This window comes from Elaeis guineensis, chromosome 12, assembly GCF_000442705.2.
Source record: "Elaeis guineensis isolate ETL-2024a chromosome 12, EG11, whole genome shotgun sequence".
NCBI classification, from domain to species: Eukaryota; Viridiplantae; Streptophyta; class Magnoliopsida; order Arecales; family Arecaceae; genus Elaeis; species Elaeis guineensis.
The window spans coordinates 846419-901748 of record NC_026004.2 but is presented as its reverse complement, the minus strand read 5'-3'; the positions used below and the strand labels follow the sequence as shown (position 1 = coordinate 901748).

The following is a 55330-nucleotide window of genomic DNA, read 5'->3' as shown; positions in this document are numbered from 1 at the left end:
TTGGTAAGGAAGAGATGGATGGAGCCACCATGGAAGGAAAGGGTGAGGTCATGGAGAGGTCGGCATGGAGGAAGAAGATGGCGTCAAGGCCTCATGGGTGGAATTAGAGGAGGAGAAGGAGAAGTGGATGAGAAAGAAAGGGAGGAGGGGGAAGAGATCATCGACATTGAATGGATGGAGATGGAGAGAACATTATCAAGAGAGAAGGCTTATAGGCAGCTTTGGATGAAGTGGATGATAACAAAGAGAAGAGGATCGGGAAGGATGGGTTGTCGATGAAAAGAGAAGAAGGTGGAGAGGGTTGTCGTAGAGAGATAGGGCTCATAGGCAGAATTGGAAGAGAAAGAGGATAAGAAGAAAATGAATGAGGAAGAGGAGGAGACACTACAACAAAACAGGTTATAGCGACGAAAAATTTCCGTCGCTAATAAACGATTTTCATCGCTAATATATATTAGCGATGAAATTTTCATCGCTAATATTTCATCATCAAAAATCGCATCGTTGATAATATTTTATGATGAAAAAATTTCATCACTAATAAAAGATATTTGAGATGAATATTTTTTACTGTTAAAAATAAAAGATGAAAAAATTTAATTATAAAAAAATATTTACGATGAATTATACTGTCGCTAATAAATAAAAAATTAATAGCGATAAAAATATTTTCATCACTATTAATTTCAAAATTTTAGCAACTAAAAATTTACATCGTAAAAAATATTTTTTACAATGAAAAAATTTTATCGCTATTAATTTAATAAAAAAAAATTTAAAAAATAAAATTGAATAATATTAGCAATAAAAAATTACATCATAAATAATTTAATTTGCGATGAACATTTGCGTCGCTAATAATTATTTATGATGAATAATTTTTTATTACTGTAAATTATATATTTATTAAAAAAATTAAATTATGTTAGTAAAATATTTTTGGTGATAAATCTTTCATCGTGAATAATTCTATCGCTAATAATTTAGTCATATTTTTTAAAAAAAATTTATGAATATATATTTTTAATTTATATGTACAACATTTTTTATAAATTAAAAAAATAAAAATAAAAAATTTACATAATAAATTGATAAATAAATTTTATTATTTTATTATATTAAATTAAAATTATAAAAAGTTTGAAATAAAAAAAATACATCAATAAATCATCAAATATCGACATCTGGAGAACGAGCTGAGGACGGAAAGCGCTCAACGGAGCTTGGACCGGTCTGCTACTGCCTCATTAGCTGTATCGTCTACTCCATCTGCGCCATCCGCTCTATTATCTGGATCTGGAGTTGCTGATATTCGTCGATGCGTGCAGCCAACTCCTGAGCTCGGTGCTCAGCTTGCTGTCGATCTATGACAGCCTGCTATCGATCCTCAACAGTCTATCTCTGCACCTCCATCAGCCGAGCCTCGCACGTAGAATGGATGTCAGCCTTAGATGAACATGAGGATGACGGAGCAGTGATCCCATACCCTAGACCCCTAACATAACAGGATCTCGTATCGAATACCTGATCACAGATCTCATCATCTGTGGGTGCGATCGAGCCCTCAAAGGTAAGCTGGGATCTCATGTCTGTCATACGATCCTAAAAATTAAAATTAAAGTTATTTTAATTTTTTAATAAAAATCAGACTGTGAATGAAAAAAAAAATTAAAAAAACTTACAAAGAGCTCCTGGCTCCCCGTTGTCCACTCCCCCGATCGTCACTGATGGACCGCTGGTAGATATTGATCCTACCAAAAAGTTCGTCACTCTCAGCATCTCTCTGCAATTTGAAAATTAATTCAAAAAATTTTAAATAACTAGAGAATTATATGCTAATTAAAAATTAAAAATTACCTACCATGTATATATACACACACACATACAATCTTGAACCCCCACAATGCGGTACGGTCTGTCTCGTCTGATTCACCGCATTCTGGGCACATCGTCTCTATAAAATTATCAATCAAATTAGTAGATAATAAATTTAATTTAAGAATAAATGATTCAATCATTAAACTCTAAAAAAAAAGTTTAAATGTATAACCTGAAACGTCGGATCCTCGTACTACCGGTATATGGCAATCCAATCGTCCATGATGATGCTGTTATAGAGCTGCTACTGTGCTGCCTCCTCCTCATGATCCTGCACCACTCGGTACCAATGTTGATGCATGTGATGGCGATAATTCTTGAAATGCAAGGATAGATGAGTGTCGACGGCTTGCCTCACACGATCCTCCTCAAAATCAACGATGTCGAATACACCCTGTCAATAACAAATATTAAAAGAATACTATACAAATTAATTATTCATAATATAATTTATTTTATCTATAAGTAGGTGTAGAAAATCTCTCTTTGAGCCGGTAGAACGTGACACCAATCGAAGAGCATTATTGGGACATAACTGCGGCATATGATGCCCAGCTCAGTCTGTCATAGCTCGCACCATCTCCTAACGGGTCTGGTGTAGCCAGCTGGTATCTCGATTCGGAGATACTGTCCCGAGTGCTCACATCTCCAATGCTCTAAAGTAAGATTCTTCGATGGACCTCGCCCTCGCCTCACTATCGATGAAGACTGACCTAAAATAATAATAAATAAATCATTAGTATGATCCAAATAAAAGAATTAAATTTTATTATATAAAAAGTATAATATTACCACTGAGACCCACCTCACTGGGACCCTCTGACAGTGGAGTCGGTGCGGCAATGGAGATCGGTGAAGGTGCCTCAACCTCCGGGGTAGACTGTGAACGCGAACGTCGTCGTCTGTCTCCTGGTTGCATATCTGCAATAATTGAGATATAAATAAATATAATATTGAATAATAATAATAAAAATTAAATAACATTCTAATGAATATAATTATATCGCATACCATTATTGCGAGACAAGATTGAACGAAGAATATAGATCTACTCATCAATATTCATATCTTCCTCGATGTGTAGATCCTCCTCCGAATCACAGTAATCGATATATGTGTCGTCTTCTATCTCATCGTCATTTATGAACTAATCATCGCCCTTCGACTCATTAAGATTAAATACAAAATCAGCTTCAACTTCGTTGGACTGCAGATCAGCCCTATTCAAAGGTGCCGTTACAAGTTCTTCATCAACCAAAAGCTCGGCTAATATTGGTTCTTCTTGCTGAAAAGCTTTCTTTTCACATAAATTTGAATTTTCATCCATCTCTAATCGGATTGGTATGTCATATACGCTTCTAAATATTATTTTTTGTACAACATACCAATTACCTCAATACTTTAGATCCTTCAAATATATTACTTATTTCACATGAGTTGCTAATATATACGACTCATTTTGATACCATGTTCGTACAAAATTTATACTAATAAATTATGAATCGATATGAATATCGATCTTTTTATTACTAATATCCTATCATTCACACTGAAATAAAAATATAGAATTACTGGATCCATACTTCAGTTTTATGATATTTACCAATACACCATAATAATCAATCTTTTCTTCTCCTTCATATCCTATAGTAGCAATCCCACTATTCTGGGTCCGTCGTTGCATCTCAAGCTTCCTTGTGTGAAATCTCATTCCTCTAATGATACAGAATGCATAGTGATTAATCCTTCGATCGAAACCATCTGCTAAATTATGTAACTCATCGATCGCACCCACTTGTTTATTGAAATACTTATGTTTCATCTACATCATAAGATAAAAAATTATGTTGGTTTAAATAATATTATTTATAAGTAAATAAATAACATATCACTAATATAACTTACAAAATCACCAAATCATTTTATAAATTTTCTTCTATGAAGATCATCGGCATCCGTATTATTCTCTCTACATAGTATACTCTTGTGCTTACTGCAAGAAGTTACGATTTTTAATTTTACATCGACATAAAAAAAAAAATTTAAACATTAAACAGTATGGTAACATGGTACTTATTTAATAAAATTTTTAATTTTTTTATAATTATTTAAAACGTAAAAGTGTATCTTGGATAGCTCGTTCACATCCATAAATTCATATCTCCTTGCACCAATAGGTCAAACCGTTTGTTTAAATATAGACAACATCAGTTCATTGTCACCCCATTCACAATTTGCATTATGATCTGTACGATTGAATCTTGTTTCGATATCATCAAGATACGTCGAGCAGAATGTGACACACTCAGTAGCTACATATGCTTCCACTATAGACCCTCAGGTCTTACTTTATTGCGCACATACTTTTTTAAGATACTCAAGAATGTGTAAATAAAAATAAATTTAAATTTTAGAAATATATTTACATCTTATAATTGAAATGATAAAGTACGTATAATTTTTTTACTTTTCAATAGAATACATCCATCGATAATGTACCAGTCTGACCAAAAGAGCTTTCTTTGGAAGATGAACAGTCCGATGCACCATAACATCAAAAAATGATGATGAAAATATTTTTTTCTAACTTATAAAAAATAAGTACGATATCCTTCTCTGATCTCTCAAGTAAGTTAATCTTCAATTTTTGGCAACACAGTTCTCGGAAGAATACTCCCAGCTCAATCAATGCAGTTCAAACATCACCACCCAAATAGCCATGCATGACCACAGGAAGTAAACGTTGTATCATCATATGGGAGTCATGACTTTTCATGCCAGAGATATTACTGTCATTGTTCCCAACACACCGCGATACGTTTGAAGCATATGCATCAGAAAACTTTACGATTTTGAACCATCCATAAAAATTTATTTTTTTCTCGCGAAACAGTGGATAACATGCAGGTGGCATAAAAAATCTCTCACCTCGATGAACTAAATGCAACTCCGATCGGATTCTCATTTTCTGTAAATCAAGACGAGCTTTTGTACCATCTTTTATTTTTTCTGAGATGTTCAATACAGTATCAATGATATTATCATAAATATTATTTTCAATGTACATTACATCCAGATTATAACGAAGTAATAGCTGCTTCCAATACGGTAGTTCCAAAAAGATGCTTTGCTTCGTCCAATTTTACTCAGCTTCAGTACCCATCCACTTGCGAGTACCTAATATTTTTTCAAATTGGACATTTTCAATGACTTCAAGTTGTTCTAAAATTTCTGCTCTACTTAACTCCTCAAGTGGCGGATGTCGGTCGGACTTACCATCAAAATATTGGTTATAATGGGTCCTCCAAGAATGATTAGCAGGAAGAAACTACCGATGATCCATTAAACATATTTTTTGTTCGTACTTTAAATGTAAGGAAGATACATCCCTATTGCATATTGGACATGCAAGATATCCTTTGGTGCTCCATCCAGATAAGTTTTCATATGAAAAAAAATTATTTATGGTCCATAGAATTGAAACATGCAACTTAAAATTACTTTGACTCATAGAATCATATGTCTGTACCCTATTTTCTCATAGCTCCTTCAGATCATCGATTAAATATCGTAGGTATACATCAATTTCATTACCTGGTGCTTTCAAACCTGAAATCAACAATGACATAAAAATAAATGGTTCTTTCATGCACTTCCAAGGTGGCACATTATATACAACTAGCATCACAGGCCACATACTATAAGAGGTACTCAGATTGCTAAAGGCATTAAATCTATCTATCGCTAGACCAAGCCTGATATTGCATGGGACACTCGCAAAGTGTGGATGCTTTACATCGAAGTCTTTCCACACTAAAGAGTCGGTTAGGTGGCTAAGTATGTTCTCCTCCGAAATCCGCTGCTCATAATGCCATCTCATTTCTTCAACTATCTTTGTGGACATATATAACCTTTGAGGTCTTGAAATCAATGAAAAATATCTCAAAATCTTTTGAGGTATCTTCTTTACTTTCCTATTATCGATTTTGTATCTAGGCTCACCGTAGTTTGGATATTCAGTTGGTTGTTCGTTATCCTTATAAAATAATTTACAGTCATTTTTGCAGGCATGTATAGAAATATAGCCAAGTCTCATTTTTCGCATGTATATTTTTGTTTCAGAATATAATTTCGAAAGTCTCCTTCTATCGAGAAGAGCTGCTTTAATCAATGTTAAAATTTGATTAAATAACTTCTGACTCCATCGGTTCACGATTTTAATATGAAGCAATTTTATCAAAAATTCTAACTTAGAAAATTTTGTATAATTTGGATAGAGTGGCTCTCGTGCATCCCTTACAAGCTTTGCAAACTGTTTAGAAGTTCCTTCTACCTCAAGCTGGATATTATGTTTATAATCAGAATTGCTTTCAGATGCAGTAGTACTCATGCGTACATTTGAACAAGCACCCTGATGTAAATCATCTAACAATTCTTCTATACCACTATATTCGATAGGTACACCAGCATCACTATCATCTTCAGTATCGTCATCGTCACACACCACTTCATTTGGATCATCCTTCCCATACCATATCCAACAAGTATACTTCTTATCCATATCATATTGTAGCAGATGCTTTTCAACAAATGTTATATGATGATATACCAAATTGACACATCTTTTATATAGACACTTTATCCGACTAGCACTGTCAGCCTTATGCCGCGCAAACTCAATAAAATTTCGAACTCTTTTTCGATATTCAGGCAAAAAAATACCTCAAATATTCATCCAATTTTTGTTGATATCCATCTAACAACAAACACAAAATCATTAACAACCAAAAAAAAGTTCAACAATATTCTGGATCCCGATCCGAATTTCGGACTAAATCGCATTTCGAATTTCAACCAAAATTTCGATTCGAATCCAGATCCGGATCATTTTATACAAAACAATACATATTAAAAAATATAGACTGAATAGCAACACAGAAAATATGTTACATCAATTTAATGAAGTAAAAATGCATGATCCTATCCATTTCAAATCATTACTGACAGGTGTGGCCCTATCCTTTTCAGAAAAGTAATAATCTTATTATTATTATTAATAGATATTTTATCTCATTTTTATAAAAATTTTGACAGCATCTCCCCATGGTTCTCCAAGTATACGATGTGGATATGGTGCCTACGCATCCTATCCACCATATACTCGGAGAACAATGAACAGATAACTACTGAATACCACATAATGAAATAAAATATCAACTATTAACAATAATAATATTATTATTTTTTCAAAAAATCTGAATACGGGATATCCAAGATTCGATCTCGATGAAGATCGACTCTTGAACCGGAATCTACGGCTCAATGTAATTTAACTACCATCTTTGAACATGCATTCGAAGATGGATTTCTAATTTATCAAAAAAGAATAACTTCGTATTAAAATTTTTTCATCAAAAATTTTAATAGAATTTTTTCTAAAATAAAAATATTTTTTATATTTATAATTTTAGCAGCATACAAAACAGTACATAAAATAATTAAATTGTAATAAGTAACAGCAATGTGCATTGTGTTAGTGAAAAAAGTAATTAATCAAATAATTAAATAATTTCAACAGTAATACTAAAAAATAATATATAATAAATATAATTAATCAAATGATTAATCAGATAATATGCGTCCCCCTCCATGCCAGCCCAATCCGACCCAGCCCGCCCCATCCCCGTCCCCGTCCCTGACAACTCCGGCCCCATCCACGTCGGCCCGGCCCCATCCCTCCCAGCCTCGGCCCAACCCAGACCTATCCCCACAGGCCTCGGCTCGACCCGAAACCAACCCGACCCACCCCTGCCCTGCTCGACTCACCCCGTCGGATCGGCCTGGCCCCATCCCCGGAGGCCCCAGCCCGACTCGAAATCGAGCCGACCAAGATCCGACCTGATTCGGCCCGACCTGCCCAAGCCAGGCCAGACCCGACCCGGCCCGATGCACCAGACCGGTCCGACCCCATCCCTGCCGGCCTGCCCTAGCCTTGTATCTGTCGGCCCAACCCCATCTGCGCCGCCCCAACCTGGCCCGACTCGGCCCACCCATCCACCTCGGCCCGAGTCAGCCCACTCGTCCCCATCCCCATGCCTGCCGGCTCCGTCCACACTGGCCCGACCAGGCTCGACCCAACCCACCTGTCCACGCCGGCCCGATCGGGCCCCAACACCGTCCATGTTGGCCCGGTGGCCCAACAAAAGAACAAAAAAAAATAAAGATGGATTACCGACGGCGGACGCAGGTGCCATCGGCCCGGCCCCATCCCCGCTGGCGTCTCCCCCATCCTCGACGGCCCACCGGTGGCTTGAGAGCCCCCCCCCAAAAAAAAAAACAAAGAACGCTTAACTTATCAGCGAACACAACTGCGACAGTGACGGTCGGGAGAGGGGGCAAAGCAGAGAGGGGGACGCAGGGGGGAGTGCGCGAAAGCACAGTGGGGGGCATCGGGGAAGAAAATGGGTTTCAGATGGGACTTGACGGGATGCGATGTATTAGCGACGAAAAGTTTCACCGCTAATAAAAATTTTCATCATTTATAATTTAAATAAAAAAATAATTTATGATGAAAAAAATTTTCGTCTCTAATAATGTTATGGATGACGTAATTATTTTTCGTCGCTAATAGTTTCCATCAAAAAAAAATTCCGTTGAAAAAATTATTTTTCCCCCAAAATATTATTTGCGACGAAATCATGGGTATCGTCGCTAATAAATTTTTAACGATGAAAATTTTTCGTCGCTAATAATTTTCACCAAAATATTTTTGGATAAAAATATTTTTTTAATAAAAAAATTATTTATGACGATAAATTTTCGTCGTTAATTACATTATGAGCAATGGAAAGTCTTTTTCGTCGCTAATAATTACTAAAAAAAGAAATTCTTATTTTTTAAAAAAATTTAAATTAATTTTTTTAAATATTGTGGTAATTTCAAAAGATTCTAATGGTCGATAGATACGAGGATATTTAAAAGTTTTGAGGAATAATATTAAAGCATTCAATTTGAGATCCCCAATTTTTACATTATATATAAGTTGGAGATGGATAGAATAAAGAAATTATAAATGTAAAACTCTTTTTCCAGCATCTAGCCTTGCTGTTCAAGAATATCGGCAGCAAAAAATATTTTTTAAACATTGTTGTCCTTCTGGGATAATGATGATGCCGTCTTCCATAACATAGCTCCACTTTAATCGGCCACGCCTACTATTAACTAAAACTTTATCAGGGATAGTGTTGTTTAGTTTGACTGCTTATTCTATTATTTATGCTTAATGTAGGCATTTTTCTAGGCTTCGAAACCACGAATTAGATAAGGAACCAAATCATCAATTTGGGATTTTTCAGGTTAAAGTTTTGATTAGATCCCTAGTATTTTAAATTATGTATAATCGGACACATGTGGGTTGGATGATCCCATCTAGACCTTGAAGTGACCAGCATGTGCTTATGGCTTACAACTTTGAATCCAATTAAGTATTTGTTTAGATAGTTGGGCCTAAAATTTTATGAGATGCATGAGTCAACCACCAAATATACTGAATTATAAGCTGAGCTTGACCTATTTTACCATTGTCTAGGATTGATTTTTGAGTTCCATAATATTTTGAATCTAACTATTCAAATAGATCCTAAATTAAAATCAATTAAGTCTTTGTTAAAAAAATAAAAAATAATAATTTTTTTTAAATTTTATTTTTTTCTTATATTACTACATATTCATCTTAATATTCTACATATTTTTCTTATACACATATTATTTTTTAAAAACTATCTAATATATATTTTTATAAATATAGAAAAATTTACTATAATATACCTAAACATCCTTCAATAGAAAAGTTTTTTAAAATTTTTAAAATTTTTAAAATTTTTAAAATTTTTAAAATTTTTAAAATATTAGTGATAAAATTTTTTATCGTTAAAAAAGCCATTAGCGATGAAAATCTTTTATTCCATCGCTAATAGTCTAGTTTTTAAAATTTTAAATTTTTTTTATTTTTTAAATATTAGCGACGAAAGGTATACGTTGTAAATAAGCAACGATTTTATGACGGTTATTCGATTTAACATCATAAATAGTAGATTATTTATGATGAAAAATTTTTATCATAAATTATTTTTTATTTTTAAATTTTTAAAATAAATTTATTAGCGACAGAAAAATCTTCTTCCGTCGTAAATGCGCTTAATGATTTACAACAAAAATTTTTTACATCCCTAATACTGTTATTTTTGAAAATTAAATTTTTTTTATTTTTCATAAATTAATGATGAAAAATATTCATCATAAATAAATAGTAATTTTTTGATAAAAAATAAAATTTTTATCGTAAATAATTGATTATTTATGACGTAAAATTTTTATCATAAATATTCTATAATTTTTAAATTTTTAATTTTTTTTAATTATTTGTGATGAAGGTAGTTTGTTGTAAATAATTAATTATTGGTAACGTAATATTTTTATTAGTCGCAAATAGCTTACTTTTTAAATATTTAAATATTTTTATTTTTCATATATTAGCGATGAAAATTTTTATCGTAAATGATCAATGTTTGGCGACGAAAAATTATTTTCTGTCATGATTATTTATATTATCTACGACGTATTTCGTTTCATTGTAAATAATCTTTAATTTTTAAATTTTTAAATTCTTTAATTTTTTTTAAAAATTAATGACGAAAAATTTCATCGTTAATAAGGCTTATTTGCGACAAAAATAGTATTTTCATCGTAAATAATTAAATTATTTATGATTAATTATTTACGATAAAAAATAACATCATAAATAATTTATAATATTCGATATTTTAAATTTTTTATTTCTCTTCAAATATTAGTGACGAAAACTTTTAGTCGTAAATAAAGGTTATTTGCGATAAAAAAATATTTTTCATCTTAAAAATTTAAATTATTTACGATGAAATTATTTTCATCACTAATATTTGGATATTTAGAATTTAAATGATATTTTATTATTTATGAAAAAAAATCATCAAAAATAAACGTTTGTTTATGATGAAACTCTATTTTTCGTCGCTAATATTTTTTATTGGTGATGAAATAATGAAATCATTGTAAATATTTTTTTATCAATGAAAATTATATTACGTCGCAAATAGTTTTATTTGCGACGAAAAAATTTTCGTCATAAAAAATATCATCGTAAAAAAGTTATTTTCTTTTAGAGAAGGGGTGGCTCGTAGGCGACTTGGAGGATGAGGATGCGAAAAAAAAATGGGTGAGAAAGAAAAAAAAGAGAATGGATGGGTCATCAATGAAGACTGATTGGAGGTGAAGGCAGCCATCGATCGTGGGGGAACAGGCTCATGAACAAGCTTGAAGGAGGGAGGAGGAGGATGAGAAAGAGAAGAAGTAGATGAGAGAAAAGGAGAGAGAGAGAGAAAAGAGATCGTTAATGAGGAATGGATGGAGATGAATGAAGCCATCGTGGTGAAAAAATGGATGAGAAGAAAGAGAGAGAGAGAAAAAGGGACACCGATAATGGAAGAAGAGATTTGTCAGAGAGAAGGCCAGAGTGAAGATTAAAAAGGAGATGAAAATAAAAATATTTTTATTATTTTATAAAATAATGATATAATGTGATCGATAGTTATATGATATTATTTTGTTAATAGAGATTGATGACTAGACTATATTGAAATATATCGATAATTATAATGATTAGTTTGATATTTTTTAAAATATAAAAAATATAAATAAAATTAAATTATAATTAAAAAATATTTTTATAATATTTTTATGATGAAGAATGCAAAGCCATGCGTATCATTAACTAGTCATGCATACAGCAGCGCTCATAAGATGAGGACGAGAACTCAACCATCCCCTAAAAGTGAAAAAGAAAATAAACTAACTAAGAGTTTATCAGTGCGTTAATCTTGCTGCCCCGAGGCCGAGCACGGTTCTTGTTGGTGGCCGTGGATCCTAGATTAGTCGGCACGTCAATTTGGATGCCCGTGACTCGGTTTTGTCGTGGTTCACGATTTATAAAAAGGCTAGGGGTCAAAAATAAGTGAAAACCTTTCGAAGCAGATTCTTCATCACCATCGCTCTGACGTCAGTTCTTCAGTAGTTTTCTGCATGTCTCAAACCGTAGTTAAAATTGAACCGAAATGCCAAACACATTTTGCCGTATGCTGGCATTAAGTGCTTTGTCTACACGTTAAAGTGTGCTTGCGTCGGAATTAATGGATAACCAGGCATGTGATGTGAGTTAGGCATTGACGGCATTACCTTTAGAACCTGTCTACGGAGGATAAAAAATTTATATAAAAATTCATATTTTTAAAAAATATTTTTTAAAAAAATATTTATATAAAAAATAATATATTTATATTTTAATATATTGAAAAATACGTCTAGAATCTATTATTTTTTTATTATTTTTTTTGAATTAGTTATTAAGATCTATTTATATTTTCAATACCGCTCTTTATTATATAATCAGTATTATACACAATAATGTCACATAATATAATATAATTAAAATATAGTATAGTATATTATATAATATATTATATTATAATATTATATAATAATATTATTATTATATTATATTATAATAATAATAATAATATGATATACTATTGTTGCATATAAGGATTCGACCCGTCACGTGAGGTATTGTCCGCTTTGATCTATGGGTTTCACGATTTTATCCTTTAAAAAGTACCTCACGTAGAAAAATTTTTTTTTCTTATAAACACGAGTCTCCTTTGACTCACAATCGATGTGGAACTATTGATATCCTCCACATTATTAGAACCATAAAACTCCCCATTCAAGGCAGACTCCGATGTGTACAGACTCCTTGATGTGAAACTATTGATATCCTCCATATTATTAGAGCCATAAAACTCTCCAGTCAAGGCGGACTCCGATATGTATGGTCCAAGGAGTCCCATAGTCAGTCGAGACGGACCTCAGCATCAGAGAATCCAGTAGACCTCGACCCCTACCTGGTACGTTATTATTGCGAACAAGAGCTCGATCCGTCACGTCAGGTATTGTCCGCTTTGGCCCATGGACTTCACGATTTTACTCTTTAAAAGCCACCTCATATGGGAAGGATTTTTTCTTCCTTATGAGCGTGAATCCCCCTTGACTCACAATCGATGTAGAATTATTGGTACCCTCCACATTATTAGAACCATAACAACTATATTATAATATAATAATATATTATTATATGATAATTATATCATATTATATTATAATAATATAATTATTATATTATTATTATTATAAGATTAGAGATATTTTAGGAGTAAAATAAAAAACTTATTTTTTCAACTAATGAAAAAATTACTTACCTTTTAGGTGAGTGAGATTTCTTCCTCAGTTCTTGGATAAGTGTTACCAATAAAAAAATTACTTATTTATCTATAAAAATATAAGAATATGAAAAAATCGATTAATAGAGAAGTTGATCAATTTTTTTATAATATTTATTTTTTAAAAAATAAATTTTTAAAATTTAATTTTCAATAAATTATTTTATAAATTTTTTAAATATAAAAGTGAATCCCCATCTCATATTAGTCCTATATTCTCTCTCTCTTACGAGTAAAGATGCAATTTATGATCCAGTCGGCTAACTCTACCGGCATCTTCTTCAAGTTAAGCATGTTCAGACCGGTTATACTCAGGTCTAGATCATAAATAAACTAACTTGAGTCAATTCATTTATTATATAGATTAAGTTCAAGTTTGGAATCTTAGCCCGTTTAATCCATTGCGATCCATATAATAGTTGGATGGGGTCATTACAATTACAACTTGACCCATTTAAAATTTGTTTAACCAATTTAAGAACTATTTAACTTATTTAAAATATGTTTAATCTAATCTAACATGTTTGTTTGATGAAGTTCTGTTGCGGCCAATCACCTCATCGTCCGATCGTCGGAGGACGTGCACCTGCAAAAACGAGAAGTCCACACTGATCGGAGGCGGCTCCGGCGGGGACCCTCCGACGGTCAAATCAGAGAGGTGACTGGGCAACAGTGAAATGTAGACGGAGGGCTCGATCGAGAGAGGGAGAGAGAGAGAGAGGGAGCGAGCCTGCGTTTTCGGGAGAGACGGAGCGGATCGATTGCACTGCTGCCTTCCCCTGTTTATATAGTGGAGCACGATATGGCGCCGTCATTAATGGCGCGGACAAGTGAGGAACTGTCAACTCACTGTGGACTGTCAGAGTCGCCGTGCGGCTGTCAAATCATCAGGGTTGACAATGCCCTCGGCGGGACAATGCCCCCAGATGGCCGTGCCGCATGTTCCTGTCAGAACTGACAAGGTCTGGCGGCTGTACGGCGATCAGAGGAGTCGATCGACCCTAGGTCGGTGGCCAGCTGAGTGGCGTCGGGCTCCTCCGTTGGTCGGCGAGTTTTATGTGAGTCGGCCATCAGACTTCCTGGTCGGTCGGTCGGTCGGTCGGTCGGTCAGTCGGAGTCGTCCGTCGGAGTCGGTCGGTCGGCCAGTCGGTCGGTCGGTCGGCCAGTCGGAGTCGGCCAGTCGGAGTCGGCCGTCGGAGTCGTCCGTCGGAGTCGGTCGGTCGGCCAGTCGGTCGGTCGGTCGGCCAGTCGGAGTCGGCCAGTAGGTCGGTCGGCCGTCGGTCGATCGGCCGGTCGGAGTCGGCCAGTCGGTCGATCGACCGTCGCAGTCGTCCGTCGGAGTCGTCGGTCGGTCGGCCGGTCAGTCGGAGTCGTCCGTCGGAGTCGGTCAGTAGGTCGGTCGGCCGTCGGGGTCGTCCGTCGGAGTCGTCGGTCGGGGTCGTCGGTCGGTATATCCCAACAGTTGCCCCCCCCACTCCTGAGCCCGATGTCGTGTTGGCTCGTGTGAACACGTGGGCGACGGCTTCGGACGAAAGGAGTGGTTTTTCGTCTTTTCTTGTCCTGACTCTGGCGATCACATCAACGAACGATCCAATATCGGTCGTCCCGACTGTAGGTCGAGCATGCACGTCGGGTCGGAGGTCGGTCAACCTCCGAACGTTGCTCGTCGACACGATCATTCCGCAGAATCTGATAGTCGAGTAGCATCCGACGTATTTGGATAGGATAACGATGGCAAGTCGAATATCCATCGTCCGGCCCTTGGTCGGACGTATGCGTCGGGATGTATGATAAACGGTGGCAAGAATATCCTTCGATCGGTCGTGACCAGATCGGTATGTCGCGAATACGACTGCGGTCGTCTTGGCGTTTTGCCTTTCTTAGTCGAAGCTAAGTCGGCAAGTTAGCCAGCCGCATTAGTCGAAGCCCTTTGCCTTCAGAGGTGGGGGCCGTCGATTTCGGCGATCGGTGATCGAGCTGTTGATTCGACGATCGACGATCGGCCGTGTTGGTCGGGGCCTTTTGCCTTCAGAGGCCGAGGCCGTCGGTTCGGCGATCGGTGATCGAGCCGTTGATTCGGCGATCGACGATCGACCGTGTTGGTCGGGGCCTTTTGCCTTCAGAGGCCGAGGCCATCGGTTCGGCGATCGGTGATCGAGCCGTTGATTCGGCGATCGACGATCGACCGCGTTGGTCGGGGCCTTTTGCCTTCAGAGGTCGAGGCCGTCGGTTCGGTGATCGGTGATCGAGCCGTTGATTCGGCGATCGACGATCGGCCGTGTTGGTCGGGGCCTTTTGCCTTCAAAGGCCGAGGCCGTCGGTTCGGCGATCGGTGATCGAGCCGTTGATTCGGCGATCGACGATCGGCTGTGTTGGTCGGGGCCTTTTGCCTTCAGAGGTCGAGGCCGTCGGTTCGGCGATCGGTGATCGAGCCGTTGATTCGGCGATCGACGATCGATCGTGTTGGTCAGGGCCTTTTGCCTTCAGAGGCCGAGGCCATCGGTTCGGCGATCGATGATCGAGCCGTTGATTCGGCGATCGACGATCGATCGCGTTGGTCGGGGCCTTTTGCCTTCAGAGGCCGAGGCCGTCGGTTTGGCGATCGGTGATCGAGCCGTTGATTCGGCGATCGACGATCGACCGTGTTGGTCGGGGCCTTTTGCCTTCAGAGGCCGAGGCCATCGGTTCGGCGATCGGTGATCGACCCGTTGATTCGGCGATCGACGATCGGCCGCGTTGGTCGGGGCCTTTTGTCTTCAGAGGCCGAGGTCGTCGGTTCGACGATCGGTGATCGAGCCGTTGATTCGACGATCGACGATCGACCGTGTTGGTCAGGGCCTTTTGCCTTCAGAGGCCGAGGCCGTCGGTTCGGCGATCGATGATCGAGCCGTTGATTCGGTGATCGACGATCGGCCGTGTTGGTCGGGGCCTTTTGCCTTTAGAGGCCGAGGCCGTTGGTTCGGCGATCGGTGATCGAGCCGTTAATTCAGCGATCGACGATCGACCGTGTTGGTCGGGGCCTTTTGCCTTCAGAGGTCGAGGCCATCGGTTCGGCGATCGGTGATCGAGCCGTTGATTCGGCGATCGACGATCGGCCGCATTGGTCGGGGACTTTTGCCTTCAGAGGCCGAGGTCGTCGGTTCGGCGATCGATGATCGAGCCGTTGATTCGACGATCGACGATCGGCCGTGTTGGTCGGGGCCTTTTGCCTTCAGAGGCCGAGGCCGTCGGTTCGGCGATCGATGATCGAGCCGTTGATTCGACGATCGACGATCGGCCGTGTTGGTCGGGGCCTTTTGCCTTCAGAGGCCGAGGCCGTCGGTTCGGCGATCGGTGATCGAGCCGTTGATTCGGCGATCGACGATCGATCGTGTTGGTCGGGGCCTTTTGCCTTCAGAGACCGAGGCCGTCGGTTCGGCGATCGGTGATCGAGCCGTTGATTCGAAGATCGACGATCGATCGTGTTGGTCGGGGCCTTTTGCCTTCAGAGGCCGAGGCCGTCGGTTCGGCGATCGGTGATCGAGCCGTTGATTCGGCGATCGACGATCGACCGTGTTGGTCGGGGCCTTTTGCCTTCAGAGGCCGAGGCCGTCGTAGATTCTCCGCTCCTTCGATCTCTATCAGGATCTGCGCACGAGGAGCGGGGAGAGGGGTGTAGGAGTCATACCTGCGATGCTTCGGTCTCGAACTCCATTGTCGGGGCAAGACCCATCTATCGGTGGAGGGCCTGCTGGGTTCAGCATGGGCCCGACCTTTCTTCCATTTTTCTTTTCGGCCCGTGCCCTAAGTCAGGCGCCGGTCGGAAGCTCCTTCGTCCGCGCGCATGTACTTGTACGCGCGCTCCAGCAGTTCGGCGTATGTTCAGGGGAGGGTCTTGTCCAGAGAGTAGGTGAATCGGGACGCCCTCAGGCCCCGTTTCATGGCTGAGACAGCCATGCTTTGTTGAGGTCCCGGACCTCAAGCGTGGCCGTGTTGAATCGCGCCACGAAGTGCCGGAGCGTCTCATTTTCCCCCTGTTTGAGGGAGAAAAAGCTGTCCGACGTTCGCGGTGGCTTCCAACTGGTGTTGAAATGGACCACGAAGGAATGCTCGAGCTGCCCGAAAGAGTGGATACTTTCCGATCGAAGATCGGAGTACCAGGCCCTGGCAGCTTTGCGGAGCGTGGCGGGGAAGCTGATGCAAAGGAGAGCGTCGGTTGCCCCTTGAATCGTCATGAGAGCTTTGTAGCTCTCGAGGTGGTCGACTGGGTCGGTGGAGCCATCGTATGGCTCCACGTGCGGCATTTTGAACGGACTGGGAATCGGCTCATCGAGGACCAGTCGGGAGAGAGGTTGGGCGGTCTGGAAGTTGACGTCGTTCGAAGACTTCTGGCCGTCCATCTGCAACTGGGTGAGTCGGCGGTCGATTTCCTCGAACCGTCGCTCGTAGTCGTCCGCTCGTCGATGCTGGGAGACCCCAGGAGTGGAGTCTCCGGAAGATTTTGAGAGGGAGGCCGACGGTGTGCACGGCCGCTTCTCTTTCTTTGCCCGTTCCAGCAGGGAAGGAGAGGGCCGCTGGGACCGTCAGTCATCGCGCCATGGTCGTCCCTCCTCTTCTCCGTGGGAGCGCTGTTGGGGGAGCTCACCTGGAGGCGACAGGGATCGGCGCGATCGTCGGCGGCTGCTCCTGGAAGGCATAGGTCGGGCCGCCGGCTGCTGCTGGAGGCTCTTGACTGCGTCGGTTAGTACGGTCATCTGCCGTACGATGGCCGCAATCTGCGCCTCCGTGGTCACTGCGGGGCGCGGAGAACTGGGCTCCGCCGCCGGTGGTGGCGGGGAGGCCTCTTCCCGGCGGGAAGAGCGCCTTGCCGACCCAGTGATTCTCGATCGTTGAGCTCTAGTCTTTGTCATACTGTCCCCTACCTGGCGCGCCAATCTGTTGCGGCCAATCGCCTCGTCGTCCGATCGCCGGGGGACGTGCACCTGCAAAAACGAGAAGTCCACACTGACCGGAGGCGGCTCCGGCGGGGACCCTCCGACGGTCAAGTCAGAGAGGTGACTGGGCAACAGTGAAATGTAGACGGAGGGCTCGATCGAGAGAGGGAGAGAGAGAGAGGGAGCGAGCCTGCGTATGTGGGAGAGACGGGCGGATCGATTGCACTGCTGCCTTCCCCTGTTTATATAGTGGAGCACGATATGGCGCCGTCATTAATGGCGCGAACAAGTGAGGAACTGTCAACTCACTGTGGACTGTCAGAGTCGCCGTGCGGCTGTCAAATCACCAGGGTTGACAATGCCCTCGGCGGGACAATGCCCCCAGATGGCCGTGCCACATGTTGCTGTCAGAACTGACAAGGTCTGGCGGCTGTACGGCGATCAGAGGAGTCGATCGACCCTAGGTCGGTGGCCAGCTGAGTGGCGTCGGGCTCCTCCGTTGGTCGGCGAGTTTTATGTGAGTCGGCCATCAGACTTCCTGGTCGGTCGGTCGGTCGGTCGGTCAGTCGGAGTCGTCCGTCGGAGTCGGTCGGTCGGCCAGTCGGTCGGTCGGTCGGCCAGTCGGAGTCGGCCAGTCGGAGTCGGCCGTCGGAGTCGTCCGTCGGAGTCGGTCGGTCGGCCAGTCGGTCGGTCGGTCGGCCAGTCGGAGTCGGCCAGTAGGTCGGCCGGTCGGAGTCGGCCAGTCGGTCGGTCGGCCGTCGCAGTCGTCCGTCAGAGTCATCGGTCGGTCGATCGGTCGGCCGATCAGTCGGAGTCGTCCGTCGGAGTCGGTCAGTAGGTCGGTCGGCCGTCGGGGTCGTCCGTCGGAGTCGTCGGTCGGGGTCGTCCGTCGGTATATCCCAACAAGTTCTATAAATTTGATTGGATTACTTGTTTAATAAGGAAATCAGGTTCATTTTTTCAGGCAATTAGTAAATCAAGCTCGGTTTTAATCTTTTAATCTGGGGCATATGGAAAGGAAAAGCATCTTTCTTTTCTTTTTCTTTTTTTCTTTTTTTTTTTTGATACAACAAAAATGCATCTTTCTTTACCCCGTGCCTCTTCAGGCTTTTCTTGGCTTGCAGCGTAGGTTACTCGGCACGAAGCTCCTACAATGTGCACCGGAGACAATCTAATGGTCCTATGGCTCATTTTTTTCAGTTGGCTTTCGAACATGGGCATCCTGGTCATGGAAAAAAAAGCAAGAACATGTAAAGGCCACAAGAGCAGCATTAGCACCCATTGTCATATGATGTCAGCCTGACCTGGAAGTCCGATTGTGGACCATCATCTCGGACATTGAGTTACTTCTACGGACGGATGGCTGTCGGAGTCAAACAAGTTTTGTAAAGGGAATCTCTTTTTTAAATGAAACAGCCATCTTTTGACTGGCTCCCATTTTCTAAGTTTCACCTGCAGTCGTTTCAACATTTTTTTCTCATGTTGGGCGTTGAAAGACCCAAAGTTGAGTGCTTTTTAGTCTATAAAACAATTCCCAACGTTTTCTAAAGTGAAGCTCTATTTGATGTTTAACTAATTTTTGACTGTTCTACCGCACAAAAAAAAGGAAAAAAAGAAAATTTTTGACTGGCCCACTTTTCGTTAAGCTTGAACTTTGTTGTCTTAGGCGTTAATTAATTAAGGACTTGAATCAAAAGACCATTCCCAATGCCATGTGCTCCATGATCTTCACCGACTTCAACTTCTTTGGTCATACCTCAATGATTTTCTCACCTTCGCATATCTCCATGATTTATGTAGAATTTTTTCGGTGCTTGCTTAGTTGCTCATGCCAATATCTATAGCATCAGAGAAAGAGAACTAACAATTAAAATTAAAAAAATAGAAATAAAAATTGATAGTTACTCTAGTTGTCATTAAAAAGTTAAATAAAGAAGCATTTAATGAAACGGTGGTATAATCTTCAATAGTTAATTTTTGATCAAAAGAGTTAATTAATGAAATGGTTAATGAAATAGTTAATTAATGGCCAATGCATAATTAATGGTATGTTTTATGCAAGATCAAATCAAATTGCCATAGAGGAGCACCCGATACATGATGCCTAAATCTAGTCTGTCCGATCTCAAATCCAAACTCATAGCTCGCTCTCTCTTTCTTCTTCGAATATATGGGTGCGGACCTCATGTGGCTGAGGGATCCGATGGGTTTTCTTGACCATGTGATATTTATTCGACATCTTCATGCAGGACATTATATTTGCAGGTAGAGCTGAGTAAATAATCGAAATCCGAAGAAATCAATCCAATCCGACCCAATAAACATCGATTTTGATCGGTTGAAAAATATAAATCGGATGAAATCGATTGAAGTTTGTAAAAAATCAGTTATTTACTGTCGAATTCGGTTCTTACACTTTTAATCCGTATGAAACCGAATCCAACCGATGTACTATTTCATAAACTCACTTTCATTTTGGAATGATATTATTTAGACTTCAATACTTCATTTTAAAAAACACTGCATCATCATTTGAATTCATGAAAATATTAATACTGAATTGTTGATGAAAGCATATCACTTTGAGACAATTCTAAAATAAAAACTTTCAAATGTAGTTGCTTTCAGATAAATAAATCTTCTTTGTTTCTATTTTATTTTGTGTAGATTAAAAAATAAGTCTAATATTTATAACTTATAAGAATTAGATTTTTTTTATATTAAATTGACTTAAAAAAAAAAAAGTTTAAGCAGATCAACATTAGATTTAAAATTAATATTGAAGCTTAAACTAACACAATCTATCTTAATTCATTATAAATCATTCATTTCGGTTTCAAACGGTTTATATATGATAAACGGTCGATAGCGGATTAAATTTTCTTCAATCCGATTGGATTCTTTCAGATAAAAATTTTTTCTCAATCTAATCAAATCCGATTTGCACTCAGCCCTACTTGTAGGGGAGGCGAACCATTTTTCTGTTGTCTTGGAATTTGCTTTGATGCTGGATTCTGGAAGGATTAAATTAAGGGGAAAACATAGCAACAGAACCACATTTTTTATTATTAAAAAAAAAAAAAAATTTCTTGTACTCTGAATGGGACTGTAAACTAACTAGATGCATTTCTTAAGCTATCATCGTGTGTCTGGCCAGGCCATATAATTTATTTGTAACGGCTGATAAAATAATCAACCAGCTACATGTTAAAAGTTTCCTTTTTTTGTATTCGAGAAAATTTAATCAGTCCTCCACTTTTTTGATTGCAGCAAAACATAATTCACCCTACAGCATATATCTCTGCTATGCACCATACTATGCAATACACAACACGCTCCATCCATCGTACGATGAATGGCTATACATAATTACGCACCATGCAATGCACAACACGCTCCATCCATCATACGATGGATGGCTATACATAATTATGTATAACAAACGTACATTCATACACGGCTGTCCATCACGTGATGGATAATGCACTGTACATTCATACACGACTGTCCATCACGTGATGGACAATGCGCTGTACACAGCAGAGAACCCAAGCTCGTTCACCTTAAAAGCATGGGATATGTGAACTTTAACTATATCAGAATTAGTCTTCATTCCTTCCCTTTTAAACAGGCACGAGGCCAAGGTATAATTCCACGATGATGGGATATGATGTACCGATAGCATAGATTGCAACCAGACCGATTCTCTGGGATGAAAGCTGCTCAATGGAGCAAGTGCGATGGCCAACGTGTTCTAGAATGCGCTGCAATATCTTCGTAGATGATCAACAATACGGTTAAACATCCACGAGATCAACTTTCGTGTTGGGATGCGCAACTAGAATCCTAACCGTCCAGGGTGGAAAATAAAGAAGCTAGAAAGCAAACGTCACAGCAACAACACCGACCCTAAAATGAATGTTGTACGAGATTACTTCATATGATAATCTTCTAAACCATAATGAGCATCTACAGTCATTTAACATAAAGCAAAGACGCCTCTAACTGAAAGCATCTTCCAAATTGAGGGGCGCACACGTTTCAGACAAAATATTAACCATCTACCCAAAATAAACGAGCTCTTCCATTAGCCCTCTCAGGTGCAGACAGTATTTATTCAAATAAGCGATTCCGCATTGAACTCGACGATGCACCTGATCAAATACACCTAAGGGAGCGAGGCCCATATCAAGCTGTTTGTCATGACAAAAGTTTGTGCGTGCGACCAAATCACGAGAAAATATTCATTTGCATCGGTGATACCATGTCACCATTGTAACAAATCAATAAAAAAATTAAAAATAAATAAAATATATAAAATAATATGAGATAGTATCTATAAAAATCAATGTAAAATATAATAATAATTAATAAAATATAAAAATATTTATTAATTTATTATAAATTTAATATGGCATCACCGTTGCAACAAATATTTCGTCCGTCCGGCTTTGCAGACTTTAGTTTGCCCGGTCTCTGAGCACATCCATATCCATCTCTGTGGGGTCGGTGGCCTGAATCTCGTAATGGATGCCGTCAAGCTCCTGTCGAAATCTATCCTTCGATGTGGCGTACAGCATCTTAGCACGGATGCGGGAGATGGCAGGAGACCTATATATTCAATGGTCAAAAAACATTAGTTTTGATGCATCGATAAAGCAATAGATATACATACATATGACAGCTTGACTCTAGAAATTTTTTTTGTACATCCATGAAGCGCTGTAGCTGTACAGGATGGAGTACAGCCTCCAATTTAATTGTAAGAAAAAAAATTTGCGCGGATGCTGCATATATTCAACAGGTCTTAGTCTTAGTCTTACCCACCCATTTATGCTGTATCTGGAATCTGGATGCTGGTTAGAGGATGGACAACACGAGGTTACCCAGCTAACCAGCCAAACAACCCTCAAAAGCGATTGATAACCTTGTTCTGTCAAAAGGCCAAAAACGTAGATAATCATCTTAACGTTATGTTAGGTGGCGGCTGAACCACCCATCTAGCCCCCTAGACCCTATCTTCTTCACCGGTTTTACCCTTAGGTGGCTATTTTTCCACCGTTTCTTTGTTACTGTCTCTCCTCCATGTCGTACAAGCTGCTTTTGCCCGCGGCCGGAGACAATTGTGGCCAAGCGGTTTTTCACCGTTTCTTTATTACAATCTCTCACTTTTTACTGCAGCATTTTTCTCTTCTCTATGCTGCACCAACTACTCTTTACCAACAGCCACCTTGTTCCCAGGCCTTGTTGTTGGCCAAACAGCCCCCTGGTTCCCGGGACTGCTTCTTCGTTCTTACTTCGATCGAGCCCGATTTCAATTACATAATACGTAATTATATACTTTTTCGATGGACCAACTTTTTGCTAACTAACAGACCAGATAGCGCAGGAGCGGAGAGGAACATCCGTGCACCACATTACGATGGCGCCTTTTAAAAAAATGAAAAAATAGCAGAAGAGCAGCTCATGAAATGGCACTCAAGCATTTCAACCCCTGGCAGAAAACAACAAAAAAGAGCAACTCCACCTGAGCATAAATCAATGGGACGCTATACAATGTTCTATTAAGCATATTACATACTACGTAAATGACGTAGAAAACAATGGTCAACCATCTCTCTATGTTTTGAAAGGAGCGAGAGTGATGTTTTCTTCAAGATTATCATGAGGTAGAGACAATAAGGAAAAATCAAAGTACTGGAACTAGATGCACAAAGAGTGATCTTCCGGTACTTCTGAAGATAATGAAATTGAAACTTGGGAAGCCAGAAGATAGAAAGAAGAAAGTAGAGATGATAGGGGTGAGAAAATTGGGTAGGCTCTACCCAATAAGTTGGTGATAGTACTGGGTTAAAATCAGAACTACAGTATGAGGAGCTAAGACATGCTAGACAAACCAAAGATGACAAAAAATATGAGTCGCCATAAAATGAACATTATGGGCATTTCATAGCTATCAAAAATGGAACACAAAAATAATTTTCCTCTTTGCAAGTGACACCATAAAAAATGATTGTCGCTTAAGCAATTAAGAGCAATAGTACAGAGAATGAAACTAGCATATTGATTTATGTCAAGGAGAAACCAGCACTGAGCATTCTGTTCCATGGATCATTTTCATAATAGTTATGCCGAATGATGATGTTACCATACAAAAGATGAAATTAATACATCATCACATACATGAATCAATATCAGCAATGGACTGACTAATTCCATTGCGCTATATTGTTTTTCACATAACGATGATGAATGGACATTTTTAGAACATTTCACAACATATTCCTTTCATCCGTGCTTTTACATACATGAGGGTGCTTTTACCCTCACACAGTTAAAAATGAATCAAGACTACAAAGCACATTAAATTGTTTACAAGCCCAGATAATAAATACAAATTCTAGCAACTCTGATACTTGAACTAAAGGAAATAAACAAACAAGGGAATCAAAATTTCAACATCTAAAAAATAAATATGACAACAAAATAAACATCATTCATATATCTGTAATAATTTTTCTGGTTAACTAAACCCTGCACTCCACATACAAATCATCAGATGATGGTGGCTCGAGATGTCTCCCTTGACAACAATACTGCCAGAAAACCTATAATCATGCAAGCCTATTAAGTTATATGATGGTCTGCTGGCCCTAGGGTGTCCAGTAATTGTTGCAACAGTCTCATCATGGTCTTGTTCACCATTAGAAAGGTTGATTATGTGATGGGACACAAAGTAATTCACAAGAATCACATAGCTTTCTAAAACCAATTAGTAAAGTTAATTGCTTTCTAAAACAGTGTTAATCACCTAATTCTTAAATCACTTTTCTATAATTAGCATCCACAAAAACAATGGTATGTCTCATTCAGAATCTCAATTGATGTTGACAAAATGGCATAATTGTGTAGATAAAAAACCAAACTTCCAAGCCATAATTATTTAGGAGCTAGAAAGAAACTAACCATGCAATAAAAAATATCTTGCTCTTCTGGCAGTTCTCATCAGTCACAAAATCAAAGTCGTAGACAGCATATCGACAATCATTCTCAGGCAATGCAGCAGCAAAATCATCATAGCTCTCCCCTGGAGCTCCTGTCTTCTCAACAACAACCTCCTTTTTCTTTTCATCAATCTTGAATATCACATAACGATGCACTTTCTTCCTTTTCAGTTCAAGAAATGTATTCTTGCTGTGTTCAGCTACTCCCATCCCAGAGGATGCACTTGACTGCAGATCAATGCCAAACGGTTAATCCTCATAACAAACTTTATCGTAATTAAGGCATCCCATTAATATCTACCACGTTAGCAATGGGATGCAAAAGTAAAAGCCGGACGGTTAAAACTGGTATATTACTCGCGTAAAAGGCCGAACTCAAAGAACTAACCTTTGATTATCAGCCTTTTTTAACAAGTTCATTGACAGGATGCAAAGTAAATGCAGAAACAGAAACTAATACATTATTCACACAAAAGCCTCAACTGAAAAGGACCAGGTTTCAATTATTTAATGTCAAAGCATTTTACCAAATTATGATGATCCAACTTAACCTACCATCACCACATAAAAATGAAAAAGTAATTAAAATAGGGATTTTTTGTTTTTTTTTTTTTTTTAAAAAAAAAGAGATACCGCAGTGAAACAAAATCAACATAAGACAGGCAATATTGTAATCAAAATCAGCCGAAATTAAATGATTTCCATTCCATTCCGATCAATGAAAATACTCTAGAAAAGGAATCTTCATATGAAGAAACAATGAGGCGTCAAGAATTAATATATCCAACAGAAGGCCATCCGCACTTAAAGAAAAGAAAAGCCTAATAACTCAACCTACAATTGTAAACTGTCAACTGTCAATCGTGAAGGGAAGGTTACAAGAGGTAATGCAGAGAAAATTTGGCATCTACGATACGGTCTGACATATAGAAATGGAGAAAAAAGGATCAAATTGTAAAGGATAAACTATTTATTTACTGTACTAACACACAGAAAGATGATGATGATCTTTGTGAAGATGTTGGAGGGGCATGTTAACTTATGGCAAAGTTTAAAATCATTGGTTCATCCAACAGTGCAACTATGAGTCCCCTTGTTGGTTTTCTCTGCTACAGAAATCTGTGTCAGCTCTTATTACTAATGCTTCACATCTGCAGTCTGTAAAGAAGATGGGTGCTGCTTTCTATGCGTAGGGATGATATCCTTGTTCTGTTTTGGTTCTTAAAGAGTATTTTTTCAGCGGTCTGTAATCTACAACACAGTCATGTCTATTGTAAATATCTTTCTTTTCTTAATAAAGATGGGTGGCTGATCTATTCCAGCCTCCCCTACTCCTCAAAAAAGATGATCTTTGTGCTAGACGAAGGATCTTTTATCCTACGATGAAGAGGACATCAAGAAATCCATCAAGATTTGCCCAATTCCCAAATGAAAACAGAAGGAGAGAGCGGTCCGATCGTCCCCCAGACATTCACCATAAGACGCTACTGTTTTCACATGAACCAGCCTCAATTTCATAAAAAATTTCAAGAAATCTTGAAGCAAACCAATCAAAACTAGTATCCACCAAAAAAAATCAAAGAGAAACAGCAGCAACAAGCAAAGATCCGACTCTTACCATTCGGAACGACATGGCTCCTCCTCGATCTGGGAGGCAGAGAGAGAGAGAGAGAGCGATTAAGGAATGAAGGGAGGAATGGGGACGCAGGGAGACTAGAAGGCAGAGGCTCCGTGATTTGGTCGGAAAGGTGACAAGGATTATTTTTATATATATAGAAAAAGGCCAACAGAACGAAAGAATATTTCCTTTTCTCCGATTATTTTTTTTAAATGAAATGAATCTTAAAAAAAAAAAGAAGAAGAAAAGAAAAGAACACAGAGATGTCAGGAAGAGCGCGGACGAGAAAATGGTATTGGAAGGAGAGACCAAACAGGGTAATAAAGGCGGGCGCCGCGTCGCATCGCGTTTCTGGCAGGCACAGTGGAGCGAACGCGAGACCTCTAAAGCAGCGAATAGTCCGAAAGATCACGGTCGTCTAAGATGCACGATTATTGGGATTGCGTCCTGAGTCGTCAACTTCAGGTCGCCGACTTCCTTCTCTTGTCTGCCACGTGTCTTTCTTTTGAAAAAAAAAAAAAAGGAAAAGAGAAACACCGCGTTGAATCCACGCGATGGTAGGCCTAAGCATGGACCGGAATCAAAACGGTCATGATGTGCGTGGGGACAGACCCACATGGAGCATCCGGTTTACGTCGAACCCGTTCGGTTTGATTTGAGTTGCAAATGACTTTTAGACACGGTCCGACTCGTATCCTAAGCAGCGTTCCTTCCTTGCTGACTCAGCAGACTTGCGTGAGGGAGAATCTCATTTGGCAGACGGGCGGGTGGTTCATGAGATCCCGTCCATTTAGACGTCCTTCCGAGTTCCGACCCTCCGAGTAAAGCATATTTTGAAAACGTGCCTTTCCAAACGGGCCGTTTTCTAGGCGCACAAGCATTGATCCCAAGCGGATTGTATTTATCAATTGCTTTGACACACGCTCTCCCTGCCATATCCAGTGATGGCATGCGGATCTGATGATTTGAGCACAGTTTCAGCTCAAAAGGCAGTACCCTTTGCCAGAGCCACCATCCCACGAGCAACAGTTATTTCTATTACACCCGATACATGGGGAAAAGAAATCTAACACCAATGAACTTGCGATATTTCTATTTCGCTTACAAAAGAGAGAATTATTGACATCAAGCATGTAACATCGCATCGATTCCGTTTTCCTTTCTCCTGCTCTTCCCCTCCCTATAACTCAGCCTCTTGGCTAATACATGGAAATCGTTCTCTAACAACTTCGGTTTTATATTCAGTCCATTCGATTGGGAAGAGAGCTTATAACACAAAACACAAAAATATGATTAATATTGTCTCAGGCAAATCTGAAACGATAAATGAATACAAGAACAATGGTACCATGGCCATGAAAGGTTAAATAGTACAATTTCGTATTTCATCGGACATATAAATTGTACAGACCCCTACAACAAGAAAAATTATACCCAGTGATGGTATAAAATATTCTAATTTACACCGGTACTTTCTATCTCAAGCCGACCATCATGCTCCTACTTAGATACCTACTATGTGGGATGCAAGGAGCGGGACTGCCATCCCGTAATCTTTCTTCACAGAGGGTACAGTACTTTCCTGCTCCAATGCTTGTTGGAATTAAACTTGATTTTTCTAAAAAGCTCTACAAATATGAAAGAAAGATTGCTCTAGAAGGTCCTAGAAAGATTGCTCTAGAAGATCCTACAAATATAGAAGAAAGATTTCTCTATAAGACCCTATGAAAATAGTAGGAGAAATTCTCTAGAAGGTCCTGCAAATATAGAAGAAAGATTTCTCTAGAAGGCCTTACGAATATAGTAGGAGGAATTCTCTAGAAGGCTCTACAAAAGTCAAAAATTTCTTGTCATAAAATTCTAAAAATAGTTAGTATGTAGAAGGTTCCATAAAGTCCTATAAATATGTCTTGTAATCCTTTTCTTGTAATTAAATAAAATTTTTAGAATTCAAATCTTTCTATCCTCTATTCTTACTCTTTCTCTACAATAGAATTTCTCCCTACTCCCTCCTAAGTCCATCAAATTTAGTATCAGAGCCACAAAAGATCCATGGCCTCCATGAACTTTGTTCAATCCCAAATACCCAAACTCACCAAAGACAACTATGATAATTGGTGTATCCAAATGAAGGCTTTGCTCAGATCTCTTGACGTTTGGGATCTTGTAGAAGATGGCTACATGAAACCGATAGAAGATGAAGTAATGCTCACACAAGAGCAAAAGAAACAAAATAAGGAGTTGAAAAAGAAAAATAAGAAGGTCCTCTACACACTCTACCAAAGTGTAGATGAAGATACATTCGAGATCATCACCGGAGCCACAACATCAAAAGAGGCATGGGACTTACTACAAATGGCACATAAAGGAGCAAAAAAGGCGAAGAAGATTCAACTACAATCTTTGAGGTCTGAATTTGAATCTTTAAAAATGATAATTGGAGAATCAATTTCTGATTACTTTTCAAGAATGATATCTATAGTCAATCAATTGAAAAGAAATGGTGAAAAAATTATTGATGTTCGAGTCGTGGAAAAAATTTTACGCTCTTTAGATGCAAAATTTGACTTCATTGTTGTAACCATTGAAGAATCAAAGGAACTGAAAGAGATGACTATAGAGCAACTCATGGGCTCTTTACAAGCACATGAATAAAAGCTTTCTAAGAGGATGGAAGAAAAGCCCATTGAGCAAGTACTTCAAACAAATCTTACACTACAAGAAAAAAGTGATCCAAAAGATAAAACAAGTTTTCGTGGTCGAGACCGTGGAAGAAGAGGAAGAGGTAGAAGATTCCATCAAGATCAACCACAAAGAAGTCAAGGAGACACAAGAGACTTCCATGCCCGAGGTCATGGTAGAGGAAGATTTTTTAATCCTAGAGGAAGAGAAAGGCATGCATAACAAGCACCACATTGTTTTGTTTGTAAAAAATATGGGCACTATGCTAAAGATTGTTGGTACAAAGATGATGCTAATTATGTGGATGAGAAAATTTATTTTACAAAAGAACAAGAAGAAGAAGTAACCCTACTCTTGGCCTACAACAGTACTACTGGTGTTGCCAAAAGAAGTACTTCGTATCTTGATACAGGTGCTAGCAATCATATGTGTGGCATGAAAGAGATGTTTTTTGAGATGGATGAAAGCTTCAAAGGCTCAGTGACTTTTGGTGACTTCTCTACAAGGTCAGTTCAAGGGAAAGGTAAAACTCTCATCAAGCTCAAATATGGTACACAAAATTTTATTTCGGATGTCTATTATATTTCTGATATGAAAAGCAACATTTTTAGTTTGGGTCAATTGCTTGAAAAGGGCTATGACATTCATATGAAAGAATTGGGCCTTTCTATTAGAGACAACAATAACACTCTTATTGCATATATTTCTATGTCAAAAAATAGAATATTTGAGTTGAGTTTGCATGTTGATGATTCTTCCTATATGATGGCATAAATTTTTTATGATTCTACTCTATGGCATCTTAGATATGGATATTTAAACTTTGATGGACTAAAACTTTTGTCTAGCAAAAATATGGTGACAAAGATGCCTTGGTTGAAAATGCCCAAGAAAAAATGTGAAACTTATATAGTTGGAAAGCAACAAAAGAGAAGTTTCATTTCAAGAAGGTCAAGAAAAGCAACAAAACCATTGGAGCTGATATATTCAGATGTTTGTGGGCCGATCAAACCAATGTCTATGGGAGGTAACAAATATTATCTCTCCTTTACTGATGATTATTCTGGAAAGATATGGATTTATCTGCTGAAAGAAAAGAGTGAAGAATTTCAAAAATTTAAAGAATTCAAATCTCTTGTTGAGAAACAAAATGGTTTTCAAATTAAAACTTTGAGATCGGATCGCGGCGGCGAGTATTTATTTAATGAGCTTTCAAATTTTTTTAAAGAATATGGAATTACTCATCAAGTTACTATGCCTTATTCACCTCAACAAAATAGAGTTTCAGAAAGAAAGAATAGAACTATTTTAAATATGGTTCGATGTATATTAAAAGATAAAAATATGCCTAAAGAATTATGGGGAGAAGCAGTTGCTTGTGCAGTTTATTTGTTGAACAGATTTCTCTCAAAAAGACTTTACAATATGACACCCGAGCAAGCATGGAGTTCATATAAGCCTAAGGTTGATCATCTTCGCATCTTTGAAAGTGTTGCTTATGTCAAAGTGCCCGAAGAGAAAAGGACCAAATTTGATGACAAAGGAGAAAAGTGTATTTTTTTAGGTTATGCTGAAAATTTAAGCGGCTATAAGCTGTATAATCCTATTACAAAGAAAGTGATCTTCTCAAGAGATGTTGATTTTGATGAAAAGCAAATGTGGAGTTGGCAAGATAATAACAAAATACAAGAAAACAAGGAATATATTGAAGAAGAAGAAGAGCCAAAGCATCAAGAAAAAATTTCATCAACCCCACAACAAAGTTCAAGACATCCATCTCCACAAAAAAGTTCAAGTAGAAAAGTATACAAAAATTGGAGTATCCAAGAATTGCTTGACATCACAAAGTGTCTTGATGCTAATGATTATAGTATGTTTTGCCTTTTTGCAGATTGTGATCCAATTGAGTTCCATGATGCAAATAAAGAAGAAAAATAGAGAAATGCCATGCATGAAGAAATTTTATCAATCGAGAAGAATGACACTTGGGAACTCATAAATCTTTCCCAAGATCATCAAGTGATTGGAGTCAAATGGATGTACAAAACAAAGACAAATGCAAGAGGAGAAATTGAAAAATATAAAGCTCGTTTGGTGGTGAAAGGCTACAAACAACAATATAGTATTGATTATGATGAAGTTTTTTCTCCAATTGTTCGAATGGAGACGGTACGTCTTCTTATTTCCTTAGCGGCTCAAATGAAATGAAAAATTTTTCAAATGGATGTAAAATCAGCTTTTTTGAATGGCTATTTGGATAAAAAAAATTACGTAGAACAACCTTTGGGTTTTATTCAAAAAGGACAGGAAGACAAAGTCTACAAACTCAAAAGAGCTCTCTATGGATTGAAACAAGCTCCACGAGCCTGGAATACAAGGATTGACAAATATTTTGCTGAAAATAGTTTTCAAAAATACCTTCTTGAACATTCTCTTTATATAAAGATTAATAATATTGGTGGTATTCTATTTGTCTGCCTATACGTGGATGATTTGATATTTACAGGGAATAGTCTCACAATGATTGAAGATTTCAAGACTTCAATGATCAAAGAATTTGAGATGACGGATCTTGGCCTAATGTCTTACTTTTCAGGTATTGAAGTCAACCAATCAAATGAAGGCATATTCATTTTACAAAGCAAATATGCAAAGGAGATTTTGAAGAAATTTAACATGGAGAAGTGTAATTCTAGCAACACCCCAATCGAATAAAACACCAAATTGAGCAAAGATGGAGAAGAAGATCTTGTCAATCCAACATATTATAAAAGTTTGGTTGGAAGCTTAAGATATCTTACAAGCACAAGACCGGATATTGCCTATAGTGTTAGAGTTATAAGTCGTTACATGGATAAGCTAAGAATGAATCACTTAATCGCCGCAAAAAGAATTCTTCGATATATCAAAGGTACACAAGATTATGGTATTTTTTATTCATCTACTAACCCAATAAAGCTAGTTGGATTTTGTGATAGCAATTGGGTTGGAGATATTGATTATAGAAAAAGTACAAGTGGATTTACTTTTTATATTGAAGGTGCAGCATTCACATGGTCTTCAAAGAAGCAACAAATAGTTACACTTTCATCTTGTGAAGCAGAGTATGTTATAGTAGTAAATTATGTTTGTCATGCATTATGGCTTCAAAGACTTCTACAAGAAATGAAGATTTCACAAGAAGAGCCAACAAGTATTTTTGTTGACAATAAATCAGCTATACAACTTGCCAAAAATCCAATCTTTCATGATCAGAGCAAGCACATCGACACAAGGTTTCACTTCATTCAAGATTGTATCAAAGACAAAGAGGTACAACTTTTCTACATTCCAACAAAAGATCAGATAGCCGATATCTTCACAAAACCTCTCGAGGTGGTAGATTTTGAAAAGCTAAGAGGCATGCTTGGAGTCATGAAGGTTCAAGTTTAAAGGAGGGTGTTGGAATTAAATTTGATTTTTCTAGAAGACTCTACAAATATGGAAGAAAGATTTCTCTAGAAAACCCTACAAAGATTTCTCTAGAAGATCCTATACATATAGAAGAAAGATTTCTCTAGAAGGCCCTACGAATATAGTAGGAGGAATTCTCTAGAAGGTCCTATAAATATAGAAGAAAAATTTCTCTAGAAGGCCCTACGAATATAGTAGGAGAAATTTTCTAGAAGGTTCTACAAAAGTCAAAGATTTTTTATCATGAAATTCTAAAAATAATTAGTATGTAGAAGGTTCCATAAAGTCCTATAAATATGTTTTGTAATCCTTTTCTTTTAATTAAATAAAGTTTTTAGAATTCAAATCTTTCTATCCTCTATTCTTACTCTTTCTCTATAATAAAATTTCTTCCTACCTCCTCCTAAGTCCATCAATGCTAACAAAATAGCCACCCGCTTGAACCACAATTGATGATTACAAAGTGGTTGCGGCATCTTGAAATTGCTACGGGGGCAGGCCACAGCATTTCTAAGAAGGCCCTCGTTCAGATTAGCAGCAAGATCTTTGCTAGAAGCTCTTTAGTTTTTTAGGTCTCATATATCAAGCTGAAGACTTTGTCGGCTGCTGGCCTCAACCTTGATCCTCATCAGCTATGACTCCTTTGATAAACGATAATGTCTTCATAGAGCTGAGAAAATTTTGCAATACCCAAGAACAAACAAAATTTACTATCGAAATGTAAATAGCAAACAGGTGTAAACTACATGCTACTGCTGCTCGCAGTCAATATAATAAACATATGCTTCTCATTCTTGGCGGGTCATGATAATCAAGTCCCCTAACCAAGGCTCCGATGGCAAGATGCTCTGAAGCATATGTCATGAACGATGCCGATATGAGAACCCCAGATGCCATCAAACCTAACCTGTGATGCGTAAGTAGTAGGGCATAACATCAATAATTAAGAAATTAATACCACAGAAAATTTTACCTCTCCGGCATTTCATTTATGCAGATGAAGATTCAAAACAGGTTGCTAGTGAAAAACACTTTCGTTCCTACTATGTTAGAGCTAAAGACAGGATGGGATGAGAAATTGTGAATTCAGTTGACCAGCACAGAACTGATGCGCACAAAAGAAATGGACTTCAAAGAGCATTTAGAGAAGCTCGAGCAAGAAATGTGGAGCATCAGGATGCTTGAAATTTTAATTAGTTAAGAATAACAGACCTTAACTGGTGATATTTGCAAAAAAGAATCTATCATCTACAGCTAGTAAAGCAAAGATGAGAAAAGCGTATCGGACAGCATTTGGAGAAGGGGAAGACACACATGATCATTCGAAAGTTGGATGGCAAGAATTGCTTGAAAGTGGCTAAACACCTAATTAGACGAGGGGCAGTTAGGAATACTTCAAACGGCAAACTTAATCTTCGCCTGATGCAGTGTAGCCCATACTGATTAGTAATATGGAGAAAGAATCTTTCAGAAGCTAGTACCTTACAAAAAGAGCAGTGATACCTAACATGCATGGGCATCCCAATGCCATATAATCATGTGGCAACGTCACAGTAAGATGGATGGCGTTGATGACCTGCATCACTAGTAAACCTCCAAAACAATCCGCAGAGGTTCGTAAAGATATTTATATGCTGATGCAGCAGATTTAAATCTTAAAAAACCTTTGCCTGAGTCATAGACAGAGAAGTCTACACATGTGAGCATGGTTCCTGCTTGATTTGATGTTGTCTTTCCCCTATGGTAAAGCAAGCGCAGATAACTTCCAAATATAATAAAAAAGGCAGTAAATGTCCACTCGTACATCAGCAGCAAACCGGTCCATGGCATCACTTGCCGAGGTACAACCGCAAATTGCACTTCCGATATTGTGGCAGCTATGAAGCAGAAAACAACAGAGGCTGCACTCAGATAAGCATGTAGCTTCGAATGTGTGCCATTTGAGAACTGTTAAGACAGCACATAGATTGTTCCATCATATAATGGGACTTTGACATAAAATCAACAAGGCAAAATTGAGAATAACAAGCTTTCAAGGTCTGCCAAACAGATTGTGAAAAGAAGCTGCTCAACCACCGGCTCAGCAAGGATGACCAAAGGACTCCATCACTCATTCTGATTCTATTAGGACAACTGATCTATGGTCTTATTGATGTATTTTCTTTCAAACTAGACAGTTCTGTCTTGACTTGCTATATTCATATTCAGATGCTTAGAAACAAATATTATAATCAAATGACAATATTTAACCTTTAGAATGACTGACAATAAAATCAATTGCTTGACCTAAAATGTCATCAAATTTCAAAATTATTTCAGCAGAGATGTAAATGTCTTCAAAGAAGTTCATATGTTTTAACTTGTTGAAAGACTCCTGATTGTTTCCCAGGCACACCGCCTCACCCCTCGTACCCCCACCAAGAGCAAGAAATAAAGTTATACACCATCACGGATGACTAAAAATATCAAAATCTCAGTTGGCCTGGAAATTATCAATTAAACACTGGTAATCACTTCGAAACATAGCATCTTATTTTTCTACTTTCAACCGCATATTGTAGTATTCAACAATAACTGAAGCTCATTTATCAGCAAACTTCTACTAATTGTTTGGTCTCCAGTGACAATCATTGGAACTAAGCTACTTTAAAGGAAAATGTCTGCTAATATTTAAATTCTTCAGTTCATTTGCATTTTTTATTCTTCAGTTCATCTGCAAGGAGATTTTTGTACGCCAAAAAATCCTTATCTGCATAAATGTTTCTTAAATATGACTTCCCGAAAATATTCCATCTTATTATGACATCTTAGAAGAAACTCTGATCCGACATCACTAAAGCAACATTGAAAAAAAAAATTGAAGCCTAATGATGTGCCCTTTATGCCAGCCTGAGTCCAGGCAGGAGAAGAGGTGCAGGATCAAGACAGGGGAGAGAGACGGGGTGATGGAGAGGAAGCAGGAGTTTTAAGAATAAATAGAGTGTGTCAAAGTGTAAAACATAGTAGATATGCAAACTGATATGTGGTATTAAATACATGATATTCTATTTTTTTATTTAACTTTGGGCAGGTCAGTCCAGGCTCTTACAAAAAACTTAGCCTGAATTTCCGTCGGCACTTGAATTTCTAGGTCTGCCCTGCCCAATGGACCAAAAATCCCTGCCCAAGCCTCCGAACAGGCCCGGCCTAATTTGCATAGATCCTCCTGGGGTGGAGCAAATAATCGAAATTCAAAGAAACGCATCCAATCTGGCCCAATAAATATCGATTTCGATTAGTTAAAAAATATAAATCGAATGAAATCAGGTTGAGACTTGTAAAAAATTGATTATTTATGATCGAATTCGGTTTCTATATTTTTAATCCGTATGAAACAGAACCGATCGATGTATTTTACGAACTTACTTTCATTTTTGAGGCGGCGTGGTTTAGACTTTAATACTTCATTTTAAAAAATATCTCATTATCTATTTGGATTCATTGGAATATTAATGTTAAATTATTGATGGAAGCACATCAATTTCAAACAATTCTAAAATGAAAGCTTTCGGATGTTGTTTTCGGATGAGTAAATCTTCTCTGCTTCTGTTTTATTTTATACAGATTCAAAAATAAATCTATAATTTATAACTTATAAAATTTAAAATTATTTTATATTAAATTGATTAAAAATAAATAAATAAGCTTAAATGGGCCAACATTAGATTTAAAATCAATATTGGGTCAACATTGAAGTCCAAACCGATACAACCTATGTGAATCCACTACGGACCATTAACTTCGATTTCAAATAATTTATACATGATAAATAGTCGGCAATGGATTGAATTTTCTTCAATTTGATTAGATTCGATTAAATAATTTTTTTTTTCAATCTGATTAAATTTGATCTGTGCTTAGCCTTAGTCCCCTCCGAAATCCTCTGGCTTCATAAGTACTAAGTTTTTTTTGAAAGTGTTCTGGAAGAGCCCCTTCTATCATTACATCGGTCATTGGGTAGCTATAACGCATAAAATATGACAATAACTGAATCATCTTGAAAAATATAAGCCAATGAAACACCTTGACAATTAGAAGAAAGCCGGTCATCTTAAACTTTATTTATTTTAAAAAAAAAAAAAAACAATGATGGAATATGCTAGCTTCAGATATGTATATTTTGAGACAAAACAAAAATGAACCTGCTCATTTTTTGATAAAAATTCTCAAGAATTCCCTCAAAGCAATTTCAGATCCTTACCTATCTAATTGTGATTAAATCACATCTCTATAGAGACAAGAATGACATTAACATGGAGTCCCCCGGCGTGGCTTGTCTAAGGAACTGATAAAGCAGTATAAAATAATATGATCATGGCAGTTTTTGAAGGTTAGGAAACATATTGAACTTCATCTTTCACAGCAAAATCGTGTAAACATGTTACCAATGATGTTTTATGCATCTAATGTTTAGTTCAATAAGCTAAAGAATTCAATAGGTTTTATTTTCTTGCGGACAATTGGAAACAATATATATGATTTTGCATCAGAAAATATTATACCCGTCGATTTGATTTAATGATAGAAGATGAAGTGGCACTACCACCAGAACAAGTAGGAAGCCCACCACCAGAGTTGAATCTGCAATAGATACGTCTAGCATAACCACATAAACTCGACAAGTCCCCGCTCATCTTACTCAAAAAAAAAAGAAAGACAAGTCCCTGTTCATCTGCAGCGATAACACAAGTCAGTCGTCAGTGCGCTTGTTTCTGTGAACCCATGTATCTCGTATTGTTCTGTTTTCAGAATTTTGACGCATTGGCTATCTAAGTCAGCAACTGCTAACCTGAATGCAGGACCTACGGTAACATAATAGTAAAGCACATGTGGGAATGACAACAAGAAGTTTGAGAAGCAGCTGCCGATTGGGGTTTCTTCCACCACCACTTCCTGGAAGAGATTCTTCAAGCTTTACCCGAACATTCTGCAGCATAACCGGACCACAGATAAATAACAATTTAACTGGAGTAAAATTTACAATGAACAATGTGATTTGACTCTTTTAGGCAACCAAATACAACAACTGCTTGACCGGTTCAATGTGCAATTATAAGAAGATTGATGACCAGCAACAAATAAAGCTGCACCTGCCAAACACCTACATGTTTTGCAAGCCAAGCTGTCCACCAGTTCCAGGGTTTAAGCGGGCCAAGTGCATAATGAATGACTTTAAGTTCCGTTTTCATTAACCATCCACTGCCCATAAAACACATCTGCAATAGATCAGCAGGTGAGAAACAGAAAACATGTAGTTTAAGAGACTGGATTAAATGATCAGACAAAATCAAATAAAAAAATAAAGGAAACAAGAATAATGCAGAATGATACCAACTCAGACGCTCTAAATTATCATTAATTTGAATTCATTTTGGCTGACTAAAGGCAATGAGCACAAGAAATTGTGCAAGCAAAAAAAAAAAAAAGAAAGAAAGATAGAAATTCGTAGTTTCAAAATCCTTTCAACACGAAGTTGCATGAGACAGGAAACATGTTCAATAATAGTTTTTTAAGTGACGTCTTGCTCACTAAGCACAGGTCAAAGCAAGTACAAATACAAATGGTTCCTCAAAAGTAGAAAACTAATAAGTCTTATTCCTTTGTAAAGACAGAACTTGCCTCACATACGGTAAATGATGTCATCATTATGAATGACAATTTCGGAAGAATAAGAAGTGCCCCCATACTGAAAAAAAAAAAAAAAAAGATATCTTAATGTATGAGGCTCTAGCCATTGTAGGGTCCGGGGCCAATTAGACTTACCCTCGCAGAGGAGAGACTGTTTCTGTATTTGAACCCATCAAGCAATCTTATCATCAGTCCAAGATCTGTCCACAAGAAATGCACCCATATTATACCTAAAAAATTCTAATATTCTTTTTTTTTTAAGAAATATGATACCCTATTATTTTTGATAGCTTAATTCTATAATAGGGGAGTAGAATACTTTGGATAAGATAAAAAGGTAATATATTACTGACTGTACAACAACTTCAGAAAATCCCTCGGCTAACCAATAAAGCTGGAATGACCAGTGGTTGTGGTCATGGAGCTTCAGGCTCCAGCTAAGTTTGCATCATTAGCTCCTGAAGGCAATCTTGAGTCTTATAAGATGGGAGTACAAATAAAGGTGCCTCTCTCCACAGCATAGCTGGCTTCTGCGAGTTCAAGAAACTTCAACAAAGAATTATGGATTTTATAACGGTAAATGACTAAGAATTATGGGCCAAATAGGGTAAAGATTTTCCCAATAATAGATTACTCTGTCATAATTGTTGCGGCCAATCGCCTCGTCGTCCGATCGCCGGGAAGCGTGCACCTGCAAAAGGAAGTCCGCACTTACCGGAGGCGGCTCCGGCGGGGACCCTCCGACGGTCAAGTCAGAGAGGTGACTGGGCAACAGTGAAATGCAGACAGAGAGCTCTGAGAAAGAGGGAGAGAGAGAGAGGAGCGGGCCTGCGTATGTGGGAGAGACGGGCGGATCGATCCTTTGCACTGTTGCCTTTCCCGGTATATATAGTGGAGCTAGGTATGGCGCCGTCATTAATGGCGCGGACAAGTGAGGAACTGTCAACTCACTGTAGGCTGTCAGAGCCGCCGTGAAAACGTCATGTCGCCGTGGGGCTGTCAAATCACCAGGGTTGACAATGCCCTCGGTGGGACAATGCCCCCAGGTAGCCATGCCGCATGTCCGTGTCAGAGCTGGCAAGGTCTGGCGGCTGTACGGCGGTTGGAGGAGTCGACCGACCCTAGGTCGGTGGCCAGCTGTGTGGCGTCGGGTGGAGATTCGGGCCCCTCCGATGGTCAGCCGGGCATGTTGCGAGAGTCGGCCATCAGACTTCCTGGCCGGAGTCGGCCAGTCGGTCGGTCGGAGTCGGCCAGTCGGTCGGTCGACCGTCGGAGTCGGCCAGTCGGTCGGTCGGCCAGTCGGTCGGTCGGCCAGTCAGAGTCGCCCAATCGGAGTCGGCTAGTCGTCCGTCGGGGTCGGCCAGTCGGTCGGTCGGCCAGTCAGGGTCGGCCGTCGGGGTCGGCCAGTCGTCCGTCGGGGTCGTCCGTCGGGGTCGGCCAGTCGGTCGGTCGGCCAGTCAGGGTCGGCCGTCGGGGTCGGTCAGTCGGTCGGTCGGCCAGTCGTCCGTCGGGGTCGTCCGTCGGGGTCGGCCAGTCGGTCGGTCGGCCAGTCAGGGTCGGCCGTCGGGGTCGGCCAGTCATCCGTCGGGGTCGGCCAGTCGGTCGGTCGGCCAGTCAGGGTCGGCCGTCGGGGTCGGCCAGTCGTCCGTCGGGGTCGTCCGTCGGGGTCGGCCAGTCGGTCGGTCGGCCAGTCAGGGTCGGCCGTCGGGGTCGGCCAGTCGTCCGTCGGGGTCGTCCGTCGGGGTCGGCCAGTCGGTCGGTCGGCCAGTCAGCCCCTTCGACCGTAAGTCGGTCGGTGGAGATTCCCCAACAGTTGCCCCCCTCCACTCCTGAGCCCGATGTCGTGTTGGTTCGCGTGAACACGTGGGCGACGGCTTCGGACGAAAGGAGTGGTGTTCCATCTTTTCCTGCCCCGACTCTGGCGATCACATCAACGAACGATCCAATATCGGTCGTCCCGACTGTAGGTCGAGCATGCACGTCGGATCGGAGGTCGGCCAACCTCCGAACGTTGCTCGTCGACACGATCATTCTGCAGAATCTGATAGTCGAGTAGCATCCGACGTATTCGGATAGGATAACGATGGCAAATCGAATATCCATTGTCCAGCCCTTGGACGGACGTATGCGTCGGGATGTATGATAAACGGTGGCAAGCCGAATATCCTTCGATCGGTCGTGACCAGATCGGTATGTCGCGAATACGACTGCGGTCATCTTGGCGTTTTGCCTTTCTTAGTCGAAGCTAAGTCGGCAAGTTAGCCAGCCGCATTAGTCGAAGCCCTTTGCCTTCAGAGGTGGGGGCCGTCGTAGATATTCCGCTCCTTCGATCTCCGTCGTAGAATTCGATATGTCCTCGATGATCGAGACGTAGATTGAGCAATTGATTCGGCGATTCGTCGATCAGGCCGACGACGGAGTCATAGATTCGGCGATCGGCAATCGAGCCATGTTGGTCGGGGCCTTTTGCCTTCAGAGGCCGAGGCCGTCGATTTCGGCGATCGATGATCGAGCCGTTGATTCGGCGATCGACGATCGGCCATGTTGGTCGAAGCCTTTTGCCTTCAAAGGCCGAGGCCGTCGGTTCGGCGATCGGTGATCGAGCCATTGATTCGGCGATCGATGATCGACCGTGTTGGTCGGAGCCTTTTGCCTTCAGAGGCTGAGGCCGTCGATTTCGGCGATCGATGATCGAGCCGTTGATTCGGCGATCGACGATCGACCATGTTGGTCGAAGCCTTTTGCCTTCAAAGGCCGAGGCCGTCGGTTCGGCGATCGGTGATCGAGCCATTGATTCGGCGATCGACGATCGGCCGTGTTGGTCGGAGCCTTTTGCCTTCAGAGGTTGAGGCCGTCGATTTCGGCGATCGATGATCGAGTCGTTGATTCGGCGATCGACGATCGGCCATGTTGGTCGAAGCCTTTTGCCTTCAAAGGCCGAGGCCGTCGGTTCGGCGATCGGTGATCGAGCCATTGATTCGGCGATCGACGATCGGCCGTGTTGGTCAGAGCCTTTTGCCTTCAGAGGTTGAGGCCGTCGATTTCGGCGATCGATGATCGAGCCGTTGATTCGACAATCGACGATCGGCCATGTTGGTCGAAGCCTTTTGCCTTCAAAGGTCGAGGCCGTCGGTTCGGCGATCGATGATCGAGCCATTGATTCGGCGATCGATGATCGGCCGTGTTGGTCGAAGCCTTTTGCCTTCAGAGGCTGAGGCCATCGATTTCGGTGATCGATGATCGAGCCGTTGATTCGGCGATCGACGATCGGCCATGTTGGTCGAAGCCTTTTGCCTTCAAAGGCCGAGGCCATCGGTTCGGCGATCGGTGATCGAGCCATTGATTCGGTGATCGATGATCGGCCGTGTTGGTCGGAGCCTTTTGCCTTCAGAGGCTGAGGCCGTCGATATCGGCGATCGATGATCGAGCCGTTGATTCGGCGATCGACGATCGGCCATGTTGGTCGAAGCCTTTTGCCTTCAAAGGCCGAGGCCGTCGGTTCGGCGATCGGTGATCGAGCCATTGATTCGACGATCGACGATCGACCGTGTTGGTCGGAGCCTTTTGCCTTCAGAGGCTGAGGCCGTCGATTTCGGCGATCGATGATTGAGCCGTTGATTCGGCGATCGACGATCGGCCATGTTGGTCGAAGCCTTTTGCCTTCAAAGGCCGAGGCCGTCGGTTCGGCGATCGATGATCGAGCCATTGATTCGACGATCGACGATCGGCCGTGTTGGTCGGAGCCTTTTGCCTTCAGAGGCTGAGGCCATCGATTTCGGCGATCGATGATCGAGCCATTGATTCGGCGATCGACGATCGGCCATGTTGGTCGAAGCCTTTTGCCTTCAAAGGCCGAGGCCGTCGGTTCGGCGATCGGTGATCGAGCCATTGATTCGGCGATCGATGATCGGCCGTCGTAGATTCTTCGCTCCTTCGATCTCTATCAGGATCTGCGCACGAGGAGTGGGGAGAGGGGCGTAGGAGTCATACCTGCGATGCGTCGGTCTCGGACTCCATCGTCAGGGTGACTTTTGGATTCGTCGGGGTGGCGAGACCCGACTATCGGTCGGGAGCCTGCTTGGTTCGGCGGGTTCCCGACCTTTCCTCCATTTCTCCTTCGGGCCGCTGGGTTCAGCCAAGCGTCGGTCGGACGCTCCTTCGTCCGCGCGCATATACTTGTATGCGCGCTCCAGTAGCTCGGCATACGTTCGGGGGAGGGTCTTGTCCAGAGAATAAGTGAATCGGGACGCCCTCAGGCCCCACTTCATGGCTGAAACAACCATGTCTTCGTTGAGGTCCCGGACCTCGAGCGTGGCCGCGTTGAATCGCGCCACGAAGTGTCGGAGCGTCTCGTTTTCCCCCTGCTTGAGGGAGAAAAGGCTGTCCGACGTTCGCGGCGGCTTTCGGCTAGTGCTGAAATGGGCCACGAACGAGTGCTCGAGCTGCCCGAAGGAATGAATACTTTCCGATCGGAGATCGGAGTACCAGGCTCTGGCAGCCTTGCGGAGTGTGGCGGGGAAGCCGATGCAAAAAAGAGCGTCGGTTGCCCCTTGAATCGTCATGAGAGCTTTGTAGCTCTCGAGGTGATCGACTGGGTCGGTGGAGCCGTCGTATGGCTCCACGTTCGGCATTTTGAACCGACTGGGAATCGGCTCGTCGAGGACCAGTCGGGAGAGAGGTTGGGCGGTCTGGAAGTCGACGTCGTTCGAAGACTTCTGGCCGTCCATCTGCAACTGGGCGAGTCGGCGGTCGATCTCCTCGAACCGTCGCTCGTAGTCGTCCGCTCGTCGATGCTGGGAGACCCCAGGGGTGGAGCCTCCGGAAGATTCTGAGAGAGAGGCCGACGGTGTGCGCGGCCGCTTTTCCTTCTTCGCCCGTTCCAACGGGGAAGGAGAGGGCCGCTGGGACCGTCGGTCGTCGCACCGTGGTCGTCCCTCCTCCTCTCCGTGGGAGCGCTGTTGGGAGCGCTCGCATGGAGGCGACAGGGGTCGACGCGGCCGTCGGCGGCTGCTCCTGGAAGGCATAGGTCGGGCCGCCGGTTGCTGCTGGAGGCTTTTGACTGCGTCGGTCAGTACGGTCATCTGCCGCATGATGGCCGCAATCTGGGCCTCCGTGGTCACTGCAGGGTGCGGAGAGCTAGGCTCCGCCGCCGGTGGGGGCGGGGAGGCTTCTTCCCGGCGGGAAGAGCGCCTGGCCGACCCAGTGACCCTCGATCGTTGAGCTCTTGTCTTTGTCATGCTGACCCCTACCTGGCGCGCCAATCTGTTGCGGCCAATCGCCTCGTCGCCCGATCGCCGGAAAGCGTGCACCTGCAAAAGGAAGTCCGCACTTACCGGAGGCGGCTCCGGCGGGGACCCTCCGACGGTCAAGTCAGAGAGGTGACTGGGCAACAGTGAAATGCAGACAGAGAGCTCTGAGAAAGAGGGAGAGAGAGAGAGGAGCGGGCCTGCGTATGTGGGAGAGACGGGCGGATCGATCCTTTGCACTGTTGCCTTTCCCGGTATATATAGTGGAGCTAGGTATGGCGCCGTCATTAATGGCGCGGACAAGTGAGGAACTGTCAACTCACTGTAGGCTGTCAGAGCCGTCGTGAAAACGTCATGTCGCCGTGGGGCTGTCAAATCACCAGGGTTGACAATGCCCTCGGTGGGACAATGCCCCCAAGTAGCCATGCCGCATGTCCGTGTCAGAGCTGGCAAGGTCTGGCGGCTGTACGGCGGTTGGAGGAGTCGACCGACCCTAGGTCGGTGGCCAGCTGTGTGGCGTCGGGTGGAGATTCGGGCCCCTCCGATGGTCAGCCGGGCATGTTGCGAGAGTCGGCCATCAGACTTTCTGGCCGGAGTCGGCCAGTCGGTCGGTCGGAGTCGGCCAGTCGGTCGGTCGGCCGTCGGAGTCGGCCAGTCGGTCGGTCGGCCAGTCGGTCGGTCGGCCAGTCAGAGTCGGCCAATCGGAGTCGGCCAGTCGGTCGGTCGGCCAGTCAGGGTCGGCCAGTCGGTCGGTCGGCCAGTCAGGGTCGGCCGTCGGGGTCGGCCAGTCGTCCGTCGGGGTCGTCCGTCGGGGTCGGCCAGTCAGGGTCGGCCGTCGGGGTCGGCCAGTCGGTCGGTCGGCCAGTCGTCCGTCGGGGTCGTCCGTCGGGGTCGGCCAGTCGGTCGGTCGGCCAGTCAGGGTCGGCCGTCGGGGTCGGCCAGTCGTCGTCGGGGTCGTCCGTCGGGGTCGGCCAGTCGGGTCGGCCAGTCAGGGTCGGCCGTCGGGTCGGCCAGTCGTCCGTCGGGGTCGTCCGTCGGGGTCGGCCAGTCGGTCGGTCGGCCAGTCAGGGTCGGCCGTCGGGGTCGGCCAGTCGGTCGGTCGGCCAGTCGTCCGTCGGGGTCGTCCGTCGGGGTCGGCCAGTCGGTCGGTCGGCCAGTCAGGGTCGGCCGTCGGGGTCGGCCAGTCGTCCGTCGGGGTCGTCCGTCGGGGTCGGCCAGTCGGTCGGTCGGCCAGTCAGCCCCTTCGACCGTAAGTCGGTCGGTGGGGATTCCCCAACAATAATCATCAAGGTTAACACATGGGAGTCAATCAACTATTTAATTCTTATGGCCAATCATGTCTGGAAATATGTTGCAGCAAACGTACACTACCCAAGCACGGTCCTGAAAATATAACAAGCATCACTTTTGTTTACAATCAACAATTTTTACCTTCTTAGGCAGCATGTATAGTCCCACATCTGCATTATATAGAGTAGAGAGGCGTTCCATTTCATGTACAGGTCTACTATTGATCACATTTGATGATAAATTAGGCTCAAATATATGGGCATTGGCAAAATCAGCATAATATGAATTGAGAAAACCCTGATCCCCCGTGGACGTTAAAAATAATATTTAAGGTTCCTACAAAACAAAAAAAACAATATTTAAGATTATAACCACACCCACATAACAAATAAAATGACTGATAAACTAAGACCCTACAAGCTTGAAATAAAAGATAACAAGAGAGAGGAAGATCTCCAGTATAAGAAGATAAGGAGTTAACTTTGCTCACCATATCGTTGAAAACAGTTTCAGATGGCTCCACAACCATCACTCCAGAATTCAATCTTTCAGATGTCTGACAGTCTGAGGTTGGCACAAAATCTTCCACAGTTGAAGAGATCATCAACATTAATTCTTCAGCACGATTGTATCAGCATCATGATAAACAACTGGAGGAACACAAGACAACTCAGAATGAATTTATTTATGGTAAACAAAATATGGTAAAGTACAAAAGTTCCAGCAATTCATAAAACATTCTCTACCCACCCACAGCACCATCAATGCAAACTCTCTTAAGCAATTCTATTTCTTGACTGCCATCACCTATCCTATTAATTCCCTCCTATGACCTCTATCAAAACTTATATCAATATATTTTTTATCTGCTTATGATTCTTTTTCAAATTACATAAAATTTGACAACTATTAATTCTAATATAAGTAAAATTTTAGAGTACATTGTCATTTAAGCACAAGAATTACCCAGATAGATTGCAGAATCATTTAAGCACAAGAATATCTTGCTAAGTTGTTATTACTAGCATATATTTTTAATCACTGGTTTTACTAACAATGTAGAATACATGAATCAGTTATAATGTTGAAAAATAAGTTACCCATCCTCTACCTTATTAGGTTGAATATTTTCAATTTGGTGTAGACTCCCCAAAACCTTTTTGGCCACACTTGATTTGGGTCAATAGGCTAATACGCCATAAAATCCAATCATCAGCCTAAATGATTATCCAATGATACAAATTAGTACTTAAATCAACAACTTAGCATAAAATAAATATCTTCACCTACATGAAGATTAATCTTCTGTTTGGTACAAAGGATGGATTGAATGAAGGATGTGTGGAGGAGAGGATAGATGGATTTTTCACTTATTTAGTGAAATATGTAAAGATGGATAGAAAAGTTTCTCTTCTCTGTTTGGTATACGAAAAATTAAAAGAGAGAATGGATGATATTCATATAATATTTTTATTAGACTATCATTTGATAAAAATATTGCTATCATCAATTTATAAAATTTATTTATATAAAAAAAGTAAAATAATATATAAACTTATAATTATTATAATCTATAATTATATAAAAATTATACAAATATTTAATTTAATTTAATATATAATTTTATAAATTAATTATTAATTAATTGACTATATATATTAATTATATAAATAACTAATTAATTTATAATTTGATTTAAATAGTTAATTAATATTATACAAATAGTTAATTAAAAATAATAAATAAAAAAAATAATTTTAATTATCAAAATTATATATTAAAATTAAAATAATTAGTAATAAAATTTAATAGTATACATTGAAATGTATATAAATAATATGAATGAAAAAATAAAAAAAATATTATAATTTTATTAAAAAATTAATGAAGAATAATTTTGTCCATACAAAAATCCACCCATCAATGCTCCATCCATCCTTTTAATTTGGGAGGATGTAAGTTGGTGGGTTAGAGTGGATGAACAACCTCTCTTTTTTCATCCATCATTCCTATATTTTTTTTAAATCGAACAATGAATGGAGATCATCCATCTTTCTAATCTCATTCATCCACTCTTTCATGACCTCAACCAAATATAAAGTAAAGTCAAAAATTTGCAATAAAAGAAATAGACAAATATAAAGATTTTTTCTGCTAATATACTTCATTGATGGATATAGTCCAAGGATGCATGTCGCTTACCTTTATCGATAGAAAATTCCAACAGCTAAAAAGTTTGGGAACCAGTTGTTACCAACAGAGCTACAATTAATTGGTTAAAAGATTTCAACTTGTATCTTAGTAACTCAAAACAAAATAATTGAAATCAAGAAACCACCATAGACTCGTTTGGTTCATGGGAAGTGGAGGGGGAAAGAGATAGTTTTTAAAAAGTGGAGAGGGGGTCTCTTATTTGATTGAAGTTTTAAGAAAAAAAATGAAAAAAGCTCTTCCTATAGAAAGTCACTTTCTACATTTCATGAAAAACGAAAATCCATGAGAAAGGTGAGTTTTGGCACTTCCTATGGGATAAAAAATAGTGGTATTTTTTATCCAAAATATCATGGATGGTTATGATGAAATACTAAATAATGATAATATAATATAATATAATATAATATAAATATTATAATACTTATTATATTTTAATATTTATACTAATATAATATTTTTATTAATATTAATATAGTGTTTATATTAATATATTAATATTAATATTAATATAATATTATATAATATCATATTTATTAAGATATTAATAAGTTTATTATATTAAAATATTAATATCATGTTAACATAATAATATATATAATAATATTATATTAATACAATAAATTATTATAATCTAATATTATACTATAATATATTAATATTATTTTATATTAATATAAATATAATATTATTATTTATATAAAATTTAAGAGTAAAATATATGGTCTTACATTTATTAAGGATATAATAAATATTTTATATAGTATTCCTAAGAAAATGGGTGCTCAACCAAATATAAGCTATTTTTCAATAAATCACTTTTTCATATGTTAACCAAACATATCAAAATCCTATTTTTAGAAAATAACTTTCTGAAAAAAAAATTCTTTCTGTGAGCCAAACGAGTCCTATAGAACATCCTCTTTCTACTTCAAAATTCTTATCTTGCCCACCAAAAATTATGAGGCAATTGAGAAACTTGAAGCATAATTTCAAGTATGGATACACCATAAGAACCAAAAAAAGGGGGGGAGCACAAACCCTTACCCTATGTAAATTGTTGGGGAAGGAATGTAGTCAATAACTGGAGCAACTTCTTGGCATATTTTGAGACACCATTGGAGACTAGAACAACCATATCCTTGGTGGATCTCGAGTCCCAAATGGACATCCCAAGAACTTGGACCCTGAGAAGGAACTCATCCCCATATAGAAGGGTCATGTAGGCCTCGTCTGATTTCACCCAATAATTTTAGCCATCGACGCTACCAAAAGGACTGTCAAGAACCCTAACTTTGAAGCCGATGACCCCATCTTGATCAATAAAATCGGCAAAAATGAATAGTGGAAATTTGATTTTGACTAAAATCACCTCGAGAGATTTGTAAGGGAGAAAGCGAAACATAGGTCGATAGTCACCCAAAACCCTCAAAACAATTCTAAGGGAGATGTGAATAGAGAGGGAGACCTTTCTACTTTCTAGATGCTTGGTTCACCAGCATCCCTCTAGCAACTAGGATGGCCCACAGGATGGAATCTTCCACTCTCCCAACTGGAATTGAATTGAAAGCCGAAACTTCCAACTGACGTGCGCCTGACACAAGTGAAAAACATGCATGCAAACTTGCTATCTTTTTTTTCCCCAATTTTTTCTTTTTTTTTTAAAAAAAATCTTGATTGGAGGTAGTTTCATTGGCATATTGATTTCAGAAGATCATAAAAATATCTCAATCTTTCAAAATTCAATCTCTATTTCTTCTAATACTCAAATTTAATTCCGATTCTAATTTCAATTTTGATTAAGAACCAAATACATAGAAGAATATAATCATTCCAATTCCAACTTCGATCGCAAACCAAACTAAGGGTAAAATAAAATATTTACATAGATTCAAAAAAACTAATATTTATTGTAAAAGTCACAATTCAACTGACATCTTAATGGCCAAAATTTTAAGTCAATAGAAATTTTATTTTGGCAGAAAAAGATCAAAAAGATTTATCAATACTTTGTGGATGTTTTAAATTTTTTTTTTATACACATACTTTCCCATTATACGTAGTTATTGAGAGCTTTGTGGAGGATTGTGTTGATGTTTTGAATAAAAACTCTTAGATTTCTTTCCAACTAGATGTACCAACCATTTCAAATAATTCTTTCGACCCTCTTTGTTCTCCATGAATAAATATCTAGATCATTAATGAATGCTTTAACATCTGTGTAGGTGAATCAACATCATCCATTTATCACTTTAAGATATGTACAGACAAATGAATATCCAAATCATCCATGGCTACTTTGAGATCTATGTAGATGGATGAAATATTTGGGTCATTCATGGTTACTTTGCATTCTGTGTAAATAGATGAATATCTAGATTATCCATGTTTGCTTTGGGATCTATACAAGTTGATGAATAATCTAATTCATCCACTAATTACTTTGAGACCTGTGCAAATAGATGAACATTTGGATTATCATGGTTGCTTTGAGATCATTACAGGTGGATGAATATCTAGTTCATTCGAGGTTACTTTAAGATTTGTGTAGATGGATAAATATCTGGATCATCTATGATTTTTTTGACATCTGTTAAGGTAAATAAATCTCTAGAGCATCAATAGTTGCTTTGAGAACTGTGCAAATAGATAAACATTGGAGGCACCATGGTTTCTTTGAGATTGGTGCAAGTAGAGGAATATCTTGATCATCAACTAATTACTTTGAGATCTATGCAGAAGGATGAATAACATGAATCATCTAAGCGATCACTTTGAGATTTGTACAGGTAGACAAATAATATAGGTCATCTACCAATCACTTTGAGATCTATGTAGATAGATGATGAATCTGATCATGCACTAATCACTTTGAGATCTATGCAAGTGGATGATTAAAGAAATTTAGAGCACTTTGAGATCTATATGATGGATGATCCAATTACCACCTATATAAATCTCAAAGTAGCTGCATGAATGTTCTGAATACCCATTTATCTAGATAAATCTCAAAGTGGCCTTATGGATGATTTAGATTATTCATCTATTTGTATAGTTTTTAAAATTAGAATAAGTTAAAAGAGGGAGAGGATATTTTCATCAATTGAGATGAAAGACTAATGTCGGTAGCTAATTAGGGAGTCAAAGGACCAGTTTGGAATAGTTTGCAAACTTGAGAGATCTATTTAAAACTTATTAAAATAGAAGAATGCCTTTGAGATTGGTCCAAAATTGAGGAGGTGCCTCTATTATTTTTTTTTTGTTTATATTTTACTACATAAAGAATGAAAAATAAGAAATATCTAATACTTGAAAAAAAGATTTTCTATATATATGCTCGCATCTTGTGACTTCTCGCACACATATATTGGGGTGTTGCCACTAGTGTTCTAGCCAAGGTCAGCTCGATCGGAGATGGGATGTAGCTGGTGCTGGGCAGTGATGGCTTAACCTGCAAAATAAATTTCTTACCATAGTTGGCTTTGGCCAAGATCCTCCAACGTTCAAATCAGAAAACTATGAAATAGGAGGGAAGAAGTGAGTAGAGAAAAAGGTGAGAGCATATCCTGGAGGTCCCCTTTGGCCCACTATTTATAGACGGAGGTAGAGGTGCCATAAGGAGAAAGAAGAATTAGGTTGTTGCTTCCACCTTATCGGGTGAGATATATTTTTATCTCCTATCTTATCTGATGAGATATCTTTATTACCTCCTACCTTATCAAGAATGTTGGCTCGAATCTGATCGGCGTCTGACCGATCTAGAGACAATCGGTATGGATCTAGTTGGTATTTGACTGATCTAGAGATGATCGGATCTGATCGACATCGACTAATCTAGAGATGATCGAATCTAGTTAGCATCTAGTCAATCTGGAGATGGTCAGGTCTAATTACCATTTGGTCGATCTGAAGATGGTTGGCTTGGTTCTAGTTGGTGTCTGACCAATCTGAAGATGGTCGATTGGTGTTCTAGTCGAGGTTGGCTCGGTTGGAGATGAGATGTGGTTGGTGTTGGACAGCGACGGCTTGACTTACAAAATAAGTCTCTGACCAGATTTGGCTCCAGCGGAGATCTTCTAACGCTCAAGTTAGAAAACTAAAAAAAATGATGAAAGAAATGAGTAGAGAGAGAGATGAGAGTATATTTTGGGGATCTTCTTTGTCCCTCTATTTATAGGTGGGAGTGGAGATGTGGTGAGGAGAAAAGAAAATTAAGTTGTTACTCTTATCTAATCAAATGAGATATGTCTGTCATCTTCTGCTTTATCTGGTGAGAATTGTTTGTTATCTCTTACCTTATCAAGAATGCCGATCCGAATCTAGTTGGTATCTAATCGATCTAGAGATTGTCGATTTGGATCTGGTTGACATTAGACCAATCTGGAGATGGTCAAATCCGATCAGCATTGATCAATCTGGAGATAGTTGATCCAATCAATGTTGGCTGGTCTAGAGATGATTGGCATTTGGCCGAATAGGTGAGGGTCTGGTCTAATCAGCATCTAGCCGATCTGGAGATAGTCTGCATAGATCTTATTAGCATTTGGTCAATCTAAAGATAATCGTCTTGGATCTAGTGGTGTCTAGACCGATCTGATCTTTAGGAGTTTGACCTTTGGGTGTTCGATCTTTGGAAGCTTGGCTTTCACCTCAATCTTAGGCTTGGTAGCTTGACCTTGGGTATCATCTCAATTTCGGCCTCAAGCTTGATAGCCTGATCTTTGGCATCACCTCAATCTCGACACCTTATGAATATGCTAACCTACAAGAAAGGAGCAAAATGATGGACGAGATCTTGAGAGTCTCTCGTCATGAGATCTTGGACTATGGGAGGTTCTCTCTTTTGAAGCTTATTCTCTTGTGGTCTCCTTAGCTCTATTTATATTAGAAGGAGCATAGATTCATCATGATTTAGAGATAGAAATCAAGGGATTGCAGTAACCTCCTTCTTTATCTGCATTCAAATCTGTTGTGATCTTCTTTCTTGTTTGGAGTCCATCAAGAATTCAATTTTGAAATTTGAATCTTTTCAAAATCTCTTGCTATGTGTCCATTTATGATAGGCAGGCTGTAACCATACCATATCATATGCCTCCCGCTTTTGATCTTAAGCCATTATCTCCAGCTCAGACGAAGGAACTAGTCAAATTACGATCGACCTATTTCATGATCAAACCTTTTGAATGTAATTGAAGATAATTTTGAAAACACATGTATCTTTTTTTTTTTTTTTGCTATGCTTGTATTTGTGGTTGACTTGGATTTTTGCCCTCCCCCCCATCAGTTGAATAGGTATTTGATATTCTACTTGGGTGATTACGTGTTCCCATTTGGGCCCAACTTTTCACTAAGTCTTCTCATCGATCCAGGGGTCAGTATTTTAGAGGCTTCAATCAGAGCTGAGGTATCTTTAATCGATCATCCTCATCGATTCAGAGGCCCCAACTTGGATCGAGGTGTCTTCTTGTAATCAGTTGGCTAGATCCAAAATCAGAGCTCGTACATTTCATTAGGTCTATTCTCATCAGACCAAGTCGAATCATCTCAAGTCAGAGCTTGTCATTGTTCTTGAGGACCTACTCATTGGTGAGGTCCTGAAGGGGGCCGATGACATTGATGGTGGTGCCAGTGTTATCATTATTGAGGAGATTGACGATAAAGGGGATGGTGCCGAGAGGAATGAGATCTGGATAGAGATCAGGGTCACTAGTAAGGATCACTCGACCTTTTCGTAGAGCTCAAATTTGGGGTTGTTGAACTTCTCTGGCTAGTTAAGATCTTTATATGGGCTTAAAGTTTGTTGAGGAGATGGCACTCAGGGTGCGGAGGTCGGTCCAGCCAATCAGAGAGCTACAACTGTTTGTCATCTAGGGGCTAGCTGAATCGATATTTTATCTTAGTCATCCGAGATATTTATAAATACGAAGCTCGATCTCTTTCATTTTCATTTTTACTGCTTCTTTGCTGTTGGCTCGAAGGCGGAAAGTGATTTTTGACAAGGGCTCGGGACTTTTAAGATTCTCATTCTATGGTTTATCCTCATTCGTTGGATGGTAATTATTTTGCTTGGCTCGACTTGGGCCCGTTGATTGAGTCGGCTTTATTGATGTTCGGAGCTTTTGAGGATCCTTTTAAGAGGTTACCCCTCGCTTCTCGAACGATCAAGATTTTTAGCTTAGTCCGTCTAATAGATGAGGGGCTATCTAAGGGTTCTCTTATGGAATTATCCCTCACTTCATGATCGTTCTAGGTCCTTAGCCCAGATCATCCTAGATAGAGAGTCCTCTTATAAGGTTACCCCTCGCTTCTTGAATGATCAAAATTTTCAACTCAGCTCATTTTAAGGACGAGGAGCTATCCAAGGGTTTTCTTATAGGGTTATCCCTCGTGGCCATGGTCTCGACGGTATCGATAATATTTTCTCATATTTCACCTATGAGGTGGGGCTATCATCCTCCTTGGTCTTGATAGATCTCTCTAGTGCTCAATCTCCACAAGTATCTATGCTTGAGGTATATTAAGTGTAGTATAATTTTCAAACCTCTGAGGCAGAGATAGGCAGAGATCTGGATCGGCAATGTTCTGGTGCGGTCCTGATTTGGTTGCCGCAAGGAGGTGTTCGAGATCGGCATGACCTTTCATCACCTCAGCGACCTTCGCGCTTATGCCCCCCACTCCTCAGCTCGCTATCTTCTTTCTTTCCTCAGGGCTGATCACTAGGATGTTCTCTATACTGAGCCTATGCCTCTTTTGTGTTCGCATACTTCTCCACTCTTGCTAATATTTCGATAAAGTCCTTGAGGTACTTCTTCTCGAGCGAGAAGAGAAAAGCATTCTTGAGCAGTTCACTTTTAAGAGCGGTCATGGCCATCGATTGATCCAGATCACAGACTGCGAGAGTAGCAGTGTTGAAGTGGCTGCTGACAAAGTGAATCGTGAACAGTTGACTAAGCTACTCAAATGAGTTAACTAAAAGCTCGAGTACCAATAATGGGCTACTTTCCACAAAGTGGACATGAATACCCAATAAAGGATTTTATTGATTGCTTCATGGAGAAGTATTAAAATTTTGAATCTATCCATATGGTTGATAGGATCTATGGTCCCATCATACAGCTTCAGTTGCGGCATCTTAAATTGTGGTGGGACCGGCTCATCTATAATCTCTTCAGTAAAAGGGGTCGGTGTTGAAGCCAAGCTCCACAGTATGCTGTTAAGTTCAGTCTTGTAGTGCCTCAATCTGTTACTACATCTCTTGAAATCTCCTCTCCACCTTAGCATACCGAGTAGTATAAGGATCTTGATGTCGAGGAGAGATGTTCTCCAAGGTGGAGTCCTTTCTTGATCGTGGGGTTGGAAAGCGTTTGCATTATCCGCGGCTGGGACTCCTAGGTTAGCTGTGTCGACTGTGCCTCGACCTACGACTACGAGAAGGTGATTGCCGAGTTGCCAGTCTAGCTTGATCTTGGCACGACGCATCTAGTGTAGGTTAAGCTGTAACGGTCTGCTGCATTCCTTATACCACAATGGTCAAAACCTGCACTGTTGGATGAGGCTGTTGAATTGGTCATTAGAGACCACTGATGTAGGTTGAGAAGATGGTGGTGCCTGGACTGGTTCAGGCGCTATAATAGTGAAATGTTCTCTCTCTCGAGATGGGCTTTCAATAGTAAATGAAGCCCTCCTTCTAGCACTAATTTGTTGCTACTAAGATCCAGATCGATGAGGTCAGACTAATCTCCTCGAAGAAAGATGAGATGGAGTTCTCGACAGAAGATGAGGTGTCGATGGAGAAGGTACTTTCGGATGATGGAGTTGGATCTGCAAAATAAGTCTTTGATATGAAAGTTTTTTAATAAAGACCTTTTGACACTCAAGTCAACTGAAAATTAGAGAAAAGAGAGAGAATAGTGTAGTAGAGTATCTCGAGGCTATCGAAGACTTATCTGGGATCCTTTTTTCCTCCTATTTATATAGGACGAGTAAGAATTGTGCATGC

At 40.3% G+C, this 55330-nt stretch overlaps 2 protein-coding genes across 2 annotated transcripts; both read right to left on the bottom strand.

Annotated features, from left to right (window-relative positions):
* Window positions 1-22531: 22531 nt before the first annotated feature.
* LOC105055677 (actin-depolymerizing factor) lies at window positions 22532-26956 on the bottom strand. The gene is made up of 3 exons (XM_010937595.4): window positions 26783-26956; window positions 25127-25392; window positions 22532-22771 (listed from the first exon to the last, which is right to left on the bottom strand). The coding sequence occupies exons 1-3, from the start codon at window positions 26795-26797 to the stop codon at window positions 22621-22623; spliced, it is 432 nt and encodes a 143-aa protein (XP_010935897.1). The 5' UTR covers window positions 26798-26956; the 3' UTR covers window positions 22532-22620.
* Window positions 26957-34501: 7545 nt separating this feature from the next.
* On the bottom strand, window positions 34502-39638 carry LOC105055816 (inositol phosphorylceramide glucuronosyltransferase 1-like). The gene is made up of 5 exons (XM_073246821.1): window positions 39593-39638; window positions 38720-38784; window positions 38047-38172; window positions 37746-37883; window positions 34502-34864 (listed from the first exon to the last, which is right to left on the bottom strand). The coding sequence occupies exons 1-5, from the start codon at window positions 39636-39638 to the stop codon at window positions 34502-34504; spliced, it is 738 nt and encodes a 245-aa protein (XP_073102922.1).
* Window positions 39639-55330: the final 15692 nt, after the last annotated feature.

What these genes read in the sequence shown, in the direction of transcription:
- LOC105055677 (XM_010937595.4), bottom strand. An exon ending in AAGATATTTTTTATTGCATG is followed by an intron (nt 22,772 to 25,126) that starts GTTAGTTTCTTT and finishes TTGAATATATAG; the next exon opens with GTCTCCTGCCATCTCCCGCA.
- LOC105055816 (XM_073246821.1), bottom strand. Translation starts at nt 39,638, where the DNA reads ATGGCTACCTGGGGGCATTGTCCCACCGAGGGCATTGTCAACCCTG. An exon ending in CGAGGGCATTGTCAACCCTG is followed by an intron (nt 38,785 to 39,592) that starts GTGATTTGACAG and finishes TCTTGTGGACAG; the next exon opens with ATCTTGGACTGATGATAAGA. An exon ending in ACCGTAGGTCCTGCATTCAG is followed by an intron (nt 34,865 to 37,745) that starts GTTAGCAGTTGC and finishes CTGTCTTAACAG; the next exon opens with TTCTCAAATGGCACACATTC.